Source organism: Vicia villosa, linkage group LG2 (genome assembly GCF_029867415.1).
Source record: "Vicia villosa cultivar HV-30 ecotype Madison, WI linkage group LG2, Vvil1.0, whole genome shotgun sequence".
NCBI lineage: Eukaryota > Viridiplantae > Streptophyta > Magnoliopsida > Fabales > Fabaceae > Vicia > Vicia villosa.
The window spans coordinates 173,963,557-174,035,645 of NC_081181.1; the positions used below are offsets into that span (position 1 = coordinate 173,963,557).

A 72,089-nucleotide genomic window follows, 5' to 3' on the forward strand; every position below is an offset into this window, starting at 1 on the left:
AAGTGATTGTGTTTATTTTGAATTTGAATGTAAAGCTCAGAAAATTAAAAGCATAAAAGTAATTGACACACAAGGTTTATACTAGTTATGCTTATCAACCAAAGGTACATCACGTCCTCCACTCATTGGAGTATTTTCCATTATTATTAGATTTTTGTACAAGTCTTCAACAAGACCTTCTTACAATCTTCTAATACACATGCAAATGAAAGAACCCTTTTTTCTTTTACAACACCTTATCACCACAAACTTGGTGATTAAGTTACAACACACACTTTGAATAACTTTAAATAATTTTGGTCTTGGCTTAATTCAAAGTTTAACACTTTGATCTTCTCTTTCACAATATTACAATCCAAACTATTATACTTCAAGTGCTCAGAATGTATGGAGAACTTTTGAATAATTTAAAATTGACGCAAAAAGTTTCAACACATTAAAAGGATTAACACTTAGAAATTTTGTTTTAATTGATATGAACATGATTTTGGAAAGAGGTAATTTGTGTTTTTGATGCATAGACACTTATATACATCCTTAAAAAACCCTGATGCATAAGTTTAAAATCAAAATATGAAGCATTGCAATGAGTGGCAAACATTCTGATAATGAAAAGAGACATTGCTTCAGCCTGGTAGTTGAATACCAATATGTGGTAGTTGACTACCACTTGTTTCAACATTCAAATTTTTAAATTTTGAACACTGGTAATCAAATACCAATATATGGTAGTCAACTACCACCATTTTAGAACTTAAAATATGCAATTTTTTGACCTGGAAGTCAAATACCACTTCTTGATAGTCGACCACCACTTAGCCTTTTTGCTTAAAAAATGTATTTTTAGTGTATGGCTTCAAGAATGATCATGAATGATGATGCAATAAAGGTTTAGATGTAGTGAGGGATGTGTTTTCTCAGAAATTAAAAGTGTTATAACATGGATTGTAACATGTACCTTAGTTATGCTTTCTTGTTTCAAACTTCACTTGTATTCTGATGTTTATTCAATCTTGATCATCTTCATTTATGATGTACATGCCAGTATTTTGTTCTTTTTTTTTCTTTTTTGATAATCTTAGTCTTCATCAAAACTATATTTGATACAATATGTATTCACATTTCACATGTAGATTTATGGGCAAAAATAATAAATGTGCCCCGAGTCTAGAATTCCAAAGAACAAGTTACTAATATCGTGGCAGTATGGAAAGACACCTAGAGTAATTGTCATATTGACCATGATATCCTTCATTAGAATAAAATATGTAAAATCAAGGAAAGATGGTAAGACCAACCTCAAGACAAAAATCAATTAAACCACATAGTCCTATGAGGTAATTGGTGAGATTAACCTAACAAGGCTTGTCGGCCCTAGAAGAAAAATGCATGTGAAGATTAAGACCCCTCAACGGTCTAATTCTCAAAAAACATAAACCACAATCCAACTTCGCTGGCCCTAACTTGGGGACCTATTGTACCAGCTAGAATTCAAGGTCTAACTAGTTGCAATCTAACCCAATGTAGACCCAATTAGGAGCAGTATCAATAAGAGGTTTGTGGTATGTCATATCTGAGGATTGAAGGAATTGACGTCACCTTACTAACGTTAAACATATGATTAGTGAAAATAGGAGTGTGGTCGTTATATAGTTTCTAAACAAGATCTTATGACACATGTCCTTTCTATTAGATGTCAAATGTAAAAGATTCTAGGTCCCTAAAACCCTAGAATTCCACTTTAATGGCCTAACAAAGGTGTCACATCAATAAATACACTTTTCTAACCCTAAATATCTTTCATTTTCGATCGTCACTAATTTCAATGTGAAACTGTTTGCTAATACCATAGAGTTAGATCTGACCGTCATTACATAAAAACACATACCATATGCCACCATCGGATATTGGTTCACCACCTCATTTGTGAACTTTATCGGTGTTTACAAGAAAAATATCTCTCCTTAATAACTCTTTATAAACAATATATTTCACCGTCGAATTCAAAAGAAAATTATTGAATAGATCAGTACTACAAATTTTATAAAATTTCAAAACCATTTAATACTCTATCTAATAACTTCATGCCAAAGAAAGATCCGTAATTTATCTTACATTTGACATCGTCACCACCTTCAACATGAATTTCTGTGTGTACAATATCCTATACATAGCACAAAGGGTTCATATACATCCCAAAAGCAAACTCAACAATTTATCTTACATGTTGTCACCTTAAACATGAATTTATTTATATAATTTTCTACATATATGTTTATGTATCATGTAAGGAATTAACTATTTTTGAATAAGTCCACAATTATAGAAGAAACTAACCCAGTGATGTTACCTGTTGCAGCTGAAAATACTATCTGAAAACTATATTTTGCCAACAAAAATATCCAACGATTCTTTCTATTATTAAGAGGATATCCAACAACACTACCTGGTTTCACACCATTTCCCTCTTTCTTTATCATCTTCACAATGATTGGATCAAAAACACTCGAAAGAATGCTTCCATAATACTCAAAATCATGCTGTTCCGCAATCTCATTCACTTCAAGCCACATTAGAACCAAATCAATTGCATCATTGATCATTTTCTTGTCTTGTGAAGAAAGCTTCATGTTAATCTCCTCATCTTCTATAGCATTTCTCATCTTGATTGCATACTTCTCCAATGCCCTTCTTGCTTCTACCTTTTTCCTATACCTCTTGTCTTCATCTTTGTACTTTTCAGCATCTTTGATCATCCTCTCTATTTCTTCCTTTGAAAGCCTTCCCTTGTCACTTGTTATTTTAACCTTTTTATTGACTCCAAGGGATTTTTCTGTGCTGGAGACATGTAAGATGCCATCATCATCAATTTGAAAGCTGATCTTGATTTGAGGAACACCTACAGGAGCTGGAGGAATTTCCAGCACAAACTTCCCTAGCAAGTTATTCTCCTCAGTTCTTAGCCTCTCTCCCTCATAAACATGGATTAAAATATTGACTTGGTTGTGAAGATGTGTGGTGAACACATGTTGCATGTTTGTAGGGATTATAGTATTCCTAGGAATTATAATCTCCATGATTCCACCATGAGTTTGCAATCCAAGGGACAAAGGAATCACCTCCCTCAATACAAAATCTTCAACCTTTTCACTAAACTCACCACTCAATATAGAAGCATGAACAGCAGCACCATGTGCAACAGCTTCATCTGCATTGATGCTTTTGCATAATTGCTTCCCTTCGAAGAAATCTCTCAACAGTTCTTGCACTTTTACAATCCTTGTAGAGCCACCAACAAGGACAACATCATGAATGCTACTCTTTTCCATCCCACTATCTTTTAAACATTTTTCAACAATCTCCATGCACTTTTTGAAATGATTCTTGTTGAGTTCATCAAACTTCGCACGACTGATCGTTGAGTAGAAATCTATACCTTGATTTAAACTGTCTATCTCAATGGTGGTCTCGGTAGTGGACGAAAGTATCCTCTTTGCTTTCTCGCAAGCGTTCTTTAACTTCCTAACCGATCTTCGGTCTCCACTAATGTCAATCCTATGCTTCCTCAAAAACTCCTTTACAAAATGATTCACTACTGTGTTATCAAAGTCTTGTCCCCCGAGGTGAGTGTCGCCCGCAATGGCCTTAACTTGAATATCACCCTTTTCAATTGTGAGGATGGACACATCCAATGTGCCACCACCTAAGTCAAAAATGAATACATTTCTTCTTCCATGATTAAATGGTTTCATGTGAAGGCCATATGCAATTGCTGCTGCAGTAGGTTCATTGATTATTCGCATAACGTTGAGCCCTGCAATAACACCTGCATCTCTAGTAGACTGGCGTTGTGAGTTATTGAAGTAAGCTGGAACAGTGATAACAACATCCTTTACTATAGATCCAAGGTAAGCTTCTGCAATCTCTCGCATTTTCGCCAATACCATGGATGAGATTTCTTCAGCAGCAAAATGTTTTTCCTCGTCGTTGTAATTGACAACAATCATAGGTTTGTCATTGAGGTCGCCAATTACTTCAAATGGCCATAGTTTCATATCACACTGAACTATGGGGTCGGAGAATTTTCTACCAATTAGCCTCTTTGCATCTACAAACAAACATAAGTTTTGTACATTGTAAGAATAAAGAGACATAAGAAAAGTATGATAAAATGATGGTGTATATGATAGTAAGTAACCACATTGACTAATCTTGCAAGTGTTATATGCATAAAGATGAAAGTGAAGAAGTATCAGAGTGGTTAATGAAGTTTGGTGTTGTTTTTAATTCTGCTGTGAGTTCGATAGGCATATTGACAGATTTGTGAAAACAAATTTTGGTGGACATTGAAGATGAAAGGGATGGCTATGCCAATTGTGATCATCCATCATTTAGTTCCGGTGACATATTTCTTTGTCTGTCTCTTTTCCTTTTCAAATTTTGTAACCCATTTGGTCCCTTGCGTTTTGAGCGATTCTCATTGTATCTTTAACTTCAAATCTCTAAATTTTTTTCAGGTACCAAATATTTCTCTCTTATTAAATGTTGTCGCTTCATACTTTTTCTTTTTAGCAATGGCCAATTTAGGAGAAGAACTTGCAAACATTATAGACATACCTAGTGCTGATTACATAAGTAACGCCTCATCTCACACAAAGGTAGTAGACCCTGAAATAAAAGTTATTTCTACTTTTCCAGATATTCTCCCTCTTGCTAATTTCATAGTCCTTAGTGACAATTCTAAGTCTTTGGTAATGAATTTGTGAATCTCCATTTTGATGGAAACATAGATAATCTTGTATGAAGAGTTAGAGGGGTGATTATGGATTATCCTCTTAACGAAGAAGTTGATCCTAGCACATCCTCTTATGTGTTGCTCGTGGAAGTTCCTAAGTTTGTTGAGGAGTATCGATGTGATCTAAAAGCTTTAGGTCTTGTAATGGTTTGAAACCTAGCAGCAAGGAAGTTAATGAACTTCTTGATTTCCAGGATCATTTTAGAGCTTATGACAAACATTTTATTTTTGTTGACAATGGGGCAGAGATGGTCAAAAGGACCAGCAAGGTATTAATTTAGCCGCCGACACTACTTAGTAATTTTGAGTGGTTATGGAATTGAGCGTTGGAGTATTAACCTTGTAGGTCAGACCCTCATCTAGTGTACTAGAAGCTCAAGTCCACTATTGCGATCGTAGTCCATCGTTCACCAACTAATTCTGATTCCCACATAGAATTGTGGCGCCATGTGTGCGAATCGGCATCTTATTCTCACGTTTTTCACATTCGGCTCATGATTCATTGAATTGGAACTTCCTCGACTTAAAAATCCATATCACTTAAATCTGAACTATATGTCTCTGTTCGTAATCCTTTAGGATTGAAGATTAATATCACCTCTCAAATCTCTATCCACATCCATCAGCAACGGCAGATTCTAAAGCTTCTCGCTTCGTTGCACAACGCAAAGCGTCCGTAACTGCAGCCGCTGCTTCTTAAGTTGCCAAAGATCCATAACTCGTTCCTCAAAATAGTAGCGAAAAAATTCCCCATGAAGTCTCCATCCACACCATCACCTAAAGATCCTGTCCAACCGAGGACATCTCAAGGCGTTTTTCAAACTCTCTTGTTCTTAGGATCTACTCTATAGTTTCAACTTGGCGATCAATCACTTAGGCCTCCGGCTCTGTCGAAGGTATCTAGAACAAAAGCCTTCTTAAGTTTCTATTTTTGCAAGTTTATGTTAGTGTACAAGGTGCTAAAGAATTGTTGAACATCGTCTATAACATGGTTCAACAACATAATTCATAAGTCCTAGAGGATATATTACTCTACCTCAAAGAAAGCTTGCATATCGCAAATGCAAAAAGCAACACAATAAAAAAGGCAATTTCCCATTCAAACACCAAAGAAGCCACAAAAGAAATCAACAATATATCGTTGGGGAATCTGCTTCAAGATTTCCGAGCTATCAAAGAAGTTACAAACATCAAAATCATTCTCTCGTTTCTAAGGGAGGAAGGGGCACTCTCACTCCCCCTAAGGTCTGCCTCCCTCAAAAGGAGGAAGAACCCGAGGAGCGGACTCTGGTCAAGAAGTGAAATAAGCATCCTCTTTCTATCATACTCTGGATAGTTGGATACCAAAATCGGTTGAGAAGTCCCCAAAGCTTCATAGTTATGACATAAAGGATGATCCAGATGAGCATTTGCAATATGTAGAAGGTCGTCTAGACTACTATCATGTTAATAACACTGTGAAGTTTAAGCTCTTGGCGCTAACTCTAACCTAATCAGCTATTATTTCTTCAAATATCTGCTTCACAGAAGCATAGATTAATGGACCGAGTTTTGTGAGAATTTCATTGCTCGCTTCACCAACTAGAAGAGGAAACCTACAACAATAGACGCTCTAGGCAGAATAACCCATGGAAAGAAGGATAGTTTGCGAGCCTATATCGACCGCTTTACAAAAGTAGATATAAAAGTGGGAGTCTTCGACGAAAGCTTGAAGTGTTACATTTTTGAAAATGGCTTAAGGCAGAAGTTGGGGGTGTACGGAATCCCTCAAATTGAAAGAGATAATGAAAAGGGATCATTCCTTTATTAATTATGAGGAGAAACTCATTGCCCTTGGGGACAACCGAGCACCGACAAACACAAGTTCCAACCGCTCATCAGGGACGAAATTCAATCGGAGCAAAGAGGAAGACGACCACCAGACCTAAGGCCGATTTGACAGATACACTCTGTTTAGGGATAAAATACTGAATGAATGTGCTAACACAGAGTTTAGGAAGGCAAGGATAAAGATTCCTTTCTTGTTTATTGAATTCTCTTTGTCCTACAAGTCAAAGGGTTGTCGTTTCCATAAAAGTCAAGACCATCACACCAACTAATGTATCCAGCTAAAGGATGCAATCAAAGGGTTGGTCAAGAAAAGCCATATTTTCGAGTATACAAAAGACGACAAGAGGGACCAAGATGAATCCCCAAAGAGCAAGCAGTCTACGGCCACGATAATTACTGTTGTGACCGGGAGTAGGAAAGCAAGTAGAAAAAAGAAGAGATGCATAAATGGAAGCACTAGCACATTCATTTCATCACAGGAAACTTAGTTACAAATGCCTTGCTACGCCAATGTGGCGATGGAGAATTACGTATATTAATATTTTACCCACTGTGGAAGCAAGATAAGTCAATTCAGAGAGAATTAGAACAAGATAGGGTGGTGCAAAATATTAATATATGTAAACAAGATAAGTCAATTCAAGAGAGATGAAGAACAAGATAGGGTGGTGCAAAATATTGTACAAAGTATGTTGGCAAATTACCGCACTTCATTGATTAGAGGCAGTAGCACTAGAGTAGTGTGACAGGGATGAGGTGGCAAGGTGCTCAAGCACTTGAAATTCAATCTCTAGCGGTAACATGGGGATATTAAGCACTATGCAAATCTACAATATAAGAAAATTAACTGCTACGGATCCTTGGGTGGAATAGGCACCTTACTGCTCTGGAAAATACCGATTTGCCCTCCTGCTTCCATATTGTTCCACGTGGACAACTTACTTGCAAAGCTTCCCAATTTACTTCATGGAATCACGTTTCTCTCTCATTTTTTCTCTTTCACGTTTCTCTTTCTCTTACTTTTTCTCTTTTTCTCTCTTTTTCTCTTTCTCTCTACAGAAGGGTTGTTCTTCCTCTTCTTCAATCTTCTCCATCTTCCTCTTCCTCGATCTTCTCCATAAATCTTCTTCCTCTTATCTCTCTTCCTTCTATTTGTTATTCTCTTTCTCTATCGTTGAGATGAAACTCTGATTTCTGATTATGTAAGCGATGCACAAAATTAGGGTTTCAAAAATCTTATTTAGCCTAAAAGAAGAAACACAAAATCAAAACTTTGGTGAAAACACTGGTATCCCTTTTTGTATTCTACCATGGTGAGTTTCGATTTCGTAACTTGTGTGAAAGAACAATCAAAGCATTCATCGGAACAATAGGCTATGGTGATACTGAATACTGAAAAATTGTTTATTTGTGATTCATTTTTATAAAAACTGAATGTTTGTTTATTTGCTGTTATTGTTGTTGTTTTTGTTTTTGGTGGTGTGTTTAGGGAAGCAAAATGAGAAGAACTTGCTGAGTTTGAAGGGTTTGTTTTGTGATGAAGTTTCTTACTTTTTGTCATTTTAAGAAGATTGAATCTGATATGAAACTTTTGATTTTTGATTTTTTTTCTCTGCAAAATTTTGGAGAGTTAGAGGAGCTTTCTATTTTTTAATGCCAAATTCTAGAAAAAAAATATAATCTGAATCATAAATCACTAAAGTATTTTATAGAAATCTGATGTTACAAGAGGTATAATAAAATTGCAATCTTTTGATATCTTAGTAAAAATTGGTTTCTTTTAATATCAGAAAGCACACCTGTGTCCTTTGATTTGTGAATTTATACTGATTTTTTATTCCTTTCAGCTGAGGATTGTTGAAGTCTAATGTAGTGATTGAAGCATTTCAAGATAGGGCTTCTAGGATGAATGTTGTTGTTGCTCAAAATCTAAGCAAGTTCACTAATCTTGAATACGGTAAATGATTCAATATATCATATATTGTTTGAATCACAAGCTATATTGACCAGTCCTGTTTTGCAACTTTTTGTACTTTCCGTTAGTATAGGCATGTGTTGTTTTATCAATATAATTTGTGCGACATGTCCGATATTATTGTTATTTGCTAATGGTTTTTCTCACCGTAGGTTTTCAAGAACTCTCGGCTGACTTAGTTGAGGCAGCAGCCGCTCACTGCCAGTTAATTGTTGTTTCCAAGTAAGTTTCTACTGAATTTACATGTCATTGCTTGTAATTAATTTGTTGCTGATTTTTACTCTCGCGAGCTTCATGTTCTCTATATACTTCTTATTCGGTTACTTCATGTTCTTTATATACTTCTTATTCGGTTACTTCATCATCAGTTGTTCAGAGTTTGAGAAGTTCGGCTGAATTGACTAGGTTTCAGGTAACGGGTTTAATAATTTTCAGACTTTGTGAACACTGTCATTTGATCATTTGACAACAATGCGACTTTAGCTACGCTTTTAACTATAAATTATTTTGGAACTATGATCTATAGCCAGTCTTTACTACACGTTATATTTATAACAAGTCTTTAATCACTATTTCTATATTAACTGATCACTATTTCTATATTAACTGAACGAAAATTCTGCAGGTAGCTACTCGTGGAGGTGGTTTATCAACTATCATTGTTGTTAGTTTGGCTGTAACTGGTATAGAAGTCCTTTATTACCATCAAGATTGAAGCATGTTCCTAGGTATTAATTTTACCATACTTTCATATTTTCATGTTAAATTGGTTTAAATGTTGGTCACCAATAATATTGTTCAATTACAATTAGTCATCGAAGATTCGATTTCGATAGAGTTTTATAATTAGTTTATTGAGTGATGCTTTTCCACCCCGTATGGTTCTTCTGTTTCGTATAATGTTAAAGTGGTTACATATGGATTGTAAATTAACAATGAATTGTTAATTTGAATCTAATCCAACCGTTATTGGAATAAAATTGTTTACCATTTGATTTGATGTAATTTTGTTATGTTTATTTCGAATCGGTAATCTACGAGCTACTTGAGAACCTATCACTTATCCTTACATATTTGTTTTCTTAGGTGTATTTGAATCATTCGTGGGTGCAGGTTTACAGCGTCAGTTGCAGGGACCTGTCCACCGTACGATCTCGAGGTTCCACCGTAAGTTAAATTGGTAAGTATAGATCGGTAATATTTCTGTTTAATGTTTAGTGGCTTTCACTTTTCAGGTTCAATATTTCTTTGTTGGTGTAAAGGTATTGTTCCATCTACTTGGCGATCCTAGAACTCACGACGATACCTCTACCCGTATGAACATTATTGGATGTCACACGATTCTGTTAGAAATATGATGCTCATAGTGTCGGTGTCGTTCTCCTGTTGGCGGTGAAGTGAGCGATACTGAACATTCAAGAGAAGTGTCTTCATTAAACCAAACCTGCCTGCTGTCAACATTCATGAAAATAACACTTAGGATCGTATGTCCATCGCCCAAGTCCAACTCTTATGGTGCAGTCGTAGCATATATAGTTCGTTGTCTACTGTCAAAATCGTGAAATGGCGATCAGACATGTAAGTTTGGTTTGAACCTATAACTTCTAAGGTGCATTGTTAGTCTTAATCGTGAAATGAGCGTTTTCAGAATGTTGTTCGTAATTCGTAATACAAATATGTTTAAACTGTTTTAAACGGTAATTTGTAATACAACTATGTTTAAAATATTTTAAATCGTACAAATATTGAGTGTTTATGAGTTTAGTGTCCGGGTTACCGAAGGGGGTATTTAAACAAATGTTAGTGTGTATTTTTATTTATTTTTCAATCTTCTATATTTGTTATGTTGATTTGCATTATTTACTCAAAATGTCATATGAGTTGTTCTGATTCTAACGGATCTCTTTGCATTCCAGGGAAATTAGTTTATGCACGGTAGCTGTTTGTATTAAGGTCGTAGAGATTTCAAAAATGAAAACTATGATGGCAGTGCATAAATCATGGACTACAAACTTGGTTTATCAGTAAATACTCCACATGATATTAGAAACCTTAATATAATATGTTTTGAATTTGATTTATTTTATATGGTTATATGTTATTTTAATTAACTATAACTTCCATCATTAACATGTTTATGCAACTAAACTTTTTAGACAACATATACAAGCTTTAGGACTCTGATCAATAAGCTTTAGAACTCCTAAATCAGTTCTAGAATCCACATGATATTTTAATTTATTAATTAATATATGTCACCATTTGTAGGGCATTACTTTTTAAGCTTTCGTTGATTTTTTCCTAAACAGGTTCTTGTAGTATACTGATTGACACACTAAAACTCATCCTAATTAGTTATAATCTGCTACATTACGTTTGATTTTTATAGTCTTGAAGGAAAAATAATTCATGGTTGCTACTTCAAAACTCAATACATTCTGAATTGATTTTTCCAATACTAATTCCTTAACGTATCTTACAGATGCTCCAGCATGGGTGGTTGGTTCCTTCGCGCCTATTATCTATGGAATAGTGTTGGTGTCTGCAACAGAGGCCTCTGGTTTTGGTTTCTGATTTCGGGGTTGAATTTGTATAGTTCTTCTTCTGTTGCTTCGTCATCAGTTGTTCAGAGTTTATATTGTTCGGCTGAATTGACTAGATTTCTGAGGTAACGGGTTTAGCAATTTTTAGACTTTGTGAACACTTTCATTTGATCATTTGACAACAATGACATTGTAGCTATGCTTTTAACTATAAATTATTTTGGAACTGTAATACTGAAAAATTGTTTATTTGTGATTCATTTTTATAAAAACTAAATCTTTGTTTATTTCCTTGATGTTATTGTTGCTTGCTCAGATTGAAGGGTTTTTTTTTATGGAGTTTCTTACTTATTTTGTCATTTGAATATTTGAAGGGTTTATTTTGTATAGTTCTTCTTCAGTTCCTTCGTCGTCGATTGTTCAGAGTTTGTATGGTTCGTCAATGTCATTAGTTTGTAATGGTCTGCAACGACATCGGAACAAGATATGATAGCAGTTAGGGTTGCAATGGAAAGATCTCATTGTCGACACCAAACATCAAAGATAAGTGGTCCTCATTAATTGTTCTTGCTTATAATTCAAAATTGTGCTTTGCTGCTATTATTGCAGATAATCACAGTCATATACGGCGGATGCTACTAATTGTAATACAACTAATAGAAGTTTCTGGTATTGAATTTAGGTTTTCGCGCTACTATTAAGGCCGAACAAAGTTCACAAAATCAGAATCTACTGGAATTTCTACCATTGGGGCATCAGATATGCAACAATCACCATCAGCATCATCAACATCTTTAAAGGGTTCCATGCATTGGAGGTGTTTGGCATCCTCCTATATTAAGCAATGAGTTTTCAGTGTGCAGATAAACCTAAATGTCTGAATTTAATATGAACCAAAAACAACAGAAGCATTTTGTTTTGCTTCATGGTGTTTGTGTTGGAGCTTGGTGTTGCTACAAGCTTAAGCCACAATTAGAATCTATTAGTCACAAAGTCACGGCACTTGACCTTGCAGCTTGTGGCATCAATACAAAAAAAAAATGATGTTCATACTTTTGCTGAATATTCTAATCCCTTGATAGAGTTTTTAGCATCACTTGATCCAAATGAAAAAGTGGTTTTTGTGGGTCATAGCTTTGGTGGAATGAGTATAGCTCTTGCAATGGAAAAATTCCCAGAAAAAGTTAGTATTGGAATTTTTATAGCAGCTTTTATTCTGGATATCCTACATCAATCATTATATGTACTTCAACAGGTGCAGATTTATTATTCATATATTAATTATTCCGGTTTACTTTATCTAAACCTATCAAGTAACAAATGATTTGGTGAATATGGATAGTATATTGAGAGATATCCCCTGACTGAATGCCTAGAGAGTGAGTTTTCATTTGATGGAAGTTAAAGAGAAGACTAGAGTTCAACCTTCAAAGTCTGGCCATAATAATATTTGTTTGCTTTTTTAGGAAAAGATATTAGTTTTCTTTTTCAGTAAAAGATATTTAGAGCAAGTAAGGATGAAGTTTGTTACTTCTTTGTAATTTTATTTCTATTATGAACTCAGAAGGGAGTTTTTATATTTATAGTCTATTGAGAAACTGAATTGCAGGGTAGTTGTTAGTTTGATATTGATATTGTTCTACTAAATGCTGAATTTGCATGCAAGAAACTATGTATCAGCTGTCAAATCTGTCCTGTGAGTCAAGGTTGAAAATTTAACTTCAGCCTCTTCCATGTGAATTTTACTATTTATGGAGGGAGAGTACTTTCTCAAACACATCATTCTATAGAAGTTGATGTGCATTATAGTTCACCATAAGTAGTCATTGCAATATAAACCATACATTATAAAATTATTTTAATCATATTAATAGATGAAATAATTATCTTTCCAGTATTAATCTCCAAGTTATTTTTTTAATATATCTCTATACCTTTGTTTTAAATTATAAAAAAAATATATTAAAAGTATAGAAAGAAAGAGGTATACATATAAGACCATTTAACATGATAAAGTTTATATAGGAATTTGATTACAAAATCCTAAGAACTATATAAACTCATTATGGAATTTGATTTTGGGTTTAATTTTGGATTTAACATGATAAAGTTTAAATAGGAATTTGATTTGGGGTTTAATTTTGACGATTTATACATAAAACCATGATTACAATACTAATTATAATTTATGAGATTATAAATTTAAATAATATTTGGGTTTAATTTTTTATAGTTTATTTAATTTTCTTCTTCTTCTTCATATTATGTAAATGATACATAAACAAAAATAATATTTGTATGCGAAAAATTTTTTTTATTGATCTAAATATTTTTACGGGTACCAGATATTTTTCTATACATTCAATTATTATTTTTCACGGGTACCAGGCATTTTTCTATACATTCAATTTTTTTTTCACGGGTACTAGACATTTTTCTATATATTCAATTATTATTTTTTCACAGATACCATATATTTTTCTATTAAAAAATATAAATCTGAAACAAATACCAGATATTTTTCTATACATTCCATTATTATTTGTTCACGGGTACCAGACATATACATTCAATTATTACTTTTTCACGGGTACCAGACATTTTTCTATATATTCAATTATTATTTTTTCACGGATACAATATATTTTTCTGTTAAAAAATATAAATCTGAAACAAATACCAGACATTTTTCTATACATTCAATTATTATTTTTTCAAGGGTACCAGACATTTTTCTATACATTCAATTGTTATTTTTTAATAGGTATCCAACATTTTTCTATTAAAAAAATATACATCTAAAACAAATGCGCGTCCCATATCAGAACCCGTGCGAACGCACGGGTTTGTTACTAGTTTTCATAGAGACAATATTAATTACTCAACAAGTCTTGATTATTAAGAAGACTAGAGACTATTCTTCTAGCGATTTAGTAAGACTTGATCAAAATTACACAATTAATTTCAAGGCTTTATTAGTAGTTTTATCTTACAAAATATGTTGTGCTTAATGTATTTAATTATAACTTTTTATTGTAACTTATGTATTTAGTTTAATAGTAAGAATATTGTCTTTTATACGTATTTCGTAAATTTTTAAAAGTATCAACGTTATCGAATAAATCCAAACAAACTTGTTTTTCATCAATTTGTTTTAATTGAATTTTTGTACAAAAATTATAAAAATCAAATCAATTACTTTTAATTTGGTTAGAGAAAATAAATGCGACTCATTACACCCCATGTATCTAAGAAAAAGTTGTTAAACAATATGACAATATCATTGTATTACACAAGTTTATTTTATTCTCTTATTCTCTTTTTTATTTATGTAAAATTTTGTGTATTTGATCAATATAATAGTTGTTTTATAGTTGTTCCTACAGTAACTTGTTTCGCATCAAATATACATAATAAAAAATTTATAAATAAAATACCTTCAATAGACTAAAGTATATATTGTATGAAAAACAAATAGATCTTTCTATTACTTCCTTAATTTTGAATGGATTGAGAAGAAAGAATGTGCATATGAATGGAAAATAATAAGTTGAAATAATCAAATTTAGAAGCTTTTACCAAAGACAATGTTGGTTGGATTGCAAGTAACCATGTTGAAAGCAGGATCACCAATCATCCTTTGAGAGTCAGTAAATGCAACATAAGAAGGTGTTGTTCTATTCCCTTGATCATTCACTATGATCTCTATCTGATCATGTCTCCACACAGCAACACAAGAATAGGTTGTTCCTAGGTCAATTCCTATTGCAACTTTCTTACCATTTCCTGCCATTTTTTCTCTCAAGTCAACCCTAATTATGAGAAGGAATAGAAATGATGAGAGTAAACCGTCGCTTGTTTGTTTTCTTAAATAATAATTTGAGTCAAGTTGGTGATTGACTTGTTAAAATTATTATATCTTTATATTTTCTTTGTCATTGTGGATCAATTATATGGTTATATTTTTTGTCCATCTCTTTCATATATGTATATAACAAGTGCAGCTTAGTTTAAGAAGAAAAAAAAACAATTCAACGAAGACTTTTTCAGTTTGAGTAAGAAACTGTACGTTTATTCCTAAAATATTTAGTTGATCTTTTTATATTTATTAAAGGGAACATGATCTTCCTTAGAGAAATACCTAAAGTAACCAACATTTTAACTATAATATCTCAAAATATCCCAGTTTCAAAAAAAAAATATCTGAAAGGGATGCACCAAATCAATTGATGTCTGGTGTTTAAATATTGTTTATATTTATTATTTATGTAATTTTTTTTTAGTTTATCACCACCGGTTTCGACCTACTTAGTAGATCGATCAATCCGGCTCGTGTTACGGAAACACGTGCACTGGTCAAACGTTATTTCTGCCAAAAATCGAATTGATATTTATGTAATATTTAATTAATATATAAGTTTTGATATTAAATTTAAATAGAACGCACCAATTGTATTGGAACGTATATGTGACAAAATTTTATATAAGACGTTTTGTGAATCATTCCTCACGCTTCCTCTAATTTGTTCATTTGTTAGCATGAGTATTGTTAATAGTGTTATTGATTCGACAACCAAACCTCCTATTAAGATTTATTTTCTGTTTGATTGGAATTTCAAGCAGTTTGAGATTTGCTTGAACCATTAGTTACACAAAGAGCTTAGAAAAAATGTCAGAAGAATAGACGTGCTTTGTTGTACCCAAAATTTGTCCTCCTAATTTTATTTTTGTTTAGCTTATGCTTCTCATCTCATATGCATACACTCCCTTGAGTCATTTGCATAGCATGCATTCATACAATTAAGCACCTTAGTTCAAAAAGGATTTTAAGGTATGGGATCAAGAAATTTCGGATAATTTCGGTTTTCCCTATTCAAAGGTGATCCATTTGGCTACTACACTCATGTTGATGTACATTGTCATACCATTCATATATTTTGCAAATGCCATGTTATGTCAAATAAGTGTAATGGCCTAGCGGATAAAGAAGTGAGTGTAAGGAGTTACATGTGTGAAAAGACTCGAGTTTGAATCCTATGTCCTTCCATATTTTTGCTCTATTTTTCACTTTTATCATATTTTTCAATTATTAGAATTTTAAAATTTTATTATTATAGTTCTTAATTTTATAATTAAATTTTTTTGTTAATTTTAGTCTTATTAATTATTATGATTATTTTTTATCCTTTAACATTGTCATCAACACATCAGTTATAGTCCCAAATTGGTAAACAATCAAACCTCTTCATCACTTTCAAAATTTACGCGACAAAACCATCCAACTTTCCAAAACAACCACAAGACACAAATCTTCAAGAATTGAAAGAAATTAACATGGTAGACAAAGCTCATTATATCAGTTAATTTGCTTGTTCAATACCATTTGGCATGGTTTTAAAATTATAAGAATAGAGGGAGAGAAGAACCAAAGGGGGAGAGAGCCAAAACACAACACGTAAAAAAAATCTTCACCACTTTCATACACTCATCATTCATACTCCTTTCATTACAAATCATAAACTCATACACCATAACTTACTATCAAATTTCAAATCTTTCACGAAACCCGCAAAAAAACTTCTTCAATCCAAATCAAAACAATAACACCATCATAATTTTTTTCTTTGTGTCAACCAAATCTAAGCATTTTTCTTTATGTAAACATAAGAACTAATTAACAACATAACATGTAAAATGCTATAACATCATTACTACGATTTGTATCAAGTTTTTTTCAGGAAATTTCAACAACACAACAGAGCAAAACCGACGATCTCACACAAAGACCGCCATCAACGGCCAGACACCGTGCACGCGCCCACATCCGCTTTCACCATCATATTTGTTGTTCTCTAGTATTTTTTGTAATTGTTTGTAATATTTGTTTATATTAGTTTTAATTCTTATTTGTTTAATATAAAAAAACTCAAAACACAAAAAAGATATATATTATTATAGTAGAATATTTAGATTTTCTTCTTATATCAAAAATACCAAAAACATGCTTAGATAGATTTTATTTTTTCACTATTATTAAAAACTCTAAAAATAGGTTAGTTTAATTTTCTATAAAAATACTAAAAAAAATGTTTTTTAATTTTAATTTCTTTTTAGATTTTATTATGCTTAACTCTAGATTTTCCTTTAGTTAATCTTGATTAATGTTTGTTAATATTTTTATGCATCATTATACATATATTTGTTGCTAACGTTTTCTTGTTTTTTGTGAGGCATTATTATCATTGAGGCTTTTTGAACTTTATGGACATTCACCATTTTTTTAATTTTCGTATATATTATCTTTTATGTTCGCTTTAATTTTCATTTGGGTTTGTAATAATTCATAGTAAGTTTCATCCCCATTCATTTAAATTTGTAATTCCCCCATCCCGAAGCCATGTAATAGCGTATGTTTATTTTCTCTCCATTTTATTTCTCGCGTTTTATATTTTTGTAAATTTGTATATATTTAACTACTAGTTTAATTAGGCTTGTATGGCAAGAATAAAAACAAAACGCTAGAATAACCATAGCAACCAAGATAAAATAGCTGTAATTGACACACTTTTCGCACATACACCTCTAGGGTAATCTCCCTTGTTGCCTTACGATTAGATTGGTCATGTCTCTCGAACGTAGGGATACTTTAGCAAAAGACGCTTATGTTGAATGCAGTATAGGGCAAGCAACAAACAAGATTTGGAAATATTGATCCGGGAATTATCGTCCTCAGAGATGGAGAGATGCCATTCAATAGTTTATATAGTTTCGAGCTTGGGTTTGAATGAAAAAAAAGTAAATAAAGATATAGACAGGAAAAGAATATATACATTCTTAGAAGAGAAATAACTTATCAGGAATGTAAATATATTCACTCTTCACAAACATACACTTACCAACCCGTTACACTCAACCTACGATACTCATCTATGTCATCACGTATCTCTCACATAAGCGTCCATCTCTGGAGCACAAACGAGATCATCTCACAACTAAGGTTATCTCTAACGCGAAGTCGCGAGAACATCCATATTCTCGCGTCGGCGATCTCTCGCGCGCCGCTCAAACACGAAAGCATTAAGTACAGATACTCACAATGAATGCTAGCTCTAAATCTATCTCTAGAGTTCAGAACCAACAGATTATCATCCTAGATAAGGATTCAAGAAGTTTATCTCTAAAGCAACCTAAATCCCCAGCATAGAGCAAAAATCCAGGATAACATCAACACAGATTTGTAAAGCAAGTTAAACATAACATTATAATCGGTAAATATACATAAGATTCGAGTAAATATACAAACAAAACCCAACCAAAGAGAAATACACAAAGAAGAAGAGAAATGAACCGAAAATCTCCCGATTTGTCAGCTCCGTTCGATGCTCATTCCACCCCCAATCATCCAAATGCAACCTCCGAAGTTGTTTTCTAAGCTAATCTACCCTAAGAATGAAGGTTTGATGATTTGGGAACAATTACCCCAAAACATAACCTAAAAATGTGATTTTTACCCCTATTTAACGAGCTGATATCTGTCATGGTCGCTCAGCGGAGGTACTCCCGCTTAGCGGCTGACAGCAAAAGTGAAATCTTGTTTTCGCCATAAGTTGAGAACCGTAACTCCGAATTGCGCCCGGTTCGAAGCGTTGGAAAGCTTATTCAATGCTCTATCCAATAATGAATGAATGGAAACCAAAATGATAATTTTTATCATCCTTATTTTGATCCTTATTCTTTGATGAATTGGTAGAATTTGCATTCTTGAAGCTTAGCCTTTGGTCTTTATTACTCAATGCTCCAAAGAATACCTATAAAATGAATGGAAAACTATTAATTGGTATAAAAATGAATCAAAAACACAAGTATGCACATATTTACACAAAAGTTGGGATTTTATTACAAAAATCATAAGAATAGAATCGATAAGTGCCACAATTATATACTCAAAATATCGACATTTTGACACTTATCAAACTCTCCCCAGCTTGAAACTTTGTTTGTCCTCAAACAATGTCAAATAAATCAAAGAATCAAAAGCAATAAACCAAAGAATCATGAATCAACAAGTTTTGAAAACCAAAAACAAATGTATGGCTCAATACAAAAACGTATAAACAAAGTAAATACTTACCACTATCCTACAACGACAACATGTAAACGAAACGAATCCTAAGCACAAAAAGCATACAAAACATTCTAACACAATACAAGCTATCTCATGAATCACACCTAGCAAAATTTCATCAATGGATGAAAAACATACAAAGGTGAGGGACTTTTAACACTCATCCAACAATCTTGCAAACAAAAGATTAAATTATGCATTCATCCAAAAATCACATTGAAGATACAAAAGCAAGAATCACAAGGACTTTTCAAGGTTGTAATGTGGCTTGGTAAACAAACAATGGATAAGTCCTAAGGCTAATCGAAACAAAAACTTGCCTAAACCTAAGGGAGTGATCAATTCACCAAAGATTCAAACAACAAAACCTCGATTAAACTTCTTCCTTAACCACAAGTTTCTCAAACCAATCTCAATACTTATTAGCACAATTATTCGCTTCTCTTTTCTTTTTCTTTTTCAAAACTTTTTCTCCTTTTTTTTCTTTTTCTTTTCGCATTTTCTTTCTTTTTTTTTTCTTTCTTTTCAACCTCATAGCAACAACCACATAAGTAGCAACCATTTCTCTCCCCAACTTGAATTCAACCACATCTTCATGTGAATACTCCCTACTTTCTAAGGCAAGGTAAAAATTCATACCAAAAATCATGGTTGAGGGTTCAAGAAAACAAAGAATCAATCGTCCATGCAAAAATGAGAACCAAACACTCAAAGATAAGCATTTAGCAAAAACAACATGGACATTGACAAAAAGCTCAAAAGGGTTAACAAATGATCACACACTCACAAGGTGAATTGACTATTTGGTTATGGTGGTTGTGCTCAAAATGAAACAAAACGCCTTGATCCTTTTCATGCTTTCACAAAATCAACATAAACAAAAGATTAAGCATAATAAAATCCAGTTAAAACAAAGATTGTGGCCTCCAACATATATAAACAATGGAAAGCTTCCTCACATTTATGGTTTGAGAACTAAAGTGATTCAATCAATAAGCAAGTAATGCAAAAGAATGAATGGTATGATAATTGTACAAATGAAAAGTTTCCTAAACATGTTATGCTATAGAAAGCGATAAATGAGTACCTTGAATGATATAACTTCAAAAACAATATCCTACCATACATCCGCAAGTTGAAACACTCTAGCTTTGAAAAATCACCTCAAAAATCTTCGAATCACCGAACAAAATTTGAGTACAAACAACGAACAAAAGAATTAGAAAAACAAAACTAATATATACTATTAATTAGCCTTGGTGAGAGTGGGAAAAAGAGTGAACCAAGTGGAATGGAAGCCCCACTGGTACAAAGCAGGAAAACAAAATTCTGCTATGCTCGCTTAGTGAGCTATGTTCCGCTTAGCGGACACAGAAAAAACCAGAAAACCAGAACAGAATTAGGTGTTCCAGCCCTCTCCACTTCACCTAAACACCTCATAAACATAAAAATAACCAAAACTTTACAACCGTTGGGGTGCCTCCCAACAAGCGCTTGTTTTACGTCGTTAGCTCGACGCCTTTATTGTTTCGGTGTTTGGAAAGTAGCTTCCTCTAATCATGCCATGGTGACGTCTCACCGCCCAAGCCTAAATAAAGTGTCCTAACCAACCACTCAACAAACGTTACGGGTACAAATATATACAACAATTATACGAACATAAAAGAGAACACAAGTATAAAAATATGTACACAAACAAACACATATATACAAGTATGAACACATACATTTATTATTATACAAAAAGAGAAAAGTTGGTGAATGTTGGATTCACAAGTTGAAAAGTGAAGATTTGTAATTAAAGAGCTAATCCGAGATCAACGTGCTTCACCAACATTCACCAATAAAAGTATACTTGTATGTAAACATATACAAGTAAACCTATATGGTGAACATAAACAAGTAAAACTGTACAAGTAAATATATACACAAGTGAAACTATACAATATATACGATATATACAAAGCTCAAAACCATGAAAACTATTGCGATGCAATCACAACCATCCCCGGCAACGGCGCCATTTTGTTGAATGCAGTATAGGGCAAGCAACAAACAAGATTTGGAAATATTGATCCGGGAATTATCGTCCTCAGAGATGGAGAGATGCCATTCAATAGTTTATATAGTTTCGAGCTTGGGTTTGAATGAAAAAAAAAGTAAATAAAGATATAGACAGGAAAAGAATATATATACATTCTTAGAAGAGAAATAACTTATCAGGAATGTAAATATATTCACTCTTCACAAACATACACTTACCAACCCGTTATACTCAACCTACGATACTCATCTATGTCATCACGTATCTCTCACATAAGCGTCCATCTCTGGAGCACAAACGAGATCATCTCACAACTAAGGTTATCTCTAACGCGAAGTCGCGAGAACATCCATATTCTCGCGTCGGCGATCTCTCGCGCGCCGCTCAAACACGAAAGCATTAAGTACAGATACTCACAATGAATGCTAGCTCTAAATCTATCTCTAGAGTTCAGAACCAACAGATTATCATCCTAGATAAGGATTCAAGAAGTTTATCTCTAAAGCAACCTAAATCCCCAGCATAGAGCAAAAATCCAGGATAACATCAACACAGATTTGTAAAGCAAGTTAAACATAACATTATAATCGGTAAATATACATAAGATTCGAGTAAATATACAAACAAAACCCAACCAAAGAGAAATACACAAAGAAGAAGAGAAATGAACCGAAAATCTCCCGATTTGTCAGCTCCGTTCGATGCTCATTCCACCCCCAATCATCCAAATGCAACCTCCGAAGTTGTTTTCTAAGCTAATCTACCCTAAGAATGAAGGTTTGATGATTTGGGAACAATTACCCCAAAACATAACCTAAAAATGTGATTTTTACCCCTATTTAACGAGCTGATATCTGTCATGGTCGCTCAGCGGAGGTACTCCCGCTTAGCGGCTGACAGCAAAAGTGAAATCTTGTTTTCGCCATAAGTTGAGAACCGTAACTCCGAATTGCGCCCGGTTCGAAGCGTTGGAAAGCTTATTCAATGCTCTATCCAATAATGAATGAATGGAAACCAAAATGATAATTTTTATCATCCTTATTTTGATCCTTATTCTTTGATGAATTGGTAGAATTTGCATTCTTGAAGCTTAGCCTTTGGTCTTTATTACTCAATGCTCCAAAGAATACCTATAAAATGAATGGAAAACTATTAATTGGTATAAAAATGAATCAAAAACACAAGTATGCACATATTTACACAAAAGTTGGGATTTTATTACAAAAATCATAAGAATAGAATCGATAAGTGCCACAATTATATACTCAAAATATCGACATTTTGACACTTATCAAACTCTCCCCAGCTTGAAACTTTGTTTGTCCTCAAACAATGTCAAATAAATCAAAGAATCAAAAGCAATAAACCAAAGAATCATGAATCAACAAGTTTTGAAAACCAAAAACAAATGTATGGCTCAATACAAAAACGTATAAACAAAGTAAATACTTACCACTATCCTACAACGACAACATGTAAACGAAACGAATCCTAAGCACAAAAAGCATACAAAACATTCTAACACAATACAAGCTATCTCATGAATCACACCTAGCAAAATTTCATCAATGGATGAAAAACATACAAAGGTGAGGGACTTTTAACACTCATCCAACAATCTTGCAAACAAAAGATTAAATTATGCATTCATCCAAAAATCACATTGAAGATACAAAAGCAAGAATCACAAGGACTTTTCAAGGTTGTAATGTGGCTTGGTAAACAAACAATGGATAAGTCCTAAGGCTAATCGAAACAAAAACTTGCCTAAACCTAAGGGAGTGATCAATTCACCAAAGATTCAAACAACAAAACCTCGATTAAACTTCTTCCTTAACCACAAGTTTCTCAAACCAATCTCAATACTTATTAGCACAATTATTCGCTTCTCTTTTCTTTTTCTTTTTCAAAACTTTTTCTCCTTTTTTTTCTTTTTCTTTTCGCATTTTCTTTCTTTTTTTTTTCTTTCTTTTCAACCTCATAGCAACAACCACATAAGTAGCAACCATTTCTCTCCCCAACTTGAATTCAACCACATCTTCATGTGAATACTCCCTACTTTCTAAGGCAAGTTAAAAATTCATACCAAAAATCATGGTTGAGGGTTCAAGAAAACAAAGAATCAATCGTCCATGCAAAAATGAGAACCAAACACTCAAAGATAAGCATTTAGCAAAAACAACATGGACATTGACAAAAAGCTCAAAAGGGTTAACAAATGATCACACACTCACAAGGTGAATTGACTATTTGGTTATGGTGGTTGTGCTCAAAATGAAACAAAACGCCTTGATCCTTTTCATGCTTTCACAAAATCAACATAAACAAAAGATTAAGCATAATAAAATCCAGTTAAAACAAAGATTGTGGCCTCCAACATATATAAACAATGGAAAGCTTCCTCACATTTATGGTTTGAGAACTAAAGTGATTCAATCAATAAGCAAGTAATGCAAAAGAATGAATGGTATGATAATTGTACAAATGAAAAGTTTCCTAAACATGTTATGCTATAGAAAGCGATAAATGAGTACCTTGAATGATATAACTTCAAAAACAATATCCTACCATACATCCGCAAGTTGAAACACTCTAGCTTTGAAAAATCACCTCAAAAATCTTCGAATCACCGAACAAAATTTGAGTACAAACAACGAACAAAAGAATTAGAAAAACAAAACTAATATATACTATTAATTAGCCTTGGTGAGAGTGGGAAAAAGAGTGAACCAAGTGGAATGGAAGCCCCACTGGTACAAAGCAGGAAAACAAAATTCTGCTATGCTCGCTTAGTGAGCTATGTTCCGCTTAGCGGACACAGAAAAAACCAGAAAACCAGAACAGAATTAGGTGTTCCAGCCCTCTCCACTTCACCTAAACACCTCATAAACATAAAAATAACCAAAACTTTACAACCGTTGGGGTGCCTCCCAACAAGCGCTTGTTTTACGTCGTTAGCTCGACGCCTTTATTGTTTCGGTGTTTGGAAAGTAGCTTCCTCTAATCATGCCATGGTGACGTCTCACCGCCCAAGCCTAAATAAAGTGTCCTAACCAACCACTCAACAAACGTTACGGGTACAAATATATACAACAATTATACGAACATAAAAGAGAACACAAGTATAAAAATATGTACACAAACAAACACATATATACAAGTATGAACACATACATTTATTATTATACAAAAAGAGAAAAGTTGGTGAATGTTGGATTCACAAGTTGAAAAGTGAAGATTTGTAATTAAAGAGCTAATCCGAGATCAACGTGCTTCACCAACATTCACCAATAAAAGTATACTTGTATGTAAACATATACAAGTAAACCTATATGGTGAACATAAACAAGTAAAACTGTACAAGTAAATATATACACAAGTGAAACTATACAATATATACGATATATACAAAGCTCAAAACCATGAAAACTATTGCGATGCAATCACAACCATCCCCGGCAACGGCGCCATTTTGTTGAATGCAGTATAGGGCAAGCAACAAACAAGATTTGGAAATATTGATCCGGGAATTATCGTCCTCAGAGATGGAGAGATGCCATTCAATAGTTTATATAGTTTCGAGCTTGGGTTTGAATGAAAAAAAAGTAAATAAAGATATAGACAGGAAAAGAATATATATACATTCTTAGAAGAGAAATAACTTATCAGGAATGTAAATATATTCACTCTTCACAAACATACACTTACCAACCCGTTATACTCAACCTACGATACTCATCTATGTCATCACGTATCTCTCACATAAGCGTCCATCTCTGGAGCACAAACGAGATCATCTCACAACTAAGGTTATCTCTAACGCGAAGTCGCGAGAACATCCATATTCTCGCGTCGGCGATCTCTCGCGCGCCGCTCAAACACGAAAGCATTAAGTACAGATACTCACAATGAATGCTAGCTCTAAATCTATCTCTAGAGTTCAGAACCAACAGATTATCATCCTAGATAAGGATTCAAGAAGTTTATCTCTAAAGCAACCTAAATCCCCAGCATAGAGCAAAAATCCAGGATAACATCAACACAGATTTGTAAAGCAAGTTAAACATAACATTATAATCGGTAAATATACATAAGATTCGAGTAAATATACAAACAAAACCCAACCAAAGAGAAATACACAAAGAAGAAGAGAAATGAACCGAAAATCTCCCGATTTGTCAGCTCCGTTCGATGCTCATTCCACCCCCAATCATCCAAATGCAACCTCCGAAGTTGTTTTCTAAGCTAATCTACCCTAAGAATGAAGGTTTGATGATTTGGGAACAATTACCCCAAAACATAACCTAAAAATGTGATTTTTACCCCTATTTAACGAGCTGATATCTGTCATGGTCGCTCAGCGGAGGTACTCCCGCTTAGCGGCTGACAGCAAAAGTGAAATCTTGTTTTCGCCATAAGTTGAGAACCGTAACTCCGAATTGCGCCCGGTTCGAAGCGTTGGAAAGCTTATTCAATGCTCTATCCAATAATGAATGAATGGAAACCAAAATGATAATTTTTATCATCCTTATTTTGATCCTTATTCTTTGATGAATTGGTAGAATTTGCATTCTTGAAGCTTAGCCTTTGGTCTTTATTACTCAATGCTCCAAAGAATACCTATAAAATGAATGGAAAACTATTAATTGGTATAAAAATGAATCAAAAACACAAGTATGCACATATTTACACAAAAGTTGGGATTTTATTACAAAAATCATAAGAATAGAATCGATAAGTGCCACAATTATATACTCAAAATATCGACATTTTGACACTTATCAAACTCTCCCCAGCTTGAAACTTTGTTTGTCCTCAAACAATGTCAAATAAATCAAAGAATCAAAAGCAATAAACCAAAGAATCATGAATCAACAAGTTTTGAAAACCAAAAACAAATGTATGGCTCAATACAAAAACGTATAAACAAAGTAAATACTTACCACTATCCTACAACGACAACATGTAAACGAAACGAATCCTAAGCACAAAAAGCATACAAAACATTCTAACACAATACAAGCTATCTCATGAATCACACCTAGCAAAATTTCATCAATGGATGAAAAACATACAAAGGTGAGGGACTTTTAACACTCATCCAACAATCTTGCAAACAAAAGATTAAATTATGCATTCATCCAAAAATCACATTGAAGATACAAAAGCAAGAATCACAAGGACTTTTCAAGGTTGTAATGTGGCTTGGTAAACAAACAATGGATAAGTCCTAAGGCTAATCGAAACAAAAACTTGCCTAAACCTAAGGGAGTGATCAATTCACCAAAGATTCAAACAACAAAACCTCGATTAAACTTCTTCCTTAACCACAAGTTTCTCAAACCAATCTCAATACTTATTAGCACAATTATTCGCTTCTCTTTTCTTTTTCTTTTTCAAAACTTTTTCTCCTTTTTTTTCTTTTTCTTTTCGCATTTTCTTTCTTTTTTTTTTCTTTCTTTTCAACCTCATAGCAACAACCACATAAGTAGCAACCATTTCTCTCCCCAACTTGAATTCAACCACATCTTCATGTGAATACTCCCTACTTTCTAAGGCAAGGTAAAAATTCATACCAAAAATCATGGTTGAGGGTTCAAGAAAACAAAGAATCAATCGTCCATGCAAAAATGAGAACCAAACACTCAAAGATAAGCATTTAGCAAAAACAACATGGACATTGACAAAAAGCTCAAAAGGGTTAACAAATGATCACACACTCACAAGGTGAATTGACTATTTGGTTATGGTGGTTGTGCTCAAAATGAAACAAAACGCCTTGATCCTTTTCATGCTTTCACAAAATCAACATAAACAAAAGATTAAGCATAATAAAATCCAGTTAAAACAAAGATTGTGGCCTCCAACATATATAAACAATGGAAAGCTTCCTCACATTTATGGTTTGAGAACTAAAGTGATTCAATCAATAAGCAAGTAATGCAAAAGAATGAATGGTATGATAATTGTACAAATGAAAAGTTTCCTAAACATGTTATGCTATAGAAAGCGATAAATGAGTACCTTGAATGATATAACTTCAAAAACAATATCCTACCATACATCCGCAAGTTGAAACACTCTAGCTTTGAAAAATCACCTCAAAAATCTTCGAATCACCGAACAAAATTTGAGTACAAACAACGAACAAAAGAATTAGAAAAACAAAACTAATATATACTATTAATTAGCCTTGGTGAGAGTGGGAAAAAGAGTGAACCAAGTGGAATGGAAGCCCCACTGGTACAAAGCAGGAAAACAAAATTCTGCTATGCTCGCTTAGTGAGCTATGTTCCGCTTAGCGGACACAGAAAAAACCAGAAAACCAGAACAGAATTAGGTGTTCCAGCCCTCTCCACTTCACCTAAACACCTCATAAACATAAAAATAACCAAAACTTTACAACCGTTGGGGTGCCTCCCAACAAGCGCTTGTTTTACGTCGTTAGCTCGACGCCTTTATTGTTTCGGTGTTTGGAAAGTAGCTTCCTCTAATCATGCCATGGTGACGTCTCACCGCCCAAGCCTAAATAAAGTGTCCTAACCAACCACTCAACAAACGTTACGGGTACAAATATATACAACAATTATACGAACATAAAAGAGAACACAAGTATAAAAATATGTACACAAACAAACACATATATACAAGTATGAACACATACATTTATTATTATACAAAAAGAGAAAAGTTGGTGAATGTTGGATTCACAAGTTGAAAAGTGAAGATTTGTAATTAAAGAGCTAATCCGAGATCAACGTGCTTCACCAACATTCACCAATAAAAGTATACTTGTATGTAAACATATACAAGTAAACCTATATGGTGAACATAAACAAGTAAAACTGTACAAGTAAATATATACACAAGTGAAACTATACAATATATACGATATATACAAAGCTCAAAACCATGAAAACTATTGCGATGCAATCACAACCATCCCCGGCAACGGCGCCATTTTGTTGAATGCAGTATAGGGCAAGCAACAAACAAGATTTGGAAATATTGATCCGGGAATTATCGTCCTCAGAGATGGAGAGATGCCATTCAATAGTTTATATAGTTTCGAGCTTGGGTTTGAATGAAAAAAAAGTAAATAAAGATATAGACAGGAAAAGAATATATATACATTCTTAGAAGAGAAATAACTTATCAGGAATGTAAATATATTCACTCTTCACAAACATACACTTACCAACCCGTTATACTCAACCTACGATACTCATCTATGTCATCACGTATCTCTCACATAAGCGTCCATCTCTGGAGCACAAACGAGATCATCTCACAACTAAGGTTATCTCTAACGCGAAGTCGCGAGAACATCCATATTCTCGCGTCGGCGATCTCTCGCGCGCCGCTCAAACACGAAAGCATTAAGTACAGATACTCACAATGAATGCTAGCTCTAAATCTATCTCTAGAGTTCAGAACCAACAGATTATCATCCTAGATAAGGATTCAAGAAGTTTATCTCTAAAGCAACCTAAATCCCCAGCATAGAGCAAAAATCCAGGATAACATCAACACAGATTTGTAAAGCAAGTTAAACATAACATTATAATCGGTAAATATACATAAGATTCGAGTAAATATACAAACAAAACCCAACCAAAGAGAAATACACAAAGAAGAAGAGAAATGAACCGAAAATCTCCCGATTTGTCAGCTCCGTTCGATGCTCATTCCACCCCCAATCATCCAAATGCAACCTCCGAAGTTGTTTTCTAAGCTAATCTACCCTAAGAATGAAGGTTTGATGATTTGGGAACAATTACCCCAAAACATAACCTAAAAATGTGATTTTTACCCCTATTTAACGAGCTGATATCTGTCATGGTCGCTCAGCGGAGGTACTCCCGCTTAGCGGCTGACAGCAAAAGTGAAATCTTGTTTTCGCCATAAGTTGAGAACCGTAACTCCGAATTGCGCCCGGTTCGAAGCGTTGGAAAGCTTATTCAATGCTCTATCCAATAATGAATGAATGGAAACCAAAATGATAATTTTTATCATCCTTATTTTGATCCTTATTCTTTGATGAATTGGTAGAATTTGCATTCTTGAAGCTTAGCCTTTGGTCTTTATTACTCAATGCTCCAAAGAATACCTATAAAATGAATGGAAAACTATTAATTGGTATAAAAATGAATCAAAAACACAAGTATGCACATATTTACACAAAAGTTGGGATTTTATTACAAAAATCATAAGAATAGAATCGATAAGTGCCACAATTATATACTCAAAATATCGACATTTTGACACTTATCAAACTCTCCCCAGCTTGAAACTTTGTTTGTCCTCAAACAATGTCAAATAAATCAAAGAATCAAAAGCAATAAACCAAAGAATCATGAATCAACAAGTTTTGAAAACCAAAAACAAATGTATGGCTCAATACAAAAACGTATAAACAAAGTAAATACTTACCACTATCCTACAACGACAACATGTAAACGAAACGAATCCTAAGCACAAAAAGCATACAAAACATTCTAACACAATACAAGCTATCTCATGAATCACACCTAGCAAAATTTCATCAATGGATGAAAAACATACAAAGGTGAGGGACTTTTAACACTCATCCAACAATCTTGCAAACAAAAGATTAAATTATGCATTCATCCAAAAATCACATTGAAGATACAAAAGCAAGAATCACAAGGACTTTTCAAGGTTGTAATGTGGCTTGGTAAACAAACAATGGATAAGTCCTAAGGCTAATCGAAACAAAAACTTGCCTAAACCTAAGGGAGTGATCAATTCACCAAAGATTCAAACAACAAAACCTCGATTAAACTTCTTCCTTAACCACAAGTTTCTCAAACCAATCTCAATACTTATTAGCACAATTATTCGCTTCTCTTTTCTTTTTCTTTTTCAAAACTTTTTCTCCTTTTTTTTCTTTTTCTTTTCGCATTTTCTTTCTTTTTTTTTTCTTTCTTTTCAACCTCATAGCAACAACCACATAAGTAGCAACCATTTCTCTCCCCAACTTGAATTCAACCACATCTTCATGTGAATACTCCCTACTTTCTAAGGCAAGGTAAAAATTCATACCAAAAATCATGGTTGAGGGTTCAAGAAAACAAAGAATCAATCGTCCATGCAAAAATGAGAACCAAACACTCAAAGATAAGCATTTAGCAAAAACAACATGGACATTGACAAAAAGCTCAAAAGGGTTAACAAATGATCACACACTCACAAGGTGAATTGACTATTTGGTTATGGTGGTTGTGCTCAAAATGAAACAAAACGCCTTGATCCTTTTCATGCTTTCACAAAATCAACATAAACAAAAGATTAAGCATAATAAAATCCAGTTAAAACAAAGATTGTGGCCTCCAACATATATAAACAATGGAAAGCTTCCTCACATTTATGGTTTGAGAACTAAAGTGATTCAATCAATAAGCAAGTAATGCAAAAGAATGAATGGTATGATAATTGTACAAATGAAAAGTTTCCTAAACATGTTATGCTATAGAAAGCGATAAATGAGTACCTTGAATGATATAACTTCAAAAACAATATCCTACCATACATCCGCAAGTTGAAACACTCTAGCTTTGAAAAATCACCTCAAAAATCTTCGAATCACCGAACAAAATTTGAGTACAAACAACGAACAAAAGAATTAGAAAAACAAAACTAATATATACTATTAATTAGCCTTGGTGAGAGTGGGAAAAAGAGTGAACCAAGTGGAATGGAAGCCCCACTGGTACAAAGCAGGAAAACAAAATTCTGCTATGCTCGCTTAGTGAGCTATGTTCCGCTTAGCGGACACAGAAAAAACCAGAAAACCAGAACAGAATTAGGTGTTCCAGCCCTCTCCACTTCACCTAAACACCTCATAAACATAAAAATAACCAAAACTTTACAACCGTTGGGGTGCCTCCCAACAAGCGCTTGTTTTACGTCGTTAGCTCGACGCCTTTATTGTTTCGGTGTTTGGAAAGTAGCTTCCTCTAATCATGCCATGGTGACGTCTCACCGCCCAAGCCTAAATAAAGTGTCCTAACCAACCACTCAACAAACGTTACGGGTACAAATATATACAACAATTATACGAACATAAAAGAGAACACAAGTATAAAAATATGTACACAAACAAACACATATATACAAGTATGAACACATACATTTATTATTATACAAAAAGAGAAAAGTTGGTGAATGTTGGATTCACAAGTTGAAAAGTGAAGATTTGTAATTAAAGAGCTAATCCGAGATCAACGTGCTTCACCAACATTCACCAATAAAAGTATACTTGTATGTAAACATATACAAGTAAACCTATATGGTGAACATAAACAAGTAAAACTGTACAAGTAAATATATACACAAGTGAAACTATACAATATATACGATATATACAAAGCTCAAAACCATGAAAACTATTGCGATGCAATCACAACCATCCCCGGCAACGGCGCCATTTTGTTGAATGCAGTATAGGGCAAGCAACAAACAAGATTTGGAAATATTGATCCGGGAATTATCGTCCTCAGAGATGGAGAGATGCCATTCAATAGTTTATATAGTTTCGAGCTTGGGTTTGAATGAAAAAAAAGTAAATAAAGATATAGACAGGAAAAGAATATATATACATTCTTAGAAGAGAAATAACTTATCAGGAATGTAAATATATTCACTCTTCACAAACATACACTTACCAACCCGTTATACTCAACCTACGATACTCATCTATGTCATCACGTATCTCTCACATAAGCGTCCATCTCTGGAGCACAAACGAGATCATCTCACAACTAAGGTTATCTCTAACGCGAAGTCGCGAGAACATCCATATTCTCGCGTCGGCGATCTCTCGCGCGCCGCTCAAACACGAAAGCATTAAGTACAGATACTCACAATGAATGCTAGCTCTAAATCTATCTCTAGAGTTCAGAACCAACAGATTATCATCCTAGATAAGGATTCAAGAAGTTTATCTCTAAAGCAACCTAAATCCCCAGCATAGAGCAAAAATCCAGGATAACATCAACACAGATTTGTAAAGCAAGTTAAACATAACATTATAATCGGTAAATATACATAAGATTCGAGTAAATATACAAACAAAACCCAACCAAAGAGAAATACACAAAGAAGAAGAGAAATGAACCGAAAATCTCCCGATTTGTCAGCTCCGTTCGATGCTCATTCCACCCCCAATCATCCAAATGCAACCTCCGAAGTTGTTTTCTAAGCTAATCTACCCTAAGAATGAAGGTTTGATGATTTGGGAACAATTACCCCAAAACATAACCTAAAAATGTGATTTTTACCCCTATTTAACGAGCTGATATCTGTCATGGTCGCTCAGCGGAGGTACTCCCGCTTAGCGGCTGACAACAAAAGTGAAATCTTGTTTTCGCCATAAGTTGAGAACCGTAACTCCGAATTGCGCCCGGTTCGAAGCGTTGGAAAGCTTATTCAATGCTCTATCCAATAATGAATGAATGGAAACCAAAATGATAATTTTTATCATCCTTATTTTGATCCTTATTCTTTGATGAATTGGTAGAATTTGCATTCTTGAAGCTTAGCCTTTGGTCTTTATTACTCAATGCTCCAAAGAATACCTATAAAATGAATGGAAAACTATTAATTGGTATAAAAATGAATCAAAAACACAAGTATGCACATATTTACACAAAAGTTGGGATTTTATTACAAAAATCATAAGAATAGAATCGATAAGTGCCACAATTATATACTCAAAATATCGACATTTTGACACTTATCAGCTTACGAATAATATCATCATAGTCTCTTCGATATAAATATCATAGTACCTCGATGACCATTCGAGTTACCTACAAAAAGATGATATTGTCCCTCGATGACCCTATGGAAAAATGAAGATAGTCCCTTTGAATCGCTAAGGTATCCTTACATGTTGCCTTCTATGACCATTTGATGAACCTTCGTTGTCCCCCCACATCCAATAGATAGGACTGTCGACCCACTAATGATATGGATAGTAGTATCTCTCAAGAAAAATGATAAGTAAAAGAAAGACCTTACAAATTAGGGGTAAGTAACTTTTAAATGCTTGCTCACAACTCAAAAAAACAAATACTTTTATATCTCACACTTCCAAAAATATTTTCAAAAATAAACACTTTGTATACATTCGTGCAAGAATCATTACAAAGTTAAATTTTTACGAAATATTTTTTGAACACACACCACTTTTCAAAAAAAAGCAAGTAAAATGAGCTAAGCATTTAAGAGCCCATGGATAACCATGGATACAAAGGGTGCTAATACATTCCCTTTGTATAACTTACCCCCTAAACTCAAAATCTATTAAGGTCTTTCCTGTTCTTTTCAGCCTTTCCTTATTGGATAAAAGAAAAGTCGGTGGCGACTTTACTATCTGCACATTTTGGATAAAAACCAAAAAAGTCAGTTCTCCCACCGTATTACATGCTTGTTTCATACATATCAGTTGGAGATATGACAATGACGATATTCAATGTCGTTGATGGTCAGTTAAGAATGGCATAAATAATAGATATATGTATTTGAACGTTGTTCATGGCAGATATGATATTGTTGTGATTATTACATCTAATTAGATTATTTCGTAGTGTTATGTTTTTTAAATTGTTGTTTGTCTTGTTGTTTTTGTTGTGCTAATGTTCTATTGGATTGTAACCAAAAGTTTTATATAAAATTAAGTTTGCAAGTAATTTAGCAACTAATTAATTTTTTATTAGAACTGGTTCCTAGATTGAAATGCTTCCGCATGTGACCGATAAGACGCTATATTCCATTTTTTGCATTTTATTAGCCGGGTCCATATTTTTTTGTATTTTAACCTCAACCTCCTTAAAAACGGGTTGCAACGGTTGATAAATACTCCTTCCCAAAAAATTAAGTAATTGACGTTATACTCCCTCTGTCCCATATTATAAGAGAAATTCACTTTTTAGATCATTGAATAATTAATGTATCTGATCTATATATAGACCAAATACATTAATTATTCAATGATCTAAAAAGTGAATTTCTCTTATAATATGGAACGGATGGAGTAACTCGCTGGAAAAAGCATAGCAACATTTTTAGGATTGTGATGGTTGATAAAACTACCTTCTTGCAAAATTAAGGAATATGCTGGAAAATGAGGAAAACGTAACAAAACAACTGAAAGCTTGGCATTTCGTAACTGCTCCTCGGTATATCAAAAATGAAAAACTCCAAACAAACACGTAGCCACAACCACAAATATTGCATTTTGGTATCTCTCTCAGCTCACGTCGTCACCTTGGCATCCCTCTTTCTCTCTCTCTCTCTCTCTCTCTCTCTCTCTCTCTCTCTCTATCTATCTATCTATCTATCTATTTATCTCTCTCTCTCTCAGTCCACGCTGCTGCAAAAACCACCATACCACCAATCCCAAACCAAGGTTAACAAGTTAGTCTTATCAAGCCTTAAGATCTTTCTTTTTCTTCTCAAAAATTGATGAATTGATGGTGAAAATCGCATTATTAAAGCAAAGGGACAATGCTAAAAAGGAGAAAATCATACACGTAATGAAAATATAAAATTTTAGTGGAAGACAAGTAAAATATCTTGGATGCATCTAATATTAGAGAATTTGGACATAGTGTAAGTTATGCTTAAAATTATTTAATGATTATTATTTTATTACATTTTTTCAAAGAAACATACTTAGAATCACCAAGAGATGGTAGACGTCCTTCTAAGTCTAGTTATTAAATTGAAGATAATAGAACGCCACAAAGGACTAATTAGACTTTGCGAAGAACTAATTAGAGTCAACTTTCCTATGTATCTAATGAGATAAGATTTTTAAAACAAACTTCAATATTCTAATCTGTAAACAGAGACATTTCCTCAACTATAAACTTTTTAAAAATCTTTACATGAACTTTTTGAAATCTAAAAAAAAATCTACTAATGTTGAAAGAACAAATTCATATATTTTTTCCTCTCAAAACTTCATTACAAAACAATTTCTCAAAAATGTTCAAATTTTCAAAACAAAAATGAGAGAAAAAATGCCAAAATGTTCAATTGACAAAGAACTAGAAAATTTATTAGATAATGAAGCAAAGAAAACAATAGCTGATGTATATTTGAAACATGATGAAAAACTGATTAACACTTCTTCATACTACCCATAAGAACCTTTTTCCTTTTTTCTTCAATTTTAACATGAAAGTTTGTAGTACCATTGATATCGGAAAGCATTTTCTACAATATTTCTACTACAATTTCATAATACATTGTGGAACAAATTGCGGGACATTTATCTGCCATTGATTTTGACCAAAAATGCAACAAATTTGTTGCTTCGCAAGTGGAATTAGAGACTTCACAAATGAACACATTTGAGATAAAAACTTTACTCAGAAATTCTCTTTTTACCTTTGATTTTGAAGGAACATATATCATTTCGAATTGCTTTGATTTTTAAGAAACAGTATAGTTTTAAATTGCTTCCCTTTGTTTATTTCCTTCTCTCTAGAAGCTTCAATGGCAAGATAATTCCGCCAAAGATTCCCTCACTAGAGCCACTAGACAATGTGGCGAGCTTACCGCCTCCACCAAATAACTTTAGCACACGGGTTGCGGTGAGGATAATAAAAGGAGAAGTGCATCTCTCCCTTCTTCAACAACAAACTTTTGTAACTTCATTTTTGTTTTTAATTTTTTGGATGTGCACATTGTATTTTGCATTTTTTGGGTAGTTGCATTTTCTGGGTGGATGCAATTTCATTAGCATTTTTAGAGTTGTAGCAATCCTTTATCTTCTCTTGATGTCAAGTACAAAAAAATATTAGGGTTGCATTTATTACATGTGGACACGGGTTGCATATTTAGTTGGGATTTCAATAAAAAAAAATAGTTCACTCAATTTATTTCAATTTTTTCAGGAGGATACATGTTGCAAAAAAGGGCAAATCAACGAGATTTTGTCTTGACACCCTTTCAATTAAACTTGTCACCCCTCCTCCCAAATAATTTTTTTGACTACAATACCTTTGGTCCTAAAAAGTGAAAATAACTTACCATTAGTCATTTAGTTTCACTTGTCTAAACCTTAACGAAGAGTCATGAACAATAGAGCCATAAACAACAAGTACCATCAACCTATATCATCTTCATTACAAAATGATAGGTGTTTACACTACTACGAAAAAGACATTTAACAATGGTTGGGAAAGATATATAATCACACAGGTTCTGGCGTTGTTATGTAAAGTGTTGTTGCAAATGTGTTACTTACAGTCACGGTCCTAGGACTGTGGTAGTATATAGGAAAGCGCGTGCGATATCATAAAAGTTAGTTAACTTAACTATTGTGATAGACCTAAAGGTTCCAAGTTCTATTCTCAGCAGCGATATTTTGGAACATAAATTATAACTCACCATAGTTACATTAGATAATTGTTGTGGAAAGTACACATAGTTTATTATATACTATGTAGATTGCTTGTTTTTCAATCACCTCATTAAAGTAATACAACCATTCAAATTGGTGAATAAGTATATAATCTGAAAATTAAACTATTCTTGAAAACCAACTTAAACAAACCACTATTTTTCGAATTGTATGTCTCTCATCATTCATTTTATGCTCTTTAACACATAAAGTGTGGTCCAATGGTATGATTCCTTCACTGCATCTATTCCTTCGATTCTAGTTTAATTCGAATAATATCAATTTATTGGCTAGGTCTACCTCATCATCGTCACTTATCATCGTGATTGTTATGATGAATTATCATCATAAAAATCACAATAATAAGTGACGACAATGAGGTAGACATAGTCAATAATTAAATTTTATTCAAATTAAACTATAAGAGAAGATATCGATGTATTGAAGGAATCAGATCATTGAATCACATTCTAAATGCTAAAGAGCATGAAATGAACGTTGAGACGTATGCAATTCGGAAAAAATTGATTGATATAGTTGGATTTCAAATATAACTTAATTTTCATATTATAAGTGTCTATGTCAATTTAAATGAATGTATTTTTAGTGAAAGGTTAATAAAACAAACAATCTACATAGCATATAATAAACTATACTTCATCCACTATCAACATGTATAAGAATTTAAACAACAAAACATTGCTAAGTCACAAGAAGCCTCTTTCTTGTGACTTAGCAATGTTTTATTCTTATTTTGAGAACATTTGTTAGCAACAACAACAACATAAAAATAACATGCAACCAAATAAAAAAAACATACATTTTAGCAACAAAACACTAACATCACACAACATCACAAGATATATTAAATTGTTTCAAGAACGAACCTTTTAATGAAAATAATCATGGAACTATAACAAATTATGAAGTTTGTGAGATATTGGATCGAACACTAGTATGGCCGAAGGGTAGCTTCTTGGTTCGACAGGATTAAGCATAAAGTCGAAGGTTGTTCACATGCTTGTGTCGAAGATGCTAGGGTTGTTAGCATGTTAAATTAAGTTTAGTGTTTAAACCCTAATTTGTTAAGTTAGCTTGTTTATTAAGCTGGCTTGTGTAATGGGCCTTGTGGAAAAAGCCCATTAGTTAGTATGTTAGGTTTTATTATAAATAGCATACTAGTCTCTCATCATTGCTAAGCAGCAAATCCTAATTTAGGGTGAGAGAGGTTATTTGTTATTCTTGTAAACTTGTAATCTTATTTACTAAGAGAAAGTGAAAGAATAGCAGTTATAACCAATTCTTGTGTTCCTCTTCTTCCTTGTCCTTTATTCTTCCCTTGCATTATACTTTGTTCTTGGTATTGAATTCACAACAAATTGGTGCGGTGAGAATGGAGAAGATGCCTTCAACAAAGTATGATATTGAAAAGTTCACTGGAGTGAATGATTTCGGTCTGTGGCGCTTGAAGATGAAAGCCCTACTGGTTCAACAGGGTTGTTTAGAAGCGTTGAAGGGAGAGGCAGCCATGAATGCTGCATTAACGGCAACGGAGAAGACAACTATGATCGAGAAGGCACACAGCGCAATTTTGTTGAGCCTTGGTGAAAAGGTTCTCAGACAGGTATCAAAGGAGACGACGGCATCAGGGTTATGGGCGAAACTTAAAAGTTTGTATATGACCAAATCGCTGGTAAATCGACTCTACCTGAAGCAGGCTTTGTATTCATTCAAGATGGTTGAAGACAAATTGTTGGCTGAGCAGTATGATATGTTCAACAAGCTGATTCTTGATCTTGAAAATATTGATGTGAAGATCGATGATGAAGATCAAGCGCTGTTACTATTGTGTTCTTTGCCTCGATCACATGCTCACTTCAAAGAAACTCTCCTGTATGGAAGGGAGTCCCCGAAGTTTGAAGAAGTTCAATCAGCCTTGTATTCTAAAGACTTGAACGAACGAAAGGAGCATAAACCTTCGACTGTTGGCGAAGGTTTGACCGTTAAAGGAAAACTCTTACGAAAGGACAGTAAGTTTGACAAGAAGAAGGGCAAAAGCCAGTCGAAGTCTTACAGTGGCGAAGCATCTGGCATTCGATGCTATCATTGTAAGAAGGAGGGTCACACAAGAAAGGTGTGCCCTGAACGCCTGAAATATCATGGAGGTAAGGATAATGGTAATGCAGCCATTGTTCAAGATGATTTCGAATCATCTGACGTCCTTGTGGTTTCGAGCAGTGACTCTAGGAAGGAGTGGATTATGGATTCAGGTTGCACTTGGCACATGACTCCAAACAAAGACTTGTTCGAGGAATTATGTGATCAAGATGGTGGATCAGTACTGCTGGGAAACAATAAAGCTTGCAAAATTGCAGGTGTTGGATCTGTGAGATTCAAACTCCATGATGAGTCAATAAGGTTGTTGACTGAAGTCAGGTATGTTCCTGATTTGAAGAGAAATCTACTTTCTCTTGGTGAATTCGACAAGAAAGGATATGTTTTCCAAGGAGAGAAAAATATCCTAAGAGTCATGAAGGGGTCGAAGGAAGTCTTGAGAGGCGTGATGAAACAAGACTTGTATACCCTTGAGGCTGAAGTTGTAAGTGGTTCGACAAATGTTGCATCCACGAAACCTTTGTCGAAGACAGAAATCTGGCACATGAGATTGGGCCATGTCAGTGAAAGGGGTCTGGTCGAATTAGGGAAACAAAATCTTCTTGGTGGAGACAAAGTCGAAAAGCTGAAGTTTTGTGAACCCTGTGTACTTGGAAAATCTTGCAGAGTGAAGTTCAACAAAGGCAAACAAAGAACACATGGATCCCTTGATTATATCCATGCAGATCTTTGGGGGCCTGCAAGGTGTCCATCACATTCAGGAGCAAGGTATTTTCTATCCATAGTAGATGATTATTCAAGAAAATTATGGGTATTCATCCATAAGACTAAGGATGAAATTTTTGAGAATTTCAAAAGTTGGAAGACTCTGGTAGAAAATCAGACTGGCAGGAAGGTTAAGAGGTTGAGAACCGACAATGGCCTTGAATTTTGCAATGAGGCATTTGACAGTTTTTGTGCGGCCTCTGGTATTGCAAGACATAGAACTACTGCAGGTACTCCACAACAAAATGGTTTGGCTGAAAGGTTTAATCGAACTATTTTGGAGAGAGTCAGATGCATGTTGACTAGTGCGGGGTTAAAGAAGGTGTTCTGGGCTGAGGCTGTTTCGACAGCAACATATCTGATAAACAGATGTCCTTCGATAGCGTTAGATAAGAAGACACCTGAAGAAGTTTGGTCGGGACATCCACCAGATCTCGACAAACTAAGAGTATTTGGCTGCGTAGCCTATGCTCATATTAGGCAAGACAAGGTCGAACCTAGAGCTCTAAAATGCATGTTCATGGGATACCCTGAAGGAGTCAAAGCTTATAAGCTATGGTGCCTAGAGCCAGGTCACAGGAGGTGTATCACCAGTCGAGATGTAGTTTTCAATGAAGCTGAAATGGCTTTCAAGAAAACTGATGATGGTCGAAGTGCAGAAGAGCTGGAACAGGTAGAGATTCCTGTTGAGGTGGAGCATGTTGATGCTGAATTGCATATCCCTCATGAAGTCGAAGAAGAAGCAGAAGATGCTGAGGAAGTTGAGGAAACTGACGATGACTACCTATTGTCGAGAGATAGGTCGAGAAGAGTCATCAAATCACCTCAGAGACTTGGGTATGCAGATCTTATAGCTTATGCATTAATCTCTGCCAGTGAGGTCCTTGATGATGAACCTAGAGATTATAAGGAAGTTATGAGGAGTCGAAATAAGACTGAATGGCTGAAGGCCATGGATGATGAGATGAAATCTCTTCATGATAATCACACTTGGGAACTGATCAAGAAACCTGCTGGGGCAAGGTTAGTCAGCTGTAAATGGATTTTCAAAGTTAAGGAAGGAATTGAAGGAGTGACGTCGAAAAGATGCAAGGCAAGTTTGGTCGCAAGGGGTTTCACTCAGAAAGAAGGTGTCGACTTCAATGATGTGTTCTCTCCTGTTGTGAAGCATAGGTCCATTCGAATGTTGCTTGCCATGGTGGCACAGTTCGACCTTGAACTGGAACAGATGGATGTGAAGACTGCGTTCTTGTATGGTGATTTAGATGAAACGATCCTGATGAGGCAACCTGAAGGGTATGTCGAAAAGGAAAAGGAAGATTATGTGTGAAAGCTAAAAAGATCTTTATATGGGCTGAAACAATCTCCTAGACAGTGGAATAGGAGATTCGACAAGTTCATGGCACACATAAGTTTCATTAGAAGTCAGTTCGATCACTATGTTTACTTTAGATTTCGACCTGGTAATTCATTTGTTATTTTGTTGCTTTATGTGGATGATATTCTCATAGCAAGCAATAGTGTCGAAGATGTGATGAGGGTGAAGGCTGAACTCAATAAGGAGTTCGATATGAAGGATCTGGGAGTTGCTTCCAGGATTCTTGGAATTGACATTCGAAGAGATAGAAAGAAGTCGAAGTTATGCCTATCTCAAGAGGCATATCTACGGAAGATTCTTGAAAAGTTTGGTATGTCGAATTCGAAGCCAGTTGTGACTCCAACAAACCCTTAATTCAAGCTGAGTATTGATCAGTGTCCCAGTACTGATGTCGAAAGAGCCTATATGAATAGCATCCCATATGCTAATATAGTCGGTTCTTTGATGTATGCTATGGTCTGTACTAGACCCGACATAGCATACGCAGTAAGTCTTGTAAGCAGGCACATGGCGAATCCTGGAAAGGCTCACTGGCAAGCATTGAAGTGGATTTTAAGGTACATAAAATGGGTCTCTGAATAGAGTCCTAATTTATGGTGGAGCCTTAGGTGAAGATAGTAAAGCAGTAATCGAAGGATATGTCGACTCTGATTATGCAGGTTGTATGGATTCCAGAAAATCTATTTCTGGATATGTTTTCACTATGTTTGGCACAACAATTAGTTGGAAAGCAACACTTCAGAAGGTTGTTGCTCTATCAACCACTGAAGCGGAGTATATTGCCTTAACTGAAGCTGTGAAAGAAGCATTGTGGCTTGAAGGTTTTGCAAAGGAGCTGAAACTTCAAGGTCGGAGTATCACTGTTAAATGTGATAGTCAGAGTGCAATACACCTGTCGAAGAATTCAGCCTATCATGAGCGAACTAAGCACATTGATGTGAGACTGCATTTCGTCAGAGGAGTAATCAAGCGTGGAGAAGTCCAAGTGCTGAAGGTTTTGACTGAAGATAATGCTGCTGATATGATCACGAAGACATTGCCGAGTTGCAAGTTTTTTCACTGTATGCAGTTGATAAAACTGCATGAAGAAAGCTAGTTTGTTCCCTTGATGTTGTAGAGTTAGATCCAAGGTGGAGATTTGTGAGATATTGGATCGAACTCTAGTATGGCCGAAGGGTAGCTTCTTGGTTCGACAGGATTAAGCATAAAGTCGAAGGTTGTTCACATGCTTGTGTCGAAGATGCTAGGGTTGTTAGCATGTTAAATTAGGTTTAGTGTTTAAACCCTAATTTGTTAAGTTAGCTTGTTTATTAAGTTGGCTTGTGTAATGGGCCTTGTGGAAAAAGCCCATTAGTTAGTATGTTAGGTTTTATTATAAATAGCATACTAGTCTCTCATCATTGCTAAGCAGCAAATCCTAATTTAGGGTGAGAGAGGTTATTTGTTATTCTTGTAAACTTGTAATCTTATTTTCTAAGAGAAAGTGAAAGAATAGCAGTAATAACCAATTCTTGTGTTCCACTTCTTCCTTGTCCTTTATTCTTCCCTTGCATTATACTTTGTTCTTGGTATTGAATTCACAACAAAGTTCATCTAGTTTGTGATGCTATGAAAAAAAATACAAGGTAGATGAAGTTTCCAAAATAATTTCATACTTCTTGTATTTTTTCATAGCAATAGAAACCATATGTATCATAGTCAAAGTATGCGCTTTGTTAAGGTGGTGAAGACAAATCTGGAAAAAAAATAGTTTGTCAGCAACAACAAAACATGTGAAATCGAAGTAAATAATGAAAATTGTGTCAACAAACATTTATCTATATTTATCAACAACATCATATAACAATAAAACAAAACATAAACTATCTAACAGGAAAAAAAATCATATGAAAATCATATGAAACATAACAACAACATACAGGAAAACGAGAGAATAAGGAAGAAGAATACTTTCATGTATAAAGAACAAGATTGACCGATATATTGAAGAATAAGAAATCTAATGACAAAGAAGAAGAGAAAAATGGGTGCTAGAGTTTTGTTGTGAAAGATACAACGATACTGTCAAAAAGGGATAGTTAATTCGCTTATATATGGGTAAATTATTTCACAACGGTTGTCATTACCAAATGTGGTGATATATATATATATATATATATATATATATATATATATATATATATATATATATATATATATATATATATATATATATATATATATATATATATATATATTTGTGGGTGTATGTCACAATAGTTAAACAAAACAATCGTAGTGATATCTCTTTTTCTTAAATAAAAAATTAGAAAAGACGCACCTTAACGTTAAAGAAATAAAATATTTTAGGGTGCTGAAACTCGAACCCATGAAAGCTTGTTTGTATCACCACAGTGAGCTCAAAAACAGTTATTATGTCCTAACAATTTTTAATTTAAAAATAAAAAATATTAGCGCTTGAGTTTAGAGATGTCATCGCAATATTTGGAAGAGCCGTGGTGACTTTGGCGCTATTGTTTGCGCGTTTTATAGTAGTGTTAGGGATGTTGTTTCTTCTTTTGAGATCCAAAGCACTTTCTTTCACTTCCTCTTCAAAGATCAAGTACATCAAACATCACTATCCATTTTGTTGTTATTGTTGAGGCCTAGAGGTTTATTGATGATGTTGTTGTAGTTTTGTTGAAAGATTAGTTTTTTGAGTTATTTTTTAATTTAAGTTGTTGTTTTTGAGTTGTTGATGTTATTGTTGTCGTTGTTTAGATTTTTTACAATATGTTGTAGTTTTGTTGATGTTATTGAGTTTGAGTATTGATATTTATAAATAGATCAATTTTAAAAATAATTAGATCAATAAATTTTAAGTTTTTAATTAAGAACATATCACATCCGCATTTCTAATAAAAATAAATAGATCAATTATAAACTATTATATCATTTTAAGTTTTTAAGAACATTAAAAATTTTTCTAAAAATATTTTGTTGAATTATGAAATAAACAAACTCATATAATAAATACGTAAAGATTTAACATTGAAGATTTTTTTTTAAATGATAGTCATACATTATTATAAAATAAGATAAATTAAAATACATAAATATATATAGTGTACGGGTATGGGACAGGTTTGGTACTATAAGATGGTCATACCAGCATCCATACCCACTTATTTTAGTGGGTAATTACTCGAGCTCATGCCCGTACTCATTTTTGCGGGTTTTTACTCGGCTCGTTATGGATATTTTTGTGGGTGCCCACTAGGGATGGATCAAATTGTCATTCCTACCCCTATCTCATGCTTTTTTTTTGTTAAAATCTCTCCAATACTTTTAGTTATCATTCAACTTTCTTTCATATTTGTTCATTTTCTAAAGCATAAAATTTTATGTTTTGAAGAATGAATGAGTAGAAAAGACGGTGTTGAATAAAGAACTTGAAAAATTGAAGAGATTTTAACAATTAAAGAGTGTGAAGTGAATGATGAGTTAGAGGATGCTAGAAAATCATTTATTAGTGCAAGTTGTTCTTCATATATAACGGAATTGTTCATATAATAATTTTCCTAATAAATTTTAAGAAGTTATATATTTCAGATATGGTGAAATAAGCAATCCAATTAAGATATAATAAACTCAATCTTATTTAACCAGTCATTTAAAATGTCAAAATCGAGAGGAAAAGTGGTGCATTTATTTTATTTGTATTTTATTTTTTATTTGTAAATTAAATGATGTATTTCGAGGGGTAAGTCCCTATTTTATTTTTTGATTAAAAAGAAAATAATCTTTCCCCTCGGTTGTAGTAAAAAACCGAGGGTTGTACATTCATAAAGTAACATAGAAACCATCTATGTCATACATTTATAAAGTAACAACATTCAAGATATTGTCAAAAAAATCAATCCACAACAAAACCTCTATACCAATAAGAACACAAACACCACCACTTTATATATTGGACACTATCTTGTGAAACTTTCTATATCCAATAAGAACGCGATCATCAAAGAATCAATGACTATGCAACCTTTGTCTCTGTGATAGATTGCAAGTACAGAAAAAATTGAATCTAGGTTGGTGTTCATACATAATATCTTAATTTTTTTTATGTTATATCAAAAATTGTATACGTGCAAAACCATTGAACTTGCAAAGCAATGGATAAAATTGGATTTAATTAAAGTGATTATGATGAATCATATTTGTCAAAAGCGTGTACTTGTATTTGTACTTGGGTTTAGGGTTTAATATAATGTAATTTTATATTTAGTGTAAACAAACAATGTAATTTGTATTTGTATTTTAACAAAACAAAATATTTCCCGCTCGGTTTTTCTCAAAAAACGAGAGGTATGTAACGCTAGTTTTGAAATACTGTTTCGAAATTTCGAACCGTTAGAAGACAAATTTTTCCAAATCGAACCGTTTATCAAAGAACCGAACTGTTAAGCTATTTTTTATTTTTTAAAAAAAATAATTTTAACTTGTTTTAAGCATTTTTCATTTTCAGTTTTGGTTCGATTCTGGTTCAGTTTCAATTCAGTTCAATTTCAATTACAGTTCGGTTCTAAAATTGTTTGTACATAACAGTTCAGTTCACTACCCATACATAACAGTTCGGTTATTTTAATTTCAGTACAATTTAGTTCGGCGGTTCGGTTAAGTTTTTGGATTTTTTAAACAGCCTTAAGAATAGGGGATAAATCTTAGAATATGAGGTAAAATCTTCTCTTAGTATGTTAAAAGAAAAATTTCACACAAAAGTAAACTTTGGACTAGGGCTGTCCAACAAGCTTGGATCAGCAACCAATGAAGACTGGACAACACACTGACTGGAACGAAAAAGCTTTAGCAAAAGGGAGGAGAGGATCCTATCTCAAAATTTACATGCACAGATTACAGAAGCAACACAATACATCCTACTTCCATTTCATCATTGATTAGCAAATCAACTTGTTGGAACAAATCAAAACAGTGGGTCCCACGCGTGAGACAGCTGCTGAAACACTATTCACATAATTCAAATGTCACACTCAACATTGATTAATTGTGGGTTTCGCACGTAAGACACCTTCAGAAATTACATGTACTATAACTTTATAGTTGACTCAAAATAAGAGAAATTAAAAAATACCTTTACAAGTCAAGCAGCCAATCACGAACTCGAATTAAAAACGAGTGTTATTACATCTATCTATGCACAAGCACAACCCAACCCTTAATGATTAATCATATTTGTGTTTCTTCTCAAAACTCAACGGAGAAAAATGGCAGGAGATGATGGTAAGAAAGTTGCAATAGGAATCGACCTAGGAACAACCAATTCATGTGTTGCAGTGTGGAGACATGGTCAGATAGAGATCATAATGAATGATCAAGGGAATAGAACAACACCATCGTATGTTGCCTTTACCGACTCTCATAGATTGATTGGTGATTCTGCTTTCAACATGGTTACTTCCAACTCAACCAACACTGTTTTCGGTAAAAAAAAAACTTCTAAACTTGATTCTTTCAACATTCTTTCTTTGTGTTGCATCTCTCTCTATAAATGAATAATTTGACGAATCCCTTCAGATACTTTGAAGACGTTAATTTTATAATTTCATAATGTTTTCTTTCTCTATACACTTTTCTCTCTTATCTATATTCTTACAATGTACAAAACTCTTGTTTGTGTTGTAGATGCAAAGAGACTAATTGGTAGGAAATTTTCTGACCCCATAGTTCAGAGTGATATGAAATTATGGCCATTTCAAGTAATTGGGGACTTCAATGACAAACCTATGATTGTTGTCAATTACAAGAATGAGGAAAAACATTTTGCTGCTGAAGAAATCTCATCCATGGTATTGGCAAAAATGCGAGAGATTGCAGAAGCTTACCTTGGATGTATAGTGAAGGATGTTGTTATAACTGTTCCAGCTTACTTCAATAACTCACAACGCCAGTCTACTAGAGATGCAGGAGTTATAGCAGGCCTCAACGTTATGCGAATAATCAATGAACCTACTGCAGCAGCAATTGCGTATGGCCTTCACATGAAATCATTTAATCATGGAAGAAGAAATGTATTCATTTTTGACTTAGGTGGTGGCACATTGGATGTTTCCATCCTCACATTTGAGGAGGGTGATATTCAAGTTAAGGCCATTGCGGGCGACACTCACCTCGGAGGACAAGACTTTGATAACTCGTTAGTTAATCATTTTGTGAAGGAGTTCTTGAGGAAGCATAAAATTGACATCAGTGGAGACCGAAGAGCGGTTAGGAGGTTAAAGAACGCTTGCGAGAAAGCAAAGAGGATACTTTCGTCCTCTACCGAGACCACCGTTGAGATAGATAGTTTAAATCAAGGTATAGATTTCTACTCAACAATTAGCCGCGCGATGTTTGATGAACTAAACAAGAATCACTTCAAAAAGTGCATGGAGATTGTTGAAAAATGTTTAATAGATAGTGGAATGGACAAGAATAGTATTCATGATGTTGTCCTTGTTGGTGGCTCAACAAGGATTGTAAAAGTGCAAGAACTGTTGAGAGGTTTCTTTGAAGGGAAGCAATTATGCAAAAGCATCAATGCAGATGAAGCTGTTGCACATGGTGCTGCTGTTCATGCTTCAATATTGAGTGGTGAGTTTAGTGAAAAGGTTGAAGATTTTGTATTGAGGGAGGTGATTCCTTTGTCCCTTGGATTGCAGACTCATGGTGGAATCATGGAGATTATAATTCCTAGGAATACTATAATTCCTACAAAGATGGAACATGTATTCACCACACATCTTCACAACCAAGTCAATATTTTAATCCATGTTTATGAGGGTGAGAGGCTAAGAACTGAGGAAAACAACTTGCTAGGAAAGTTTGTGTTGGAAATTCCTCCGGCACCGGTAGGTGATCCTCAAATCAAAATCAGCTTTCAAATTGATGATGATGGCATCTTACATGTCTCCAGCACAGAAAAATCTCTTGGAGTCAATAAAAAGTTTAAAATAACAAGTGACAAGGGAAGGCTTTCAAAGGAAGAAGTCGAGAGGATGATCAAAGATGCTGACAAGTACAAAGATGAAGACAAGAAGTATAGGAAAAAGGTAGAAGCAAGAAGGGCATTGGAGAAGTATGCAATCAACATGAGAAATGCCATAGAAGATGAGGAGATTAACTTGAAGCTTTCTTCAGAAGACAAGAGAATGATTAGTGAAGCAATTATTGTTGTTTTAAGGTGGCTTGATGTGAATGAATTTGCAGAACAACATGATTTTGAGTATTATGGAAGCATGCTTTCAAGTGTGTTTGAACCAATCATTGTGAAGATGATAAAGAATGAGGAGAATGGTGTGAAACCAGGTACGGTTGATGGATATCCTCTTCATAGTAGAAAGAAACGTTGGATATTATTATTAGCAAAATATAGTTTTCAGATAGTATTTTCAGTTGCAACAGGTAGCATCAGTGGGTTAGTTTCGGATATAATTAAGGACTTGTTCAAATAAAATTAACTCCTTATAAGGTAGACATATATTTATGGAAAATTATATAGATAAATTCATTTTTAAGGTGACGATGTGAACTTTAAGACAAATTGTTGAGCTTTCTTTTGGGGTGAATATAAGTTATGTTTTGTCACCCATCATCAATTCTTTAGTATGAAAGGATCTTTTCTTGTACTTTCTTTAAGGTTGCTAGTGTGTCAGCAACTTCTGGTGCTAATTGTTCAATTCCAGGTTGAGCGCTTTCACAGTCTTTATTCTCGGAGTCCTTGTCTTCATATTTTGAATAGATAATTTTCAAATTTGCATACTTTTCAACTTGCTTTGACTTTTCAGAGTCAAGCTTATCATAAATCTAACATGAATTGATTCATCGATAACTATGATTCTAGTGTTATATACTCTATAACCTATCGAGCGTTCAGAGTATCCTAACATGATACACTTTTGAGCTTTTTAATCAAACTTGTTTAAATTGTCTTTAGTATTGAACATAAAACAGATACATCCAAATGAATAAAAGTAAGAAATGTTGGGCTTTCTATTCTTCCACAATTCATAAGGAGTCTTATCTAGAATAGGCCTTATATAGGTCTTGTTCTGAATGTAACATGCATTATTTACTGCTTCTTCCCATAAGTGCTTTGCAACATTTGTCTCATTGATCATGGTTCTGGCGATTTCTTGTAAAGTACGATTTTTCCTCTCTACTACTCCTTTCTGTTGAGGAGTTATGGGACAGGACAAATCATGAGAGATGTCGTTATCTTCAAAAAGTTTTTCAGAATCTTTATTTTTAAACTCACATCCATGATCACTTCTGACTTTAATAATTGTTAAACCTTTTTTCGTTTTTTTCTTGTGAACATAAGGTAGTAAACTCAAAATGTGACTGATGCTAGCATGGTCAACCGTCTATGCCAAGTCCATTGTTCTTCGTTCACTAACATAAGGCATTTTACATTTTGGTTTTTCTAAATCAAAAAGTTTGATATTATAGTTGTCGTTTTTCCTCTTACCACTTAAAAGAACAAAGCAATCCTTTTGACTCATAGCTTTACATGACTTTTGATTAAATATATTGTCATAACCATTGTCACTTAATTGACTTATGGACATAAGGTTATGCATTAGTCCTTCAACTAAGAAAACATTTGTAATAGAGGGAAGACAACCATTACCGATTGTTCATGTACCAATAATCTTACGCTTTTGATTTCCTTCAAAGCCTACAGAACCTCCATGGTTAAGTTCTAGCTCTTGAAAGATATGCCTTCTTCTTGTCATGAATCGTGAGTTTCGTGGAGGGAAAATCGAAGATTAAGCTATTGATTATCTTAACTCAAAAAAAGCAAGAGTCGTCACCGATCTTTATTGTTTCCAAATGAATGGGAAAAGAGCGAATAAAACCCAAAGAAGTTTTATAACAAAACTAATAAAACAAAGAGAAAAGGGTATGGGGGTTGGTTATGCAAGGGGAAGGTATTAGCACTCCTCACATTCGTGGTACTCCACTGGAACCTTTTTGAAAATCTATGTTAAAATAAAAGAGGTGTGTGTGCAAAAGATTGATGGGATGAGAAAAGAACGTTTTTTATGGTTTTTATTTATGCTCGACAAGACGTTGCATCTTGTGCCTACATAAATCCTTTATGCAATGGAGAAGTCAGAGCATTTGTAGTTCTGCTCACAAAGAAACATAATGGTTTGTTTTTGGTTAATTTTAACTGAAGAGACACTTTGTCATCTCAGAGGAGAAAACTCAACTATCAACCATAAACATTAGAACAGATGGACCTTTACATCACAAATGAAAGAAGGGCTCCAACTTGGATAGAGATCAACAAGTATGCCACTAGCTCTTTCAGATAGAAAAGAATCAACACCATATCAATTAATATCATGGAGATAGGAGAATCACATCTCAACTATGATGATTACTCATGTCTAATATTTGAGAAAAGATTTTAAAAGGGAAAGCCAGTTGGCAAAAGATTTGAATGAGGTTTATGATCACTTGAAAAAAATTAAGGTTTATTGCAAAAGAGTTTAAGTTTGAAAACAAAGAAGATTTTGAAAAGAGGGAAAAAATTTGAAATTTAAGAAGATGTGCAAGAGATGAAGAGGCTATCCTAAAGCATAAAGTAAAAGTTAAGGAATAGAAATATCTAACCAATAAGAAGTCAAACAAATTAACACAATGTGAGATATTTGATCGAGCTCTAGTATGGTCGAAGGGTAGCTTCTTGGTTCGACAAGATTAAGCATGAAGTCGAAGGTTGTTCACATGCTTGTGTCGAAGATGCTAGGGTCGTTAGCATATTAAATTAGGTTTTAGTGTTTAAACCCTAATTTGTTAAGTTAGCTTGTTTATTAAGTTGGCTTGTGTAATGGGCCTTGTGGAAAAAGCCCATTAGTTAGTAAGTTAGGTTTTATTATAAATAACATACTAGTCTCTCATCATTGCTAAGCTGCAAATCCTAATTTAGGGTGAGAGAGGTTATTTGTTATTCTTGTAAACTTGTAATCTTGTTTTCTATGAGAAAGTGAAAGAATAGTAGTTATAACCAATTCTTGTGTTCTTCTTCCTTGCCCTTTACTCTTCCCTTGCATTATACTTTGTTCTTGGTATTGAATTCACAACACATAAGAATTCCCTTCCTTTGCATTAACCTCAAAGTATAATATCTAATGAATCAAGAAATTTGAGCGGATGGATAACCAATAGCCACGAGATAAAAATCCAGTTGAGCATTTATCAGATAAAACTTGAACTTGCCTTAGATGAACTTGTATCAGAAGAAATTTGTATCAAATGAACTTGCATCAGATGAAATTGTATCGGATGAACTTTAGAAGTTTCAAATCAATAGAACACTTGCACACATAAAAAACAACCAAACAACCAAACTATAAAAGTTCTAAGGTCCTAGATGGATTGATATTAGATTAAGGTTCCTAAGTGAAGGTCCTCATCCTAAGTCCAAAGGTCCAATTCCTTGAGCAAAGGATAGTAGCCATAGTTCAAGTTCACAATTAAGTCTTTTTAGGGTTTCTCATTATTAAGTGTCTTTACAAACAAAACAAAATAAAATAAAGGCTCCAGTGAGCAAAGAGAAAATAAGTGCTCAAATGAGCAAAAGAAAAAAAAAGACATAAAGATAAAAATGCTATGAATGATAAATGACATAAAATAAAGAGCGGAAAATTAAAGTGCAAGTAAAAGTTAGTACAATAATTTGGTCAATTATTAGTGTTAGAGTTGATAATTCGATTTGATATAAATTCAGCGTTATGTTAATCAATCGTAGATGTACTTATATAGAAGTAGCATCTATGAGGCCGGTCAATAACAATTTATGTGTTTAAGAACAAGTTTGAGAAATGATATAGAAGATCATTCTCCAAAAACTCGCAACACATGTAAAACAAACAAAAAAAGAATTCTCTTAACCATCATAAGACTTCACTTAGATGATTCATTAAAAGAATGGTAAGATCATAACCTCCACACAATAAACTTCTCAAAACTTGCATCTATAAGTTAAGAGAAAGGAGATGAAGAGAGATAATGCAAAATTACGAAAGGTATAGATCAAAATATTAACAAAAGAAATCTAAAATTTATATAAAATTTTAAAAAAGGCGAGGTTTAATTCAAACAATTTTTTGTTATTTTTATGAAAATATTTTAAATAAAAAACTAAATTATAAACAAAATGTTTTTGAATTTTTATATGTTTGATAAAGAAAATGAAGTATTCAATATATATATTTTTATCTATTAGAATTTAAAATAAAACTAACAATAATAAAAATAAAAATAAAAACTAGTGAAATAATTGAAAGTAGAGCTGTCAAATAAGCCCTATATTTGAAAGCTCCACTTTTTTAGCCCCATCAAAGCCCTATTATATTAAGTCCCTATTATTGAAAATTAATTTTAAGACCTAAAATGTTAGGCCCTTTACATAATGCTTTTTTTTTTGCCCCATTGAGAGGGCCCTATTTTATTCCAAAAACTTGCACTAAGATTCTATTTGTTCCAAGACTCCATTGTACTGTTCAGCAAAGAATTGTAATTATTTCATTTGTTAAACAAAAAGTATTTTTATTTTAAAGTATAATCCTTTGATTCTTAAATCACATTTATAGAAATAACTAATAGTCATAGAAAATAATTTAATTGGATCTATCTTTAGAAAGAATTGTTGTTTACATATACAAATTGAATCCAAATAATACATAAATTCAATTATTTGTGTGTGTAAAATTTGATACCATATTGCATCCAGTAAATTATATTGTCAAAGCCTGTTAATTAAATTTTCTCCAAAACAAAATTAGGTATGAACAATGAATTTTCTATTTTTAAAAATAGTTTCATAAATAAATTTTCAAAAACTGTTTTAAAAAAATAAAATAAAATAAAATATGTTTGATAGTTTTACTTTTGAAAACTGTTTAAGGATAAAAATATTAATAACTTGTTTGGAAAATTTGTTTCCTTATTCTAAATTTTACCAATGAACATTTTTAAAAACCTAAAATCTAATATTTTAAACTTTATAGTAAAACATCTCTAATATTAATCAAAGCTATAAATTTATCAATTAGATAAAATAAGTTAATAAAGAACCTACTTAAATATTTGAGATTCTCTATTTAAATCTTTTACTATTAACACTCGATTTAGAAGTTTTCTTGTGTGCGGTGCTTAATAAATAATAGGTTGTATATTTTGAATTCAGTTTATATATATATATATATATATATATATATATATATATATATATATATATATATATATATATATATATATATATATATATATATATATATATATATATATATTTGGCTCTTTAGAAAGAAAATGAAAATTTGAGTGTATGAAAATAATTTATTAGTTATAATTTAGTGTAAAACATTACATGTAGAAATTATTATTGTATTATAGAAAAAATAGTGCACCTTAATTATTAATCAATTAAAATTAGAAATAAAAAATTATCAAAATGACGTTAATGAAAATAGAGTGTTTTCAGCATGTTTTCATTTTTTAGATTTTTTTCAAACAAAAAATTAAAACTGGAAACAAGTTTTACAAGTTTTCTATTTTTTAGTTTTTAAAACTAAAAAACAAAATTATTTTTTATTTTTCGATTTTTTTAATTTTATTTGGGCCTTATGGCCCCTTTTGAATTTGAAAATTATACCCCGTACCCCTACATTTATCCCAATACTCCTACAATTTTAAAAAAATTCCAATTTTGTCCTTATTAAATTTTTAACTTTTCTTTTTTATTTTTTTTTTCAATTTTACTGAACCGGATATCCCAGGGGTGGGTGTTCCGGTTCTTTTTTTTCTTTCAATTTTACTGAACCGGATATCCCAGGGGTGGGTGTTCCGGTTCCTTTTTTTTTTCAATTTTACTGAACCGGATATCCCATAATTGGGTGTTCCGGTTCTTTTTTTTCAATTTCTCTACATGTTCTGTTTATGTATATAATCAAGATAAGGTCCTTCAATTTCTCTACATGTTTTGTATCCTAATGCATCAGCTTCATTCAAAGCAATGGCTTGTCTATCGTAGAAAACAATGTGTGGCTCGTTCAATTTCTTTGGTTTCCACCATCTTTGTCTTCGTTCTCATTCTTTTGGCCACTGGTAAATTTTTCGTAACACTTACATCATATAACATAATCCATAATATTCATTTATTTTGATATATCTTTAGTTATAGTATGATTTTATAAAAGTGTTGTTAATTGTTTTTTTGTGATATGGTATTATAGGGCCAAGTATGGTGGCAGAGGCAAGAGATTGTCAATCTAAAAGTCACAAGTTCAAAGGAAAATGTTTGAGTGACACTAACTGTGCTTCTGTGTGCAAAACAGAACGTGTAGAGAATTTGAAAAAAAAGAACCGGAACACCCAATTTTGAGATATCCGGTTCAGTAAAATTGAAAAAAAAAAGAACCGGAACACCCACCCCTGGGATATCCGGTTCAGTAAAATTGAAAAAAAAAAGGAACCGGAACACCCACCCCTAGGATATCCGGTTCAGTAAATTGAAAAAAAAATAAAAAAGAAAAGTTAAAAATTTAATAAGGACAAAATTGTGATTTTTTTAAAATTATAGGGGTATTGGGATAAATGTAGGGGTACGGGGTATAATTTTCTTCAAATTTTAGGGCCTTCTAACTTTAGGCCCTATGTTAAACTTTTTTAGGCCCTCTTAATAATGGGGCTGGGGCCCAAATTAATTGGCCCCTTAAATTGACACCTCTAATTGAAAGTGGTGTGTCTCAAAAGTGATTCGCTGCTGGGCTTGAAGCAGACAGAAGGCCCAAAGTTGAATTGAAATCCAGCAACCAAGGAGGGGGTAATTGTGTTTGCAAGGGTTTGTAAGCAAGGAATATCTATTTCCTCTCTCAAATCTTCTCAAACGCCTCTTCTCTATTTTCTCTGTACTACAGAAGAGAGAAAAACAAGAAATCTCTTCCTCTTTAACCGAACCTCCCTCAAACTACTCTCCACTGCAACTCAACCTTCTCATCTTTCTTTCAACCTTACCGCGTTTCTGACAATACAAACCTCAACACAATACTCAAACCACAAACGGCAGAGGGAAACTTGTGCGAATGATGACGTTGTGCGAGATGATGAACTTGTGAGGAGTTTCGCTGCTGGAAGTTTGTTGCGGGTATGTTGACGCGTTGACGTCGAATCGCAGAATCCGAAGATCGCTGTAGATGCGTGTTGTCGTTGATGCTGTTGCGCGGTGAGTTATGGCTTTGATGCATTTTGAGTGTTGTAGTTGCTGGATGTGATGAGGTTGAGCAATGCGTGATCGTTGATGAATTGATAGAGGATGAATGCGAGGCTTCGATTTGCAGATGACTTTGCTGATTGGAATGGATTTGAAATTGGAATTTTGATTTGCTGGAAAAAGGAATGCATCATGGGAATGCATTGTTGGTGTGGACCCACTTGAATTTCAGACTTCATCAAATAAAAGTCTGATGTGGCAATTTCACGCCACCTCATTAAAAAGTCTGATGTGGCAATTTTTTTTATTTTTTTTATTAATTTTATTTTTTTTATTAATTTTAATGATGTGGTTGGCTTAGGTGGCTTTTTCATTATTTTTTATTTATTTTAATACCAAAAATTGTCACTAATGAGTGTTGAGCCCACAACACAAAGCATGCATGTGCAGCACCATAACCACTAGGCTGCACGTTTCTGTTTATTGTTTATAGTAGTTATTGCTAATGTTTATTAGCATTAATAGTTATTGTTTTCATAATTAATTAATATAAATATTATTAGTTAATAATTAAAGTATTATTTGTTAGTTAATATTTATTAGTTAATGTTATTAATTAATATTACTTAAATTATAAATTAATAATTAATATTTGTTTTAAACTATTAATTAAGAAATTCATTATAAAATAATAAAATAATATTTGTTTACTAATTAACGCTAATATTTATATAAAATAAAATATATAAATATTAGTTAAATTAGTAAAATAATATTTGCTTACTAATTAACGCTAATTCTTATGCCCACGTATTTTCTCTATTAATTAAACTATATTTTAAAATTAGTTAAATTATAAAATAATGTTTATATTTAATTTAAAATATAAGTAATATTAATTATTAATGCTTAACGTTAACAATAACTAAACAAATATTTAATTTACAATATTTATATTATTTAATTAATATTTGTTTAATTAATATTAAATTATAATTATGAATGCTAATATAAATATTAATACTAATAACGTAAATTATAATTTCCAATGATATTAATTGTTAATAGTTAAATTATGAAGACTTATTTTTACAATAATACTAACTATTTGTAAAACATTTTTATAATATGAACGTTAGTACTAATATTTGTTTCCAGTTAATTATTAATGCTAATTATTATGAAAACAATAACAATTAGTTAAATTATAAAATAATAATTAATATTTATATTAATTTAGTTTATATTTTATAATTTAATTAACATTAACAGTAAAATAAATATTAATTATTAATTTATAATTTAAGTAATATTAATTAATAACATTAACTAATAAATATTAACTAACAAATAATACTTTAATTATTAACTAATAATATTTATATTAATTAATTATGAAAACAATAACTATTATTGCTAATAAACATTAGCAGCAACTATTATAATATAGCTAAGGCAACTATACAACAAACAGAAACGTGCAGCTTAGTGGTAATGGTGCATGCACATGCATGCTTTGAGTCCTGGGTTCAACACTCATTAGGGAAAATTTTTTAAACTTTCATATTTAACATTTCTAAAACCAAACAGTAAAATATTAATAAAAATGCCACGTTGTATTAAAATAAATAAAAAATAATGAAAAAGCCACCTAAGCCAACCACGTCATTAAAATTAATAAAAAAAATTTAAAAAAATTGCCACATCAGACTTTTTAATGAGGTGGCGTGAAAAAGGTTAAAAATCAAACTTCTGAAATTTTACGAGGCACTTCTTGCAACTTTTTTTTTTTGCAGGGGGGTTTTTCAACTACACCCCATATGGGAGGGGGCAAAATAGGTATTAACCTAATAAAATATGGCTTGTGAAATGTGGCTAAAATACTCAAATATGGCTTAATGGATTCAAAAGTTTTGACTTGGATCAAATGCTCATGGGCCTTTAACTTGTATCAATTTGGCCTCTTTTTAATTGCACCCAAGAATTCTCTTGAATAAATCTTATGGCTTGAAGTTGAACTTGGACAATGTTGAACAATGCCTTGAAGCTTGACTTTTACATTTTGTACTTGTAACTTAAATTCCAAGTAATCCATACTCATGCACTTTCTAATCTTGCACTCTTGAATTGATTCTTCAGAACTTTGAATAAACTTGAATTAACAATCCATATGTAGGCACTTTGTAACATTATCTTCCAAACTTGAATCGAATTTACGAACAAAATAAATGCTTAAAAATTTGATGTCATGATGAATCTAAAGATCAAAATCTTGATTCATACTTTTTTTTGAATAACTTGGAAATGACACTTTCAAATTATCTTGCAAGCAACAAGTATTTGAATAGGTAATGATCAGTGGTTTTCACACATATATTTATCGTTGTTTTTAAGTATGTTTAAGTTATGTTATTGAGTGTTTTATTTCTTTATTCGTCATTTTATGCTTTGGTTGTATGTTTTAATGTTTTCAGGTTCATATGGAGAAATCGGAGTAAATCAGTGCAAAACTCGGAGTTTCAAAGGAATTTCAAAAACATGCTACAGGAGGCCTGACACGGGTGGCCGTGTTGCCCAACACGGGCCGTGTCAGGAAGAGGGCGCAAGAAGTTGGAAAAACAGTGGTGCAACACGGGTGCCCGTGTTGCTCAACACGGCCCGTGTTGCTAAGCCTGGGACTTGGATCTTGAAAAATAAATGACAGGGGACCAACACGGGTGCCCGTGTTGCACAACACGGTCCGTGTTGGGTTTGACGCTGATTTTAGTGATTTTTGTGATTTTGTCCAGTGGTTTGCCTGCAAGGGTGTTTTTGGGATTTCCAACCAACTTAAGTGAGTCTGCACTATTTAGGAGAGTTTTCAAGAGGAATTAGGGATCTTTTTGCCACACGAAGAAAAGGGAGGATTGAGAAAAGAAGCCTATGCAATTGGAGAAGAACAGAGAACTCTCATGAGCGGAAGCCATTGAAGATCAAAGTTCGTCATCTCTATTGTAATGTCTTTATTTGATATCTTTGTAATTTCTTTGGATAATATGAATAGCTAAACCCCCCAATGCTAGGGGGGTGTCCTTGATTAACATTTGTGATGATTCTAAATTCCGAATTTCAATAACATATTTCTCTTTCATGTTCAATTTAATGGTATAATGTTTTTAATGCTTTCCTCGTCGGACCAACTGGATTGAGTTATGACTGACAATTAGGATTGACCTCCATTGTTAGGGTTTTGATACCATTATACTATAGTAGATATCACCTAGGACTAGGGATACCCTATAGTAACCGGATTGTTCTTGATTATAATAATACTTGATTTGATCACTAATTTCGAAGGACTTTGGGATTAGGATTTCAATGTTCAAAGGTTTGCTCACTAAGGACTTAGGAGCAAATACCCTTAAGAACCGGTAATTGATAAGTTGAATTTTGTTAATGGAACAAGGGTTCAGAATTGTTACATGTTAATGCACACACCTACCCTGGCATGTTACTCATATTTGGCTAAATCAACCTTTTTAAGTTTATTTGCAATTTAATTCGTACTCATAAAAACCAAAACCCCAAGGCTTTTTGTTTAATTGAATTCCTACTAACTCTATAATATCACGTAGTCCTTGAGATCGATATTCGGGGAGTTTTCCCTTTATTACTACAGAGGCAAAATAGTACACTTGCTATTTTTCCGATCAAGTTTTTGGCGCCGTTGCCGGGGACTGCCGAAAATTGTAGAGTTTTTAGTTTTATTTCAATTAGAATTTTGTTGCTCTGCGACTAAAATTTTATTTTCTGAAAATAAAAAAAAAATTATATTTAATTTGACTTTTGTTCCTCATTCTAATAATTATCTAATCTGTTTATGCGAGGTAAGGCCTCAGCAGAATTTCTTTTTGACGCAGAAATTGAAAGGACTTTTCACGCAAGGCGCAGACAAACTCGTCAAGCTAAACTGGAATCTGAGGAAGAAGTAATTACAGTTCATTCTGGTTCAGACACCGAAAGTGAAGAAGAGATCATGGGCGAGGTACCACCACCAGAGAGACTTCTCGGAGACTATGGTGCTAGAAACACACCGGGAGGAAGACTAACTATTGTCAACCAACCGGTGAATGTTCCTAATTTTCAATTGCATCCAAGCACCATCACTCAGCTCGAAAGAAAGCCTTTCACCAGAAAGGTTAATGAAGATGCAAACAAGCACCTACAGAGGTTTCTGACCATGAGTACAACTTTAAAAATCGAAGGTGATACAGAAGAGGCCAAGAAGCTGAGAATGTTTCCATTCATCTTGGCAGAAGAAGCAGAAGAGTGGTTTTATTCCCTTCCAGCGGGCAGCATTACATCATGGGAAGAGATGGAAAAAGCTTTCTTAAATGAGTATTTTCCCGCCTCGGTATTTATAAGGAAGAGGTATGACATTCTGAATTTCAAGCAGAAGGAGGGTGAGCCCTTAGGAGATGCATACAAAAGATTCAAAAGAATTCTAGTAGCATGTCCCACTCACAATATGGACAAGACTGAACAGATGCAAGTATTTTTCAATGGGCTCAGAATGAAAACAAAACAGTTAATTGATACAGCAGCTGGAGGCTCGACAAATTTCACAACAGCCTCAGGCATCATAAAAATCATTGAAGCAATAGCTGCAAATGAGCATTTGGAATTGTATGACAGGTGTGCTAGCAAACCGGAAGGAATCATTGCTCTCAAGCTGGAGACTTCTAAAACTCGGGTTGAAGATGCGATAGCCGCAGAAGTTGAAAAGAAATTGAAGGCTATGAATATAGGTAAACAACAAGTGGCTCAAGTTCAACAAGCTCAACCTGTAAGCTGTGAAATCTGTAATGGCCCACACCAAACGGTGTACTGTTTTGCTACTCCCAAGCAGATTGAAGAAATCAAATTCCTAAGGCAAAACAACCCGTATTCTAACACCTATAATCCAGGGTGGAAGAATCATCCAAATTTTGCTTGGGTTTGCTTTTTTGGAATGTGAGAAAGAATATAAATTTACATGGGCTTTGGGAATATGTAAGTCTTTGTTGGTCGATCAAAAGACTATGCCAAGTGTCATTGTTACCGACCGAGATAATGCTTTGATAAATGCGGTCGATACCGTCTTCCCGACATCGACCGCATTACTTTGCCGATATCACATAACTTGCAATGTGAGAAGTAAGCTCAAATCCGCGGTTGGCACAAAAGAAAGAAAGGATGACAACGGTAACATCATCAAAGTCAGTGTTGTGGTGGACAAGATTATGACCGCATGGAGGGAGATTTTAGATGCACGTTCCGAAGAATTGTACACCGAAAAAGTGGTACAATTCCGGACTTTGTGTGTTTCTTTGAGTACTTTTTGTCATTACATCGAGAGTACCATCATTGACAAAGTAAAAGAAAAAGTAGTTTGTACTAGGACGAATCGAGTAAGACATCTTGGTTGCACTACAACCAACCAAGTTGAATCCGCACATGCAGCGTTGAAGAAATGGTTGGGTTATAGCAAGGGGGATTTGTGTCGAGGATGGGACACCGTGAAAAAAATGCTCCAAAATCAACATAATAAAATTCAAATATCTTTTGGTCGGAGCAAGACGGTTATGGATCATCAGTTTAAGGGCCAAAATATATTCTCACAATTGATTTACAACATATCCCGTTCAGGATTGAATTTTATTTTTCATGAGGCGAGGGGGTGGAGACAACGGGGCCGGATAGTTCAAAATGCGGGTGCACAATTAGAAAAACCTATGGGCTTCCATGTGCTTGTATACTTTCTAAAAAGATGAAGCTGAATTGACTGATACGCATGGATGAAGTAATTGACCATTGGAAAAAGCTCTTTTTGATGATTTCGAGCCGCCGAAAGAAAATGATTCCAAAATTACCATCTCCGACGAGTTGGAAGTGATAATGGATAAGTTTGCTAAAGCGGATGACACCATGAAAATGCACATAAAAGAACAATTGCGAAAAATTGCATTTCCGGAGACCACCGATTTGAAACCGCCATCTCAACCGGTTAAAACCAAAGGTGCGCCTAAAAAGCCGAAAATTACCTAAGAAGACACATCAACCAAATGATCTACTTCCTACTTTGAACATGTTGTTGCATTGATCCCGGATTCACCAACACCAAAGTCCAAGTGTAGTGCTAACAAAGGAGCCCGTATTTCGAAGCCGCCGCGCACACCTCCGATAAAAAAACCTTCGAAGATCTACATTGATGAGATGCCACTTTTTATGCACAAATATATTGATAACATAGTTGATGTTGGCACCGGCGGTAATTGTGGATATCGGGCCGTTGTCGGTTTGCTCGGAAAAGGAGAAGAAAATCACACTCTTATTTGACGCGCACTTATATCGGAGTTGACTTCGCATAAGGACATCTACGGCCGACTCTATGAGAATCATGACAACTTTCAAAAAATTTATGATTCCCTTGTTCCATCACTAAGCGGTCACGCCTCGGTTTCGAAGTGGATGTCATTCCCCGATATGGGCCATCTCATAGCAAGTGCGCTCGATCGCGTGTGTGTCGATTTGACGAGATTTGGATTATGTGAGTGTTAGCTGAAGATTTCGTTTTGCAAATATATGGTTCTTCGAAGAATAAAAATTCGAAGAAGAGATGGTTACTGATGACCATCGTTTGAAGATAAGAAAATGGCTCCTGATGGCCATGCTTCGAGAGTGAAGATTTCTAAGTCACAGTGGAGATGATGAACACTGAAGCTCATAGGAGTGCATGTCTTCGAAGACTTAGGCAAATTTCATGAAATATGTTAAAGTATTACTAATTAGCATGTTTTCGTAGTGTTTTAATGTTAAATACACTGCCACGCGTCGAAGAAGGACTTAGGCGGGAAGATTTGAAATTCGAAGACGGTTTCATAACTGTCTAACAACAGATGGCATCCCTGGAGTTCTTATGAGAAACGTGGCATTAGATTAGCGTAGGGCCGTTAAGGTCGAAATTAGTATAAATAGGAGTCTTAATGTTAGGATTCTGGGTGTTCATTTTGTACAAATCACTCACATATTACTCAAGTATCAAGTGTTAAAGAGAAAGAGTTCGCTGAGAAATGTACGTATGACACCACCATTTTAATACATGTGTATTCCCTTTTCGTTTTCAGATATCTTTTCAGTATTATTGCATTTCATTTACTTCTTGCCATTTACATTCTTGTACTGTTATTTTCATGTCATTTACTTTTGAAGTATTTAATATTTCTGCAATTTTAGATTCTTTGCACTTTAAACAGTTTTCGTTTCATGTCTTATTTTTACTTACCCTTTTGTTGAAGTTATACTTGCATATAACAAAGTCAATATCAAGTTTACTTGTTTTATTCGAAGAAACTCTTATTGACAAAGATAAATCATAAATATGGTTCGAACGACCATTAATAACAATCTTTTTGACTATGTGTCCTAGGATCAATCTAGTCGATCCTGCGAGTAACCAAATCATATTTACTTATAGTTTGGAAGACTAGCGGTTGTTTACCGGAAATCACCGTAAACAAATTGGCACGCCCAGTGGGACCAAGAGTCACATGAAGACCAAGAGTCACATGAAGGTCGATACCAATCCTCTGAACATCGCTGATGCTAGCCTCTGTGAGCCAGTGGATGTCAACATGGTGGAGGCATCTGAAGTCGAAGTTGCAGAAACTAAGGCAGTGTTCGATGGAGAGCGGGCTACTGAGAGTCTGAATAACCATATAATCTTCGATACTGATGTCGAAGAATCTCCAAGGACAGAGATAACTGAAATTTCGAGGGGAGAGAACAGCGAGGCCACTGAAGACCTCAGAATGAAACTCCAGAAAATCCAGATCTCTGAAGTTCCTCCAGCAGTCGTTAACATGGTCAGCGCCAGACGTCCAGTTTCTGAATTTGGTGAGTTAGAGACATGGCTAACAAGGCAAAAAGGGGGTATTGAAGTTCCTTTAAAAGGAGAAAGCTTCAAGGACTACCTTTGGGGTTGTCATGAGAGGAACGGTGGAAAATAATGGATGTGTCCAAGGTGTTCGATCATGCTGAATCGAAGGGTCGAAGCTAACTTCGAAAGGGATCGACGCGAAAGATGGGAACACCCAGGGAGAGAACCAAATCCCCTACTACAAGTGTACCCAAGGATGGAGGAGAGCTTAGTAGGATTTTTGGTCAGATGTCACAAAGGCAATACTGAAGTTGCACTATGTCCCAGATGTGGGGCAGTCTATGATGAAATGCTGGCACGATCCTTCGAATGTGTGTACTGCTACATGGGTCGAGAAACTCAGGGGTTGCGTCCTAACCTATACGGTTTCGACATATGGACTCCTACGAAGAGACCTGATAGTCCACACCCCAGAGTTCGAAAGGTAACATTCAAAGTCCCTGCAGATGCACCCAGGGATAGATGGGTGCAAGCTGGTGCAAGAGAAAACAAATGGCGGAGTTGGGACCAAGGAGGAAGAACTGCAATGGCATACAGGAAGCAATTTCAAAAACCAAATCGAGAGGTGTATCGATTGGAGAATTACAAAGGAAAAAATCCTATGTCCCGATCCCAGTGTAGAAGGCATCAGAGAATAAAAAAGGCTCAAAAGGAATACAGGCCAAGAGAAGCTGGAGAGTCTAGTAGCAACCAAGTCCCACGCCAGGGGGCAAAGTCAGACAAACCTCCAATGAAACGCAGGCTATTCGAAGCTGAAAAGATCTTGGATGAAGAAGAAAAGATGCATTCTAGTTCTTGGGAAGAAGAAGATCGAATGACAAATGACTTTGATTCTGATGGAGTGTCATCCATAAACCTCAACTGCAATGTTGTGTCCGTGCTTCCTCATGAGTTCAATCAGGAAACGGAAGTTGAAGACTGCGAGGAGGCTGACATCGAAGAAATGGCAAAACACAGACCTGTGTGTTATTATGTGCTGAATAACGGTGCAGTTGAAGAACAGAACGCTTTCTTCGAAAGGCCTGATGAAGGTATGCGAAATCATTTGAAGCCACTCTATATCAGGGCTAAAATTGAGAATGTTGGCATCAATAAAGTCCTAGTTGATGGGGGAGCAGCAGTGAACCTAATGCCTCAATACATGCTAAAAAGAATTGGTATGTTTGATACTGATAGAAGGCCACATAACATGGGTTTATCTAACTACGAAGGCAATATAGGACAAACACTAGGAGTTGTTCAGGTCAATTTGACAGTAGGCTCAGTCACGAGGCCAACTATGTTTATGGTTATACCAGCAAAAGCAAACTACAACCTTTTGCTTGGTAGAGAATGGATTCATGGAGTGGCAGCTGTGCCCTCAACAATGCATCAAAGGGTGACAATTTGGAGGGAAGACGGTATAGTAGAGAATATCAAAGGAGATCAGAGCTACTATATGGCCGAAGTTAACCAGGTTAATAAAACTAACTTCGATAGGAATTTGGCAAACATAAGTCCTTGTCATGCGGCAGAAGAGATGTACACCCCAAATAAGAATGCGTTGTACTATTTAACTCTACACCCAAATGGATTCCAGTGGGATAGAGAGATCATGGATGGCCCAGCAGATCCAATACCATTGGAGAATTATCCAACAGAACGGCCGACAGGCTGGGACGATGACATTAATAATGTCTGAGTTTTCTTTCTTTGAAAAGATTTCGGCTTACGTGGCCGAGAATAAAAGAAAGGCGGCTCTCGAGGCCGAACTATCAAATGCGAAGATTGACACAGGTCTAACCAAGAAGGAAGTCACAGATTTAAAGATACATATGAGTTCCAAATCTTCTGAAGATTCGTTTCAAGTCGAAAGAACCATAAGAGAAGAATCGAGTCAAAGGTTAGATGCAATTTACGATGAAGAGCCTTTGGGATTCGAAAAAGATCCAATGGCACCAAATATAAAGATGTTAGCTCAAGATCCACTCGAAGAAGTAAATCTTGGAGACGAAGATCAAAAAAGAATAACATATATCAGCGCGAAACTAGAACCAGAATTAAAGGCAACAGTCATCAAACTGTTGAAGGAAAACAAAGATTGTTTTGCTTGGGATTATGACGAGATGCCTGGTCTAGGAAGAGATTTGGTCGAATTAAAACTACCAATAAAGGAAGGAAAGAAGCCTATAAAGCAGACTCCCAGGAGATTCGCGCCAGAGATTCATTCGAAGATTAAAGCAGAGGTCGAAAGGCTTCTACGCTGCAAGTTCATCCAAACTACAAGGTATGTTGAATGGATTGCTAATATAGTGCCTGTAATTAAAAAGAATGGTTCATTAAGAGTATGCATAGACTTTCGTGATCTTAATGCAGCCACCCCTAAAGATGAGTATCCCATGCCTGTGGCAGAAATGCTAGTAGACTCAGCCGCAGGCTTCGAGTATTTGAGCATGTTAGATGGATATTCTGGATACAATCAGATCTTTATTGCAGAAGATGATGTATCCAAAACGGCGTTTCGTTGCCCAGGGGCAATAGGTACTTACGAATGGATTGTAATGCCGTTTGGTTTAAAAAATGTTGGGGCAACTTATCAAAGAGCAATGAATTCTATATTCCATGACTTCATAGGAACATTCATGCAAGTATATATAGATGACATTGTGGTAAAATCCACCTCAGATGTAACTCATCTCAATCATCTGAGCCAATCATTCGAAAGGATGAGGAAACATGGCTTGAAGATGAACCCCCTCAAATGTGCTTTCTTTGTGCAGGCAGGTGATTTCTTGGGTTTCGTAGTCCACAAAAAGGGAATAGAAATTAACCAGAATAAGACGAAAGCCATAATGGAAACCAAGTCTCCATCAACGAAGAAAGAACTACAATCTTTATTGGGAAAGATAAACTTCTTAAGGAGATTTATCTCTAATTTGAGTGGACGCACACAAGCCTTCTCACCTCTACTGCGGCTTAAGCAAGGAAAATTCGAATGGAATGCTGAACATCAAGAAGCTTTTGATAAAATCAAGCAATACTTGACTTGTCCACCAATTCTATCTCCCCCAAATGGGAAGAAGCACATGCGCCTATATATTTCAGCTTCAGATAAAACAATAGGCAGCATGCTGGCGCAAGAAGATGAGAACGGCATCGAAAGAGCCATTTATTACTTAAGTAGAGTACTCAATGATGCAGAGACTAGATATACCGCTATAGAAAAACTCTGCCTTTGCTTGTATTTCTCTTGTATCAAACTTAAGTATTATATAAAGCCAGTTGATGTTTATGTTTCGTCTCATTGTGATGTTATTAAGCATATGTTATCCAAGCCTATACTGCATAGTCGAATCGGTAAATGGGCTTTAGCCCTAACTGAATATTCACTAATATTTCAGCCTCTCAAGGCAATGAAAGGTCAAATTGTGTCAGACTTCATTGTCGACCATGCAGTAGCTGAGAGTCATCAACAGTATGTGGGTTTAAAACCTTGGAAGTTATACTTCGACGGTTCAACGCACAGAGAGGGAACCGGAGTTGGTTTGTTGATAATTTCTCCTGATGGAATTCCAACAAAGCTCAAGTATAAAATCGAGGGTCCGCTATGCTCCAACAACGAAGCTGAGTACGAAGCATTAATAGCTGGACTTGAAGCTTTGTTAGAATTGGGGGCAACCAGAGTCGAAATTAAAGGGGACTCTGAATTGGTCATTAAACAACTGATAAAGGAATACAAGTGCATCAAAGAAAATTTGATCATGTACTTTGTCATAGCAAATAGGCTACTCAAGAAATTCGAATATGTGGAATTAAAACACGTATCAAGGATGAATAACCAAGAGGCAAACGACTTGGCGCAGTTAGCTTCAGGATACAAGGTATCAAAAGAAAAGTTAGAAGAATTGATTGAAGTAAGAGGGAGAGCAATGTCTACTAAACTTTCCCCAAGTGATCTGGAGAATTCACAGTTGGGTTACGCCAACAAAGGAGAATTCGAAGTGCTAAACATAGACTCATTAGCAGATACAGATTGGAGGAGTCCAATAATAAACTATCTAAAAAGCCCTTCAACGGATACAAACAGGAAGATAAAATATAGAGCCCTGTCATATTTCCTGATGGGAAACGAATTATTCAAGAAAACTCCTGAAGGGGTATTGTTGAAATGCTTAGGTGAAGCAGAAGCATACTTGGCTCTGTCGAACGTACACAGTGGGGCATGTGGTGCACATCAAGCAGGACACAAAATGAAATGACTTTTATTTCGTTATGGAATGTATTGGCCTTCCATGTTAAAATATTGCATAGAGTTTGCGAAAGGGTGTCAAGAATGTCAAGAACATGCAGGTATCCAGCATGCCCCAGCAAACGAATTAAGTACAATAGTGAAACCTTGGCCTTTCAGGGGATGGGCGTTAGATTTGATCGGAGAAATTCACCCTAAGTCGTCTAAAGGCCAAAGATACATATTAGTAGGAATAGACTATTTCACAAAATGGGTCGAAGCAATACCACTAGCAAATGTGGATCAAGAGGCCGTGATTGAGTTTATTCAGAAACATATTATATATAGGTTTGGAATCCCAGAAAGTATAACAACTGATCAAGGTTCGGTCTTTACTGGACGAAAAATGCAAGACTTTGCCAAAGAAATAGGTTTCAAGTTATTTACTTCTACACCTTACTATGCTCAAGCAAATGGACAAGTTGAAGCAGCAAACAAAATAATAATTGGCCTTATCAAAAAACATGTGGGAAAGAAACCCAAGAATTGGCATAAAACTTTGGACCAAGCACTTTGGGCTTGTCGAACATCTCCAAAAGAAGCTACAAACACAACTCCTTTCCAGTTGATGTTTGGGCATGATGCAGTACTCCCAATCGAGATATATCTACAGTCAGTAAGGGTACAAAGACAAGCAGATATTCCTCCCAACGTATACTGGGAGTTAATGATAAATGAGTTAGTAGATTTGGATGAAGACAGACTTCGAGCGCTGGAAATGATAAAAAGGCAAAAGGAAAGAGTATCCAGAGCATACAACAAAAAGGTGAAAGGTAAAACGTTTATTAGTAATGACCTAGTTTGGAAAGTTATTTTACCTATAGATCGAAAGAATCAAGCACTTGGTAAATGGTCCCCGCACTGAGAAGGACCCTTTCGAATCTTAAAGGTATTTTCGAATAATGCTTATGAAATTGAAGAGTTAGCAGAAGATCGTAGGATCTTGAGAGTAAACGGAAAATATCTAAAAAGATATAAACCAAGCATGTACGAAGTAAAGATTGCAAAAACGTAGACATTCAGGGGACTACGAAAGCCAAAATGGTCAGACATGTACCAAAGTATATGTGTTGCATTGATCAAAATGGCTTTACGATCAAAATAGATGGTAAATTAAGAAAAAGAGTCAGAGAAGCACCAAAATATTTTGTCATTGAAACATAGAAGTACAAGCATTACAAAAAGAGATCCGGGGACATGACCCAGGAACTCCTGAAAATAAAAAATAAAAAGGGAAAGCATAAAAACCTAGGGCAAATATTGGCTAATTAATCCTCTGATCCAAGCCTTCTAAGGACATCACAGGCAAGCTTTCAGCCTCGAACATGTCCATGGATCCAGAAGTGCGCATCCGCCTCACGACACCCTTTTTAAGGAATATATAAGAGAGGAGTCTACCATACAGAAGACAGGTTACGTTTCCCTGACCGGCAGTAGCCATAGAAACGGCCTCAACAAACCCTTTGAAAATCATCAAAGGGAAGTTAATCTTCTTCCCTCGAAGACCACAGAGAATAAACTCCAAGTCTTCGACCATGATGTTGTTTTCGTCAAGCCTCCGAGGACGGAAATTACCCACAAGCATTTGATGCCAGATCCTGATAACCTTGGCACTGAAAGGATCGTTGTCCATGAGAGTCCTCAACATAAGATGAGTAGTCATGTTGAAGCTGTTGTCATCAAATGTTTCCCCAGAGTTGTTGCATCTTATCAGGTTAGCAATGGTGGTGGGAGTGATGCTGAGGTGAGCGTGTCGAACCTCAGAAACTATGGTGGTCCTCCCTTCAGGATCTATGCGTAGAGACGCAAACATCCAGAAATTTGCAAGCATGTTGGGGTAAACAGGACCTTCCAGGATTTCTTCAAAATAGAAATCCAGTTCTTGGTTAGCAAAGAGATTGCCAAGAGTGATGAAGTTGCTATCAAGTTCATCCTCACAAAGTTTGAACTCCTTCTTGATAACAGCCTTTATGTTGTTGTAAGAGAGAGGCGCAGCCATTTTTTTTTTTTGAAAAGAAAGTTTGAAGAAAAGGTTTCTCTCTTCTGTTGTTAGTGTTTGAGGAAATGCAAGAATGGAGAAATGAAAACGATCTTAGGCCTTTATATAGACCTGAGGTAATGAAGGGTGGTTTAAAGTTTTAATGATTGATTGGACTGCGGTTTGGTATTCCAAAAAGGGAGTTAAGGCTTCCGCCGTTTCCCGCCCTTGGAAGTTGAAAAGTAATCATGAAACTGATGCACGCACGTCTCAAATGAGCGTTTTGAAGAAAGTGACGTCACTGTTTAATAATGATTACGGCTAGAGAAGTAGAAACGTCAAGTCTAAGAATAAAGATACTGCAAAGAGTGGTCGGGGTTATGTGTTGCATTGATTAGAATCACTGTGGAAAATCTGAAGATATATATTTTGGCAGAATATGAAAGATTTGCTAAAAATAGTGCTTGCGAATATGGAAAACATAGACGAAAAATAGAGGTCAAGCATACAGATAGATATTTTTATAAAAGGTTCGATTACAAAACAAAAGTGCAACAAAATACAGAGTTCGAAGCAGCTAGTTGAAATCCTCAGGGAGACTATTTTTGATCTTCAAATATTGAGTTTCCCATGAAGACATACGAAGTTCGAGTAACGCCCGGTGTTTCTTCAATCCTTCAATCTCTGGCACTAAATTTTGTGCGGTTTCGAAGTGTTTAATCCCCAATTGCGCCACTGCAAGCAGATCTTGTTGATTGGCCTTTTGTATGGTTGCCTGACAATTCTCAGCTTCCTTTATCTTTTCTTCGAGAGCTTTTATCTCTTGTTTCCAGGAGTTGATATCCTTCTCATAATTATCATATGCCTTCTGATTTTCTGAATGTTTAAGCTTGAGGGCCTCACCTTGTTTCGTTGCATCCACAGCAGAGTTCCATGAAGAGTCATGAGAGGCTATTTTTTCAGATAGTTGCTTTTCGATATTTTGTTTTCGAAGAATATTAGCATGAAGTTGTTCAACTAGAGAACCTAGCAAAACAATCACCTCTGAAACTTCTTTTGAGACTCGAAACAAATCCACTTTCTTCAAGAGTTGATTCAAGTTATGACTTTTAATAGGATCTTGACTAAGAACCTCCACAAGATTGACCCCAAAGAATCTTTCTTTTATCTGTCGAAGGAGGTTAGGAATGTCTTCCTTGTCACCAGATTCTACAAGGACAGCTGGAGAGATGTCAAGTTTTGAAGGCGAAGTAGTATTCACATTCATCATAGCTTTTAGAAAACTGAGAGGATCAGTTTGCTTAAGCTGTTCCAATTCCGAAGGAGTGGGCTTCGCAGGGGCAGGCATCGAAGTTGCCCCAGGAGTAGTTTCTGTGTCAAGAGTTGAAGTTTCTGGAGGATTGTGTTTATCTGGTTTAGAAATTTCCTCCATAGCATCTTGTTCGGATACAGTATCTTCACTACCATGTGGTTGTGGATTCACGTTGTCACTACCTGAGAATGGATGATTTTCTTCCAGGTTTTTATCTTGATGAGTAGTTGGGGATTCGTCAGTGGATTGGCTTTCTTCGACTGGCTCATTAGGTAAGATGGTGGTAAGAGGCCTGGCATCTTCAAAAACTGGTGAGAGAACATGGGATTTATTTTGGGAAATATCTGCATTAAACAAACCAGACTTGGTCAGAACGATAAGGCCTTGAGAAGTTTATCGATGAAAGTGAAAGAGTTATGATTACCTTGAGGTTTATCGACATTAATGGTGAGATTGTAAGTCTTAAGACCTGAAGTAGCAGTGCCAGTATCATCCTGCAATGACAAGGTAAGATGTTAACTTAATCATGTAGTTAAAATTATGAGATGATTTTGGGTTGAAACCCAAATACCTTGGGTGGAATATTGTCTGGACTTGAGTTATGACTTTCGACAACGAAGGCATTACTGGCAGTTTTTAAAGGTGATTCCTCAGAAGACGCCTTGTCGCTAGGAGAAGCAACTTTGGAGGAACCTAGCCCTTTCTCTTTTCCCGAAGGAATAATAGCTTTCTGTCTCTTTCTATGGCCTTGCCTGGTACGAGGAGGAGATTTGTCTTCATCATCTGAGACAACTGTTGAAGAGACTTGTCGTTTCGAACCTACCGGGGGTTTCGAATTCTGGGAAATATAAAATTGAGTAAAATAAGCACTACTCACAGATTATATGAGATTAATGATATAAAATGGGTATGTACCGTGGGTTTCTTGTTAGTGGCAATGGAATCACTCTCACTTGGCTTGTTACTTTTAGATGCCCCAGAGTCCTTCTGTGTAGGAACTTCTTTAATCTTCTTTCTTCGAGCAACGGCTGTAGTTGAGACTGGAATCAATATATCAACAGAAAAAAGAAAAGTAAGTCGAAAGATTGTCTGAGTCCAAACCTTCAGGTATTGGGGTCAAGACACGAACATGTTCAAGATCTATATGAAGATGCCCTTTGAAAGTATCTAGGGTATGCTTAGTCGGAACCACTCGATCAGCACGTTTTTTAGTACTTTCTTGAAGATCTTTTAAAACGTTGCCACACACAAACCAATTTGGAAAAGGAGGGCTCAGAGCCACACCAAAATCCGCACTTGGTAGTGG

General features: G+C 34.5%; 2 protein-coding genes and 1 long non-coding RNA gene across 3 annotated transcripts; 2 read left to right on the forward strand and 1 right to left on the reverse strand.

Moving 5' to 3' along the window:
• Positions 1-2,142: 2,142 nt before the first annotated feature.
• Positions 2,143-14,936, reverse strand: LOC131653008 (heat shock 70 kDa protein 18-like). The gene is made up of 2 exons (XM_058923025.1): positions 14,723-14,936; positions 2,143-4,108 (listed from the first exon to the last, which is right to left on the reverse strand). Exons 1-2 carry the CDS (start codon positions 14,934-14,936, stop codon positions 2,295-2,297), a joined length of 2,028 nt encoding a protein of 675 aa, XP_058779008.1. The 3' UTR covers positions 2,143-2,294.
• Positions 7,527-9,432, forward strand: LOC131653009 (uncharacterized). The gene is made up of 5 exons (XR_009298925.1): positions 7,527-7,938; positions 8,473-8,582; positions 8,753-8,822; positions 8,969-9,012; positions 9,226-9,432. It is a non-coding gene; the product is annotated as an uncharacterized LOC131653009 (long non-coding RNA).
• A 31,194-nt stretch (positions 14,937-46,130) lies between the features above and the next one.
• On the forward strand, positions 46,131-48,538 carry LOC131653010 (heat shock 70 kDa protein 18-like). The gene is made up of 2 exons (XM_058923026.1): positions 46,131-46,490; positions 46,692-48,538. Exons 1-2 carry the CDS (start codon positions 46,274-46,276, stop codon positions 48,497-48,499), a joined length of 2,025 nt encoding a protein of 674 aa, XP_058779009.1. The 5' UTR covers positions 46,131-46,273; the 3' UTR covers positions 48,500-48,538.
• Positions 48,539-72,089: the final 23,551 nt, after the last annotated feature.

What these genes read in the sequence shown, in the direction of transcription:
- LOC131653008 (XM_058923025.1), bottom strand. Translation starts at nt 14,936, where the DNA reads ATGGCAGGAAATGGTAAGAAAGTTGCAATAGGAATTGACCTAGGAACA. An exon ending in TCCAACCAACATTGTCTTTG is followed by an intron (nt 4,109 to 14,722) that starts GTAAAAGCTTCT and finishes GTTTGTTTGTAG; the next exon opens with ATGCAAAGAGGCTAATTGGT.
- LOC131653010 (XM_058923026.1), top strand. Translation starts at nt 46,274, where the DNA reads ATGGCAGGAGATGATGGTAAGAAAGTTGCAATAGGAATCGACCTAGGA. An exon ending in CTCAACCAACACTGTTTTCG is followed by an intron (nt 46,491 to 46,691) that starts GTAAAAAAAAAA and finishes TTTGTGTTGTAG; the next exon opens with ATGCAAAGAGACTAATTGGT.